Source organism: Pempheris klunzingeri, chromosome 15, assembly GCF_042242105.1.
Source record: "Pempheris klunzingeri isolate RE-2024b chromosome 15, fPemKlu1.hap1, whole genome shotgun sequence".
Taxonomy (NCBI): domain Eukaryota; kingdom Metazoa; phylum Chordata; class Actinopteri; order Acropomatiformes; family Pempheridae; genus Pempheris; species Pempheris klunzingeri.
The window spans coordinates 3,947,591-4,017,381 of record NC_092026.1 but is presented as its reverse complement, the minus strand read 5'-3'; the positions used below and the strand labels follow the sequence as shown (position 1 = coordinate 4,017,381).

The 69,791-nt window shown below is 41.6% G+C and overlaps 1 protein-coding gene across 1 annotated transcript; it reads left to right on the top strand.

The window, feature by feature from the left end:
- Positions 1-46,473: 46,473 nt before the first annotated feature.
- Positions 46,474-63,078, top strand: LOC139214376 (BMP/retinoic acid-inducible neural-specific protein 3-like). The gene is made up of 7 exons (XM_070845218.1): positions 46,474-46,742; positions 50,233-50,435; positions 54,783-54,991; positions 57,397-57,502; positions 57,916-58,152; positions 60,280-60,502; positions 61,799-63,078. Exons 1-7 carry the CDS (start codon positions 46,474-46,476, stop codon positions 62,931-62,933), a joined length of 2,382 nt encoding a protein of 793 aa, XP_070701319.1. The 3' UTR covers positions 62,934-63,078.
- Positions 63,079-69,791: the final 6,713 nt, after the last annotated feature.

Genomic DNA, 69,791 nt, shown 5'->3' with positions numbered 1-69,791 from the left:
TCAGTCCTTTACTATCATCTCAGCATACACTTCACATGCACTCACCCACTTGTCGAGAAGCTGGTGACGAATGACTCATCCGACCATATCACTTTTTTCTCACATCTCTATAGACCAGTGCCTATGGTTTTTGCACCACTGATCTCTCAAATGTGCATTCATCTCTGTAATGAGGGGTTCAGGGACCGCAACCCTGCTATAATAAACCTCTATGTAGCTGCTGACGGACTGTTCTCGCTGACGGGCTGATAACGTCCTGCACTGACACTCTCAGTCACCTGACAAAGAGCTGCCCTTCTGTTTTTCTGTCCATCACGGCCATCGCTGTCGACCCATCTAAATGCAGATGTCACTTCAGTCACTGTTGCTATTTAAAGAGTGGCCCGTTGAGCAGACTTAAGCCTCCTGAACCCTCTTTCAAAGTCATTTAGATTTTTTCCTCTCGCCACCTGGATAGAAAATCTGAATAAACTGTGCCTGCTCAGTATTTTTACACAGGCCACAGAGCATGATTGGATGTTAATTGCTTAATTTTAGCCACCATGCAGTGCACCTGTGTGGAAGCATCTGCATTTCTCCTTTAATTTGTCCCCCGTCTGCACTTCTTATGAGTAATCCAGTTTTCATGGGTATGAATTGCAACTGTGGAACGCGAGCAGATATTTTCTTCAGCTGGAAGATTGGATGGAAACTCTGAGCAGGATGATGCATTTCTATGTCTGTTAACAGTTACACATACAAGATGTACTGTCTCTACTTCTTCAGTGGGCCAGGAGCTTAGGCAGACTGGGCTTTTCTGCCTGCACTTGCAAAATGCTAACTCAGTCCTGATTACCATACCCGCTGCTGGAAAGATCGTTTTTCACATTTTATTTTCCTTTTTTGCCAGTGTAGTGTTTCAGTTCAAAATGGACCGCCCCGCCTACTCTTGTGAACAAATTGGCTCTGCAACTGAATCTTACTTCCATTTCAAATGAGAATCGAATGCAAGTCAGATCCCACCACTCTGCCTCCCCATGAATATTACATCTGTTTTGGCTAAAACAGTTTCACATTTCTCGAGACATTTATGTTTTAATGCGATTTTAAGTTTAGGTTCTTATTCCATTCAAGTTTATTTTTCTTCCTTAAAATATTCTGCAGCATTCCTTTCTGGAGGGTTTTAATGTGCTCCAGCAGTCCAGACACAAGAATCTCTGCTGGGATAAAACCGAATAAGGCAATTGTGCCAAGACAAGGCTCACAATGTGAGTTTGTTGGGCTTTTTTTCTCTGGTTGCAATGCACTGTTCCTTTGTGCAGACACTCTGAGTGATGTGGTTGTAAAGAGGCCTGGACAGAGTTCTTTATCATAGGTCTATGAGACTTTCAGAGTCTCTCCAGTAATCAGGTCCACATGCCAATAGTGATGGATTCCACTCTACAGCCACCCTGCCCCAGACAACACACACATACAAATCAGAATTTACATGCCCAAGTCTTTCTTAATCAATAAACATTTACCCCTGAGAAGAGACTGTATCTGCAAGCCTGTCTTCATAATCAGATCAAACCTTTCTATTGATATATGAAAAAAATGCACAAAATGATTCCAAATTTAGTTTTCTCACATCAGCATTTATTTAATTTAGTCCAGATTCAGTTACAGACTGCTATCACTGTCAGACACCAAGCATATGCAGGTAGCCACACAAAGCCGCTACAGCTGCCAGCGTTATCAGGATGCTAATGACACTGCTGAAAAAATACGGAGATCATTTTATTCAATTAGCTGAGAGCATTTGCGTCGCTGATTAAGCCAGAGAGGAATGCGACAAATGGCCGTGCTCCTCAGGTTGGATGAGAGGGACCTCGCCCTATTTTCTACGTGACAGATGTTGGAGCACGCCTGGACACTGCCGGACTGCTAAAACTTTGCAGACAGACCATTCATATTTCACATTCGACCTCAGTGCGACTTCACGGCTAGGAATGTAATGCACGTTTGACTGCCGCCCTATGAGAGAACAGACTCATGCTGTGGCACAGATTGGTGTTTGAATGTGAAGAGCTTTTCTGCAGGACCAGCAGTTTGTGCAATCCTCTGCTGTCCTATTTAATATCAGTGTAGTTTTTTTTTTCATATACAATTAACATTTTCATCTCCTGTCACGCTTCCTAGAATAATAATTTTAACACTAAGGTGAATGGATTACAGCCAAAAAGGGACTTTATTTTCCTGTCATTATTATTTTAGATGCAAATAGTAATGTGTGTCAATTTAGCCTCCCTGAATAGAAAAAACTTCTGCCTTTTTTTATGAATACTAATCCCTCACATACTCAAAATTCTTGCATCATTCTGAGAACTCCTGCTTCTCCCTGAATCTGTTTGGCCGGTGCTGCTATCTCACCCGTGCAGCCAGGGGAGAAGCAGATAGCGTATCGTGCTTAAATGCAGTTAGATTTTTTTTGATTCACTTACTCCCCTCTGCAGAGAGGTCAGGGGTCGGAGTCAGCCACAGGCCAGTCCTCCAGGCCAGGTGCTGGTGGGGATTCAGTGTCACTCTCAAGGACATTTTCTCAAGGAACGTTTCTTGCCGAGTCGTCTGGTATTAAGGTCAGTATCTCTGCTTAATGCACCACCCTGCTGCCCAAAAGTCACCTCTGTAGCACTTCTCCTAATTGAATTAAAAAAACACCCTAATGCTATTTTGCATTCATTATTGTTCTTTCATTGATTGGAGCAGAGTTTGCCAACTTGTATTTCAAAAAGATGGCGATGGCTCTACAGAGCGTCTGTGTGCTAATCCAAATAAAATAAGAAAGATTATGTTCGGCACATTGTTGTGTTGTGTCAGTTGTAAATCAATACATGTCCTCATTGAACAGTTGTTCACAAAGCGCTCCTGATCTGCCTTTTGTGTTGAAGAAAGTGAGTCACATTCACCCACTGCTTTTGTATCTCTAATTACAGAGGGTCCATGCTCATATTTTCCTTTTAAACTATTTATGGTAGATGGTGAATTGCTGCCACAGTGCCACCTGCTTTCTGTCTGTCTTCTCTCTGGATTATTGTGAAGTTTTGAATGTTTCATGACTCATCATTGTGGTTGCCCACCCCCCACTGTCTCTCATACCGTCTCCAACAGCCCCCACATTCTCTGAAAGTTCAGTTCTCCTGCTCTCACTTTGTATGAAGCAAGTCTAATTAGAGTGAATTATTTGGCTGATGGTCTGTGAAACACATTGCACCAATTATCAGTGTACTATAAACAGACTGTTATCTCTGAAATCCCCCTGCCTGGGAGCATACGAGGATGGAAGCGTGATTAATATGCAAAGAAACCAGGTCACAGATAAAACTATCCATCGGTCAGACTGGAGTCTCCTACAGGGGGACGACCGCGGTCTCTGCTTTTGATTATGAGCGGGGTGTTTTGTCCTCACATGAGGATCGTCTCAGTGGGCGGCGAGGCACATCGTTAACATCATAAAGTTTCAATATTACTGTATGCATCAAAGCAGAAAACATAAAGGAACAAACATTTTATACCGAGGCTCTAAACTGTAGCTGGGGATGCAGTCTGCAAATGTTTAGTCAAGGGTTATGTTTGATCTGAAAAATTAAAAGTTGTCCCATTTATCGAATTATTAAGCTCGTATTTGTTTTAGTAATGTGAACATCGGTCTTGAAAGAAGCTCATCAGTGACTATGTTACTCATTTGTTATTGAGGGATGATTAAGCTGAAACATTAGCATTTCTGGCTAACCACCTACAGCAATGACTTGCTGCTAATTTTTGATTCCATTTTACCTTTTAAAAGTCTGTCTGGCAAAGTCGGTCTCAGACTTATTAAATCTATCAATCTTAGTGCTCATGGTCCAGGTTTGTCCTGCCAATGAGAATACTCTGCATTTTCTGAAAACCACTGCACCCTAAGCCTCTCTTTGTTTGCTTCCCACAACCTTCTCCCCTTCTCTCTCTCCCTGTTTCCTCCTCCTCCTCCTCCTCTCTTTTCACTCAGGCTTCTCTGTGCTGGACCGTCGGTCATGCCGGGAGCCCCTCTCTCTCTCTCCCCTGGCTGTCAGTGCATTCCAGATGTTTTGGATCTGGATCTTGTTCCTCCAGGAGATCCAGCCTGTCCTCATGTGTGCATATTCTCTCTCTCTCTCGCTCTCCCCCTCTGAATGTGTTTCTTTCTTTTCCCCTATCTGTGTGAATGCTTTGTTTGAGCTTGTGTGTTTGTGTAGTCTGTCCATAGTCAAGAGGGGCTCATGTGGTTAAAGTCTGTTTGACGACACCAGAAGTCGCTCAACATCCTTCAAGTCCCGCCAGTAAGTGAAGGGGGGGTTGGACTTGGTTGGTGGAATTCCCCTTTAATGCGTGTTAACTAGATGTGAACACTTAAAAGCTCTTCGTAGTGTTTATATTGAGTCTGTAAATCTTAATGTTCAACCTGTGGTGACACCTGAGACAGGACCAGGAGCCTCAGTCCTCTCACACTGGCCAATAATAGCAAACATTATTATGTTAGAGTGCGTCACAATGTTTACACTGCAGTTTTCAGCATTGCCGGCCGACTATACAGCACTAAATCGTATTAGTTATGCCGAATACCTTGCGCTCTAGTTAACACAATTCATGTGGGTCTCATTAAAGTGTTTTTAATGAAGAAAGAAGTGACTTAATGTGCTCCAGTACTGACCTGTGATGGTTAAGAACATCATTAAAATCACCAGCCATCAAAGTGTAGGCTGATCCTGGCTGATTACCATGAATGTGGACAAAGCAGTTTTGAAAACCTAATAAACATCCAGATAAATGTGGCTTGTTTACAAGGTGCTTCTAACTGTAATTACATCCCACATAAAGCAAACACCTGCCCGTAATATTCTGTTTCCTTTACTGTAATTAAACAATGTTGAGTAAAAGAAAGAAAAGAGAGTGGATGTGGCTTCATATTTATAGATTCAACTCCTCATTATATCATACTGACCCTGTGAGTGTGTGTGTGAGTGTGTGTGTACTGAAAGTGTCATTTATCTTAATGACTTGTGATATTTCAATGAAAAACTGGTAAATTACCATGGCTACCATGTGCAAATATCAGCAGTCTTGTCAAATATTAATGCATTATACACCCAGTTTGCATTATAGGAATTAAACAGCCACTGACCTGACACTAATGCAGTTAGTTGTGATTCCATTTAATTTATTTAAATGAACAAGTTTCAGAAATATGATAAGACACAGAATATGCAGCCGTGTCATTTACTGTAAGCCTTGTTCAGTTTGAAAAAGAAATAAACCCTCTATTAAGCACTGACTGCTAAATTAAAGAAAGGTTAAGAAAGTTCAACAGATACTGTGTCATAGCAGGAAAAGCAACTTTCTGTGTGTGTGTGTGTGTGTGTGTGTGTGTGTGTGTGTGTTATCAATGGCCTCTACATTTCACAGTATTACACTGCTATTCCTTACGGCTTCCTATATTGTAAAGTGCATCTGCAGGATGATGATGATGATGATGATGACGTACCGCATTTGACACTAAAAACCTGCTAACATTTCCATGGCTGTTGCTGAGCTGTGCATGGTAGAAATCAGGTCTTTGAAAGGGCTGCCAGCATGAATATCTGCATCCACTGAGAATGTGAATATGGAAAGTTAATGAATGTACCTCGACACCTCACACTGAAAGCAAAGTGCCCCTAAAATGAGAGAGTTTTCATCCACCTGCCACAGCAGCCCATTCATTTGGTGATGTATTGGACACTTTCTACATCTGAAAGGCAGAGATACAAAACATGAGAATACAAAAAAATACTAAATAAAGTTGAATTAGGTGCAATTCACTGAATGGTTATTAAATTAAAAAAATTTCACAGGGCTATTAATTTCTACAATGGCTCAGTGACTCACACACACACACACACACACACACACACACACACAGTCATCTCATAGTAAAAAGCTTGAAATGGGTTTAAATCTCCCGACTGATTGAGCTTTCCTGTGTGAAATTAACATGTTCTCCCCATGTCTCAATCAATCAATCAATCAATCAATCTTTATTTATATAGCGCCAATTCACAACAGCGTTATCTCAAGATGCTTTCCATAAAGAGCAGGTCTGGACCAAACTCTCTAATTCAAGATTAAGGATTGAAGAATCCCCCACATGAGCAGCATCAGGTATTATATCAGGCAACACTGGCAGGAAAAACTCCCCTTTAACGGGAAGAAACCTCGAACAGAACCAGGTTCAGATGTGGGCGGCTTTCTGTCGGGGTCCGTGTCGGGTTCACATGTTTCACCGGTGTTCAGGTGTTTCCTCCCACACTCCAAAGACGTGCGTGTTAGGTGAAGATCCTAAATTCCCTGTAGGCGTGAATGTGAGTTTACGGGGTTTTCCAACTGCGTGTTAGTATCTGATAAACCAGTCGGGGGTGCAGCAAGATGTGGTTCAGTCAGTGCACGCTCAGTGCAAGCATCTAGAAAAGCTAGCCGACAACTTTAGACTGATACTGATGTGTAACTAGCATTACTGAGTCAGTTCTCTGATGGTGCTACTGTTACACTGTGTCTATTGAGTGTTTATTATGAAGACATACATCTTAATGTGTCTCTAATACAGTCGCTCTGCTCACATTGTTTCAGTTCAAATGTTTCTGTATTGTGCTTTGAAAGTGGAAAACAAGTGCAGTCTGTGCCTGGTGATTCACAGCCATACACACGAGAGGCTAAAGGACAAATGTCACTAGTTACACCCACAATATTACATTCATGTAAAATGAATACAATACCTGTAGACCTAAATGAATGTATAAATCCTGTATAAATGTGGGTTTCCTTTGTGTGGGTGCTGCAGTTTTCTCCCACATACCAAAGTTGTGCACGTCAGGGACAATAAATGAAAGAATCTAAATAGCATAAAAATGAGAATGAGTGATTATGCAGAGTTTGTTTACTGCTGACTACTGTATCTGCATCCATCTGCTTCAGTGTAGTTCATGCTGGGAGAGGCATCAACCCGTGTTTATCGAGAAGTAGCTAAAGAAAAAAAAAAAAAAAAACCTTAAAAACAAGCTTTTACTGAAGAGTAAAAAAAAAAATCAGTGATAAAACAGTAGTTCTGCTGGAGTCTGACATTTCTCTTCCTGACTCCTGCAGTGTGATCCTGAGACTTGTCACGTTGGTGTGCCCAGTTTTCAGCCACGCTAGCAGCTGTACAGACAGTCTGTCAGCTGGGCCACCACAGTGAATAAACTCAGCAAATATTGAATGGACTGACATGATTATTTAAAGACATTCATGGTCCCCAGAGGATGAAGCCACTTGATTTAAGTTACCCCCTGACTTCTCCTCCAGCACCACACAGTTTTGCTCCTTTTTGTGTGTGTGTGTGTGTGTGTGTGTGTGTGTGTGAGAGAGAGAGAGAGGACAGATTCCCATTAAATCTTCTACAGAAGTTCATGGTGCCCAGAGGATGATTCATATTGAATCTGGTAATCCTCTGATCAGTAATAGGCAAAGCACTTCTTTTCAGTGTCTTGAATCGCAAGAATCCGTTCATTAAAAAGATTTGCTCACTGAATTGTCCCTCTCACTGAGCTGAAACACGTCCGAGCGGTGTGTTGCTCATAATCCCCGGCCTGACGAACTAGACGTGCGGTCACTTTGACAAATACGCCAAAGTCTGTCTTAAAAGTTAACTTGGAGAATGTCGGAGATGAAGTCGGCAGTTATGAGCCACTCACCACCACACTGTTTTCTTGCACTGAAAGGATCTGAGGCAGTCGACGGCGATACATTTATTTCATATTGCAGGTGTCACCACACATTGTAAACTGCAAATACTTTCACAAGGTCGGCACATTGAGCTGCATCACACAAGAAAACCGCTCCTGCAGCTGTAAGAGTTCCATGTAGGCTTTTATTCATTATTCTTATTTCTATGTAGTGCCATGCCTTGTAATGTAGTGTAATTTTAGAACATTTATCTCTCTCGGCTTCAAATTGCTTGTCACCGGCACCTCCTGCTGCAGATGGAAATCATTCATTCATCATCGTCATTTGTGTCCTTGATTGTTCCACATGTGTGATTCTACACCACACATGATGCTTTTTTAATACATATCTGCATGAACAGAGTTGGAGCGGCTTGATATCTCAGAACTGCACTGTTGTTGGAGACGACTTGAACAAGTTAATATCTTGTGCAAAGGCACCGTAATAAACATGTGATGCAACTTTTAATTGTTTTCCTAAAACCAATTGTCTAGTCTAGTTTTAAAATATTTCACACTTTATACTCTTATTCTAAAGGCCAAAGGAGTGTACTGGAAGTAAAAATAATGTGTTTGTGGGTCTTGAGGGCTTTTTCCTCAGTTAGCATGTTGGTAGCATTTACGTGAACGAGTCATAAATCAGTGGCTGAACATTAAGGAGGGTCATTCCCTCGTGAGTGATGTTCTGAACTGAGTAATGAACAGATTGTTTCAGGAGGTGATTCAGGTCAGGCTTATGCTAAAAATGTGTCCCTTGGAACAAAACATTCACACACGACCCCAAAGTTCCTCTGGCCTTTGATTCTGCAACACCAGCAGGTCAAAATGAACACCATCTACTTCTCATACAGATATTCCTGGTTCCCAGGCGATCTGTGGAGAAGTGCTGACAGTGTCAACCACAGATGTGACATCAAATGTGTTTTCTTCCTCTGCTCCGTGTTCTCATTGCTCTCTCTCACTCTTTCATATCAATCGCTCCCTTCAAATCCAGCTCTTATCCTCCACTAGTGGTGAATTACAGCACTGCGGCGTAATAGAAACAAAATAATGGATTATGACGGCGATTGTCTGACCAGCGAGACTTTGGTTGGACAATAACAATAAAAATAACAATCAACATCAATCAACCAATCGGCCGACTAACCAGAAGATGTCAGTCATGAGTTTTGCAGGTGACTTGTTTGCAGCTGGAGGACCACCAAAGTGCTGCCGAGTGACGCCTCCTCCACTTTCTATTTTTCATATTACATCGTGAGCTTGAAAGGCATCTATGCAAATCATCCCCATAACCATGCATCTCAGATCGCGCCCTTGTTGAAATGTATCAACACAACATCTTCCCTGTGGTGGAAGGAGTGGTGTTTTGCCCTAATTAACCCACTTAGATTGTATCTGAGGCTAAGATTAAACGATACCTTTCATTCTGTGCCAGCAGTCAGCCTCATTTGTCTTCAGGACACAATCTTCTCTGTTTTAAGTCAAGGGTAAAAGAACAACACTCTGGGTGGTTTACCAATTGTATAGCTCAGAGTCTGGCCAGCTGAGCTGACACAGGACAGACTCATGAATTGATGACTTGTGCATCACTCAACCACTTTCTTTCTTTTGTTTTTGTGCCTTTGTCTGTGTGTGTGTGGAGACAGTGGAGGGGTGGGGAGGTGGCTTGCCACATGATGTGATTTACTTTCAATGGTGAAAACTGCTATCACAAAAAACAGGAAATTAGATACGTGAGGCATTCTTCTTCTCTTCAAAAAAGTCCATCTTTTGTATTCATGTGAGCCCACGAGGGACCTGTCGAGATACCTCCCTGCTAATATTCAGGGGGATTAACTCCGGGTGTGATAGAGGACACCCTTCCTTTCCCACATTCCTGTTATAAGAGCTAATTAACGGGCAGGAAAAACATTCAGCCCCAAATATTCATTCTATTCAATTCAAAAGACTTGCAGCGACCAGTCATCCTGAAAATGTCAGTGTGCCCAGTAGATTGTTTTGGCAAAGTGAATTAGTCAGTACTTCAAACTGTGTGTCAGTCAAGTGCTTGAGTGATGAATAAGTAATTCAGGTGTGTGCTATCTTAAGGAGGAATAGATAGATTGCAGAGATCTTCAAAATGCGGCCATATCACTCACTGACAGAAGAGTGGAAAACGATCGATAGATCAACTTTAAACCTAAATGTCTTTTTTACAGCCGGGAACTTTCTGACGAGCGATAAACAAGACATGTTTTGCATGCAGTCAATAATGTTTGCTGGGGAGTTTGACTCAGTCAGACTGATTTAACAATTAGCTTTTCACCCCACTCTGAAGGCTATGCTTAGAGCTTGTCAGCTTTTGACCGCACACTTACACAAATTAAAGCAATCCAAAAATCTGGTTAAGCTTTCAACAACCTGTAATAAATCTTTCCAGCTGCTTTCCAGAATTGCCCATCTTCTGTCACACATGGCTGTTTGAGATTCTGCTCACAGGAACGCGAGGTTAGACAACAAGGAGAGACTGATCCTCTGTAAGTTAACTCATTTAGAATCAGCCTCTGAGTCTAAACAACAACAGATTTAAAGTTTCCATATTAAAACTTACCACGCTTGGTTTTCACTACAGAGAGACATGTTTGTGCTCCGAGCACCTCTGAAGTCATTTTCATTTCATTCATGTGAAAGCCATATGCTGTTTTGATAGGAAGACATTACAAAAGAACTTTAAAATAGAAAATGCTAGAAACAGATGTGTGGGTGCTTTAGATAAACAGAGTCTGTAATGTTTGGCACGCAACTTTAAAACAATTAGTGCCGAGCCCACAAACCTTACTTCATAGAAAAGATAAACATTTTCATACTCTAAAGTTAAATTTGATGCTGTTTTGAAGTTCCTTAAAGGTCAAAGCTGTAATTGCAGCATTATTTATCTAGAGATTTATTGGACCCGAGACATATTCCATCAATCAGAAAATTATGAATTGAGCAACTCTAATACAAGGCCTGTCAAAATATGACAGAGAAAATGCATGATGTGTTGCACATGAGCTAAAAATAGTTTGATTAATTACAGTGTAGGACTATTATACTACATATCACTGGAAAATAGTATTTTGAATTACAATGGATTAAGTTTCTAAAAACTTCTTGGAGAAAAACCTCCTCAGTGACATTTTCCTGATTTAATTCTCAAATGAAGTTAAAATTGAATCACTTAGGAACTTTATAATCTTCTAACAAGCAGCCAAAGCTACTTCATAAATGAATTTAAATCTGCAGTAACCTGGAGAAACAAGTTGTGAACAAAACATTGACACATGATCACCTTTGCACAGGACATTTTTTCTATTTCCATTTCTAATTTTATGTTTTTTTTAATTGGCGCATGGCATCAATCCTCATTTAAAATGTGTAATACCAGACAACTGCATTTAAAGGCAACTTATTTCAGAAACAGTTTTTGTCACATTTGTTGAAATTCTCATAACTACAATTAAAAAAATCCAAATCTCTGACTTACAAAGAAAGAAATCCAGCGTCTGTGGCTGTCACAGGCGTGTAATAAGCCCCGTGTTACAGGCTTTGCCTTGAAGTTCTAACTCTGCGAGACCGCACAAGCCCCTGCCCCTCCCTCTTTGACCTCCCTTGTCACGGCCATCACAGTTAACACATGAAAATTGAGCCCCCTGTGGAGCAGCATCCACGTCTTCATGACCTGCCCTCATTGCTGACAGCCAGCAGGTGACTGCAGTGTTTGCCCTCCGCCTCGCCGTTTTTTGTCACTGTCAATTACAATTAAAACATCACCATACAGACAGCCTAATTTAGGAATAACCCACCATCAAACTCATCATCTGAAGCACAAGCTAGCTAGTCTGGCGTAAAAATTGCGTCATCAGTGAAAATGAGTGAACTTCAGTAGGCTAGTTAGTTCTTTACTCAGGCAGCTGAAAGAAAGAAATATGCATAAAAAAGGCACAGAGGAAGATGATCCTTAATTTGATAAAAAGTATGGAAGTAAAATCAAGAAAATGCACTCAAAGTATAAGTATGAATCTGGATCTATTAAATGTTTTGCATGACAGTGAGTGAGCTGTAAAGTGAAGCAGTAAGTAAGGTAGGAAGTGGAAAGTACAATATTTCTGCCTGAAATGTAGTATAGAGGTACAAAGTGGCATGAAAAGAAAAGACTCAGGTAGAAAATTCCTACAATACAAGTTCAATACTTAAGTAAATGTATTTAGTTACACTCCACCACTGTGTGTTTGTAGATAGAAGCATAGAGGAGAGGAGAGGAGAGGAGAGGAGAGGAGAGGAGAACACCCACATCCTAATTGTTGCACCTGAACATAGGCCTATTTAATTCGGAGGGTTGGTTTGTTATTTTAATTATTCAGAAAACAGAGTTTTCAGTTTGTTGCAGAAATTAGCTGATACTAAATGGCTGTTTATTTTGTTTTTTTTGTCTTTGCTGTGATAAATGTAGAAATAGTGAATGCTAAAGACCATCATCAAGTGTGTGGGTATGTATGTATTTAAATAAGTAAAAGATGTGGAACTGTATGCAAATATTATTAAATATTAGCTTTTATTTAAAAAGATATCAGAGTTCTGCCATTTTTTTTTTTGCTTGAGCACCTGTTCCCCTGAATAGAAGCCGATCTTCACTTTCTCTTAGCTCTGTTTTTGTTCCGTGCAACTCCTCGGGGAACATCTGAATCTTGCAGCTTAACACTCAAGTATGTTCACCAACTAGTCACTAACTGAAGTTTCGTGCTGAGCAGGTAGTTGATTTTTTTTACTGGAAACAGCTGCCTGGTGCAGCTGAAAATAACACAGTGAGAGCGGTGACAGTGAACCAGATTAATAAAGTTGTGGATCAGACGGCTAAACAACGAGCTGAAGCTCTGAGGGGAGCTGCAGATTCGGGTGATAATTCTCTGTAGAGCACATTGTCACATTGTTCTGAAATTGTTGTACTATTATATAAATGAATGGTCATAGCAGCTGTAAACAGGCATCAACCATTTATTTTTTTTGCCATCTGGGGGCACCACAATTAGTATTAAAACACAACATTGATATATAAAGTTGATATGGCAAACCAATAACACATCGAACAGACATGGCAAATATAAATCCAATATTTACTCTCCTTTTAGCTCAATTTTTGTTCTCTACCAACTCCTGAAGGGAAATATCTGGCTCTTTGCCTGCTAAATACGCCGCTGTGTTTGCCAGCTGGTTGCTAACTGTGCCTGTCTTCTGTTTAGTGCTGAGCAGCTTTTGTACAGCTGGTTTTCTCGTTAAAAATAGCTGCTGACTGTGGCCAAAGGGGATGCTCATAGAGCGGTGGGAGTGAACCAAAAGAGTTGAAAGACACTAAAATGCTCTGTAGAACTAAACATTTGTGTGACAATTTTCTCTGGGTTTGTTACTAAATGCATCCCCTTTCAAATTATATATAGTCTTTTCATGCATTGTTTATATGAAAATACTGCTTGGCACAGCTTTAATGTAACTGAGCAAAATTAGGCCATGAAGTGAATGTTGATGTAGTTAATAGTTTCATGTTAACAGTTAATCATGTCATTGAAGTTTCCTTATTGAAAGGTCGCAGTCTTTATTCGGTCATCCCCTCTACTGTCCCCTAAAGAGTAATAAACTGATGTGAAAAATGAATGATGAAATAATCTAGATGAATGTTCCTGTGGGTAGATGGGTTTTTAGTTTAATCCTGTCTGAAATTTAAACTGGGTGCTCAGGGATTTTAAAGAATAAAGTAAGGAGAGACGTCCAGTGTTTAGTCAGAGATCCTGCCGTCCTTCAGTTGAAGGTCAAAGACATATTAATATGCTTCTGAAAAGAGTGAAAGTGCATATAAAGCATGTTCATTGAAGTAAATCTTAAGTAAAGGGAGTTCAAATAACAACTAATATAAAAGCCACAGATATAAAAACCATGCTTGCTCTGTGAAAAATGTTTGAGGGGCTAAATTTGGAATTATGCCCCACTTTTTTTCATCGTTTGTTCATTGTGAGGGGAAGTTTCAAACAAAAGTGTTTTCAATGCGTGCTATAGGGCCAAATGGTTGCTGTAGTCTTTTTGATCTAGGGAGGCGTGTGCGTCCTAGAAATGATCTCCACTGGGAGCATGGGAGACTGCCTCATGCTTGAATTTGATACCATGAATAGAAAACATGCTGTGGATGACTGATGGCTGCCTGGAGGTGAGAGAAGCTGTGAGGAGGTTGTGAGTTCAAACCCTCAGAGTGGATGAACGCATGTGGGCAGGGTAAGTGAAGGAGTTGCCCTCTCTCCACCCTCCACTCTTAGTGCTGATCACTAAGAACACATCCCATCACTGCTAAAAAAAATCCCAATTCATATTACAATCTCGTGCCGCTGCTTCACTCCGTGGCAGCGCGCTCTTGCCCGTGAAGTGATGAAGCCTTTGAGCTGTTTTGAGGAAGTTAAGTGATGCAACCTTCTATCTCACATGCTGAAATGTGGCAAGTCACGTAGATGAAGTACACATATTCTCTCAGATGTTCAGGCAAAGGGACGAGGGTCTCTGCTGACATTATTGTTTCAACAACACAGGATAAAAGGCTGCGAAAGTGCCTTAAATATGCACTGAGCTTCACTGACCGACATCGACACCAGCGCTCCTCATTCCAGACTGACGTGCTTCAGACAGATGAGAGAGGGAAACATTTGCACATCTGTCACTCCTTCAGTCATAAAAAGGGTGAGCTTGCTGTTGTGCATCAAAGGAGGGCACAGCATCCGAAAGCTCTGAAAATAAGTTTATGTGGAAAAGCGAGAGATAGTTGCGATTCGAGGGCAAAGGGCCTGTGTGCTGAGACAGAAGTGTGTGAAGTCAACAAGTGCTCGGAACAACGCACATGCCCACACATATTCATAAATGGTATAAGAATTAACACTGATTCAAATAAGCTTTCAGTCCTAGTTCTCCTAGATCTTAGTGCAGCCATTTATTATTGTTGACTGTGAAAGAGACTGTTTGTCTCTCAGGAATGGTTTTATAAGGTGGTTTAGATCTTATCTGACTGGAGTTAGTTTGCTTCCTTGGGGGACATAACCCATGGAGTCCCTTGAGAGCCTATTTTAGGTATAATGCCTCTCTATATGCTACCACTTGGCGGTGTCATCAGAAAGCATGTGATTGAGGTTCACTGTTACGCGGATGACACCCAACCATACCTCTCTGTATCCCCAGGTGATTTTAGCCCCATTCATAGATTAGTTTACTATATTAATATAAGTTACTATATTAGTTTATAATACATGCTTTAATTTATGTCATTCAGTCAAGATTTATTTTTACATCACTAAATCCACCAAATTAAGAACACAGATTACACACAAATGAAAACATCACATCTACCACCCACATGGACCACTGTTGTCTCTCACCAGGAGAGAGCAGCACATGAACTGCACAGCAGGGAGACAGATAGAAATTAACCACTCAATGCGGACTAGCATCTAGCCTAGCCTCTCAGCCTAGCTCCTTAGCCTTAGCTAGCTTGGTAGTGTAGAGCTATATGGGTGTAACCAGGCTTCATTGGGCCCATTTCAGCATTTTGGGCTGCATGTTTGTATGAAAGGTGCTGTATAAATAAAGTTGAGTGAGTTGAGATATGATTTCTGTAGCATGCAACACACACAGTCCAAGTAAAGAACTGGATTTTAAATATGGAGGAGTTTTTGAACAAACTAATATTCCTTTCAATGTAAAATTACAAATGAATGAATGATGTTCAAGAAGTTGTAATAGAAATTAATATGCCTCACCGATCAAGTGGCACAATCATTAAAAACAAATTAGCAAACCACAAAACCAGGAATGCAATCAAAATAATCATAGCTTGCTGTCCTTCAGTAAAAGGATTGTACCTATTCTAGCTCGATCTTCCTTTGGAAGACCAGAAATCATAAATCTATCAGGCTTTTAATGGGAAATTCTGTGTCAGATAGATGGTTTTACCAATGAACTTTTAAAGTGGTTTACCTGTCATTTCTTTCAAACTAATTTTTACCTTCACTAAGGAGCTTCTGTGGGTAACCATGTGTCTGTTTAACAGAAAAAGTTAGTTCTAACTGAAGTGATTCGCCAGTGAAGTATAAGTAAATCTTTCTAAATGTGAAATTGCGCCATTAACAATTTGCAAAACAATCTTCTGGCCTTTGAGGGAATCATGCATCAGAGAGTCTGAAGTGGTTCATAATAACCATGTGGCACGATACAATTTTGAATAACCTTTCTTTACACTTACAGTGTCGATAATTGCTAATGTCAGAATAATAATAATGGATCATTTGAAAATCAAGTCAGTATCATGTATATGGCTCAAATCGAAAGATCCTTCTTGCAGGACAGACAGACATGCAGTATATGTATAAATCACAGTGTTATGATGACAATATTTCAACATTTGATATTTCAACATGTAGATTTGTGAAAAATATGGACCCAGGAGGACACAGCATATTGTGTTGCTGTGACCACTGCCAACCAGGAGTTATTACAGTATGACATTAGCTCCCTTTTTAATATGGTAATGTATGGTGAAGCGTTATTAAAAAACACATAATAAATGAACAATAATACGATCAATCTTGCAGTGCCCATGGTCGGTCCTCAAGGCACCATTGGGTGCAGCGGCATCCACTTGGGAACCACTGCTCTCGTCAGCTTTGATTTAAATATGCTCACCAGCGGTTGAAATAAGTTTGAGGAATATCAAAGAATTAGCTGGCCTCTCGAGTCTTTCTTTGTACAGTATACTCTACCACGGGACACCAGATGGCCACAAAAAACCTCTCTTTCATTGCCTGTGCCTTTTATCTCCTCTCATTAAAAAAGACCCTTTTGAGGGGGAAAGCCCACAATACAACCCCAGAACTCAAAACCCAAACTCCCTTACCTGACTCTGCAACTTTATATTAAGGTTTATTGAATGAAAAATTCCTCTCAGCTCTCAGACCATTTATGTGTCTGTGTTGTCCAGGTATGAATCGCTGACCCTGAAAAACATGAACAATAATGACCCACAGTCCTTAAAGTGATAAGTATTGAGCAGCCTGGAGAGTCATTGGCCTCTAATGCTGGGACTGAGAGAGAGAGAGGAGATGAAGGGGAAAGAGAAGAGGGACAGAAAGCTCTCTGGGCTGCAGCTGCCAGCCCAGCACCTCTCATGGAATAAAAATGCACCTCTTATCTCTGATTCTGTGGCCTCTGCTTGATCCACACTGATCTAAAATGACTTTGTAGTTCTAGAACATTATCCTTCCTCTCCGCAGCCATCAGTGGCATCGGCCAACACACAAGCATTAATTACAAATCCATTAAAAGGGCTAGTTCGTCCGCAATGCAGCCATTATCAGATGACATGTCATTATTTTCCCTACTCACTGCAGCACTGAGTGGTGGCGGCTCCTGGCGGGTTCACAGGAACAAACAGCTCATCTGTTTAACTGGGCTGGTTTGGGAGCATACAGTATAATGTGCGGTGAACGGGGTCTCGGGGGAAGTGCTGTCCAGGCTGACAGCATGACAGTGGTTGATGTATGAATTAGATACATTCGTTTGACAATCCTACTACAATTCAACAACTTTGCAACTGAATGATATGATGACACACACATTGTATTTAGAGGAAATGCTGCAAGAAAAAAAGCCACTCACTTATTAAAGCTGCTATAACATATAATATGAATATATATGTTATATATATGCATTTGCAGTAACAAACAGAGAATTATCACTGAACTCCCCTCTTTTTTTACCATCTTTAACCTACTGTTTTGGTTTAATGGCGAGTAATGTGGCTGTTTTTGTTCACTCTCGCCCAGCGGTGTAGTCTGCGTAGGTATATGCTGCACAACCCACTAATAAAGCTGCAGGATTTCCTGATACTCGCTTAAAAATGTGCAAGGATGCATAACATTTTTACTAACATGGGGTCACAAGATGTTACAGCAAACTGAACACACATGGCCAAACATGTATAGAGACTCTAACAATATGTCACCGCTCTCACCGCTCTCCTCTGCGTCGTATCCAGACGCAGCAGGCAGCTGTTTTCAGAGAGAAAGGTTGTGGTTGTAGAGCCACTGTACCAAGCAGCTACAGATTTACCTGTTAGCAACTAGCTGCTGAACACAGTGCAGCATTTACCAGCTTAAGGGCCATATTTCCCTCAGGTGCTGGTGGAGATCAAAAATGGAGCTAAAAGAAAAGTGAGTGTTGGCGTTAACCCCTTACTGCCTGAATTTATTTTCAATTATATAAAAAAATTTATTATTTGTGTTTTTGCATTCAAGCAGATGCTAAATTAAGTGGAGATTGTTAATTTGAATATAGCATAGCATAGAATAGCACAATATAATAATAGTATAATAAAATATATATGTATATACGCATAGAATATATATATATATTTAGTTATGGATGTATGCATCTATGTATATATAATGTATACATATTAGTGGGATACTGAGGCCACCTCAGCTGCATCAAGACCAGAAGAGGTTTGAGGCGAATTTGCGACAATAGGCAACAAGGGGTTAACATTTGTCAGGTGGTGAGAGACGGCCGATGCTGAATGATAATGTTGCATCATATCTGCATGCAAACAGGTAACTGATGACAAGTTTGTCATATCAACTTTTAAGGTGATAATCTGCCCCTTCTGTGTAACACCAGGTGAATAGAAAGCGTTTCCAATAACATGGGAGAAATAATATCATGCTGTTTATAGATGTCTCATAAGTCCATCTCAGTATATTACATCTCTTCTCAAATGGTAAACTACTGTTCGTCAGACTAGATTCTGGACTGGACTGGTGCCCCAGGAGTAAAGACTGAACTTGGGAAGACTGCCTTCCACTACTTTGCGCCGTACAAGTGGAGTGAACTTCAAAGAAGATTGACACTTAAAAGCCTTGTCCCATTGGATGAATGTAAACTTTTACCTTTCAACATTTTTTGAGATGTGTTTGATTATTTCTGATGCTGTTCGTATTTGCTTGTGTGTGACTGGCTGTGTTTTTCTGTTATTTGTGTATATTTGCCCCACTGTACTCAGATCTCTCTCTTGCAAAAGAAATCTTGATCTCAATGAGACTGCGTGATAAAGTAAAGTTTGAAAACATATCCAAAGCATGCAATAAAAGCTAAAATACACGCTGAATGCTCCATTTCCAACATTATTGCCACTTGCTTACTTTCGGGATCACTTCATTTTCATTAGTGAATACAGTTTGCTGAGTTGTCATTGAGATGAATCTGATAACAAGCGAGCTCACTTCCTGTTAAGACCTATTAATGTGATGCTGAAGTAAATGGGCTTTGTAATGGGATACTTTTGTCTAACTACTAAGGTCATGAATGAACTGCATTTGTAGCCAATGGGTCAACACATTCAAGCCACCTTATAACCCTATGACAACATAACACACTCCATGCACTGATGAAGACCATGTGACATGGTTCAAAGCTCTGGAAAAACTCTGGTAAGTGGACCGTGAGCAAGGATTGCTTTGTCATGGTCAGTTCCCAAGGTCAAGAATGGACTTTCACGCTGAATTACTGTTGTTTTGCATTTGAATTTGCAGTATTTCTTTGTCCACAGTGTCCACACTTTATTGTGCTCATCTGTGCCGCTTATGTGTTGTCAAAGTGGTGAAGATGATGCTTTTATTTGCCTGTGTTTTGTCGACTTGGAAGTGTTTTCTTGAGTTACAAAGCGCTGCGCTCGATTGTACATGATGCCATAGCAAGCTTAAGCAAGCTTAATTCAAACCCCAGCACAGAAATACAGTAAGACAAAATAAGCTCAGTATTTTTTTTATTATTTTCTCCCTCACAGGGAAGAATTTAGATCAGCGATGAAAGAGTTCCTGCCAGAGCACTACGGCTTACCATGTTAAAAGTTAGAGCTGCTCAAATAAGGGCTCAGATGTTCACTCAATCGACTGGGAAAGGGATCATATGTCTGTGCCAAATCATTCTGTACTTTGTTTGTGTAGCAGGTGGACTGTGCGCAAACAATAAAACCCAACACGATCCAGTTTGATTTTTGCTATGTTGTGCAGGATAGATAAGCTATAATGAAATGGCACGGCACAGCTCCACAACAGGGAAATCATGCCTTGGGAAATCACGTACGGAAGGCTTTCCTATAGCTAGACGGTGTTCTTAATGTTGTCCTCTGTAGGGTAAACATCTTTCTGGTGTGTACACTTGAAGGACCTACATGACATCCTCAAGCATGAGAGTGAATCATTTTGACCCAAGATGACTTAATTGGTGTCTTCCTTCAACGAGATAAAATGAAAGGACTAATTAGCTCTGAGCAGAAGGCCACCAAAAAATGAAGTCCTGCCCGATAATAAAAATGAACAACTATTGAGCGGAATTCAAATCCCCCCTATCTTCAGCACACAATTTCTCTCATTCTGCAAAAATCACAATATAAAACCACAAAGAAGCAGGAAAATCTGCATGTACAAAATTAGCCCCAGGCTTATCATCATTTGCCCTGATTCAGACGCACACATCTGAGCCTCGGGGGTGATTGCAGGTAACAGAGCGAGAGACCGAGCTGAGTGCACCTGAACCTTAACCTTTGTCTATTTATGGACTTTTGCTCTGTCAATAGCTCCCAGCAGCTCAGATGAGTAGATGCCACTTTCTACTTTGTTTTACATGTTTTCATTTCCTGCGTGGTGCTTCTGGAAGGACTAATGATACTTCCAGCATGCGTTGATTTCTACTCTGTTATCCACATTCCCTCTAGCTGTATGAGATATCCTCATTATCTCCAACTGAGCTCTGATAGGCAGAGCACCTGAGCTGTAATTCTTATCACTGTTAACTCCTGCAGACTGGAGCTGCTCATCATTATGCGCTGATCATGTTTACTTCAGAGGCATGCTGTTTTTAAATGATGCTAACACAGCTGGAACGATACAACGCCAACAGTCTACTTTGGACTTTATTTGTGTCTTTCTGTATCAAAATCTGTGAGGCGTAAACAACCATTTCTCCCTTTTCACCACAGTGGCTGAAGTTATTTCAGCTGCCGGGGCGCCACATGTTGAATATGTTCTACAGCAACGGTGCAACACCAGGAAAGGCGGATATCCAGTAGATCTTCCATTTTGTGCCTCGAGATATTTCTGAAATATGATGAAACCCCACAGCTAAAAAAAGAATAATAAGATACTGACTGGGTAACGATAGGAGGACAAATATGTGAGTACAGTGGCTGAAGACAAGATGTTGGTAATAAGGGGAAGCTTAGAAATAAATTACTGTTTTTTTCTGTGCTGAGTAATTACACTGGCACAGTAAAACTCTGAACGGTGAAAATGTAGTATAATTTATTTCAAAATTATGATAAGAATTTCCTCTGGGAAATTACACTGCGACTAGTTTTTCAAGATTAAGCATTTTATTATCAGTGTAATGCACATTATTACCCTTTACGTTTTATTATCGCTGTAACGGAGCTATGATGTTTTTCACTTATTTACTTTCTCGCAGTCAGATATGAAGGTTGACAGCACTCTCCTACATGAGAGTCTCGTCATCTGTCAGCAAAAAAGTAATTAAGCGCATTTCCTAAAATGTCAAACCACTCTTTTATAATCCGGGGCAACAGTAATGTTGTTTTGGGATCCAATTTAGAAGCCATCTGACGATCAAAACAGCTTTCAAAGAAGAACCTAGAACAGCTTTCAGTTCTTGTCATCAGGTCAGAAGCTGTATTGGGGCTTATTGGACAACATTCAGTAAAAAGTGTGGCAAGCTATCAGTTTAATTCTGCAACTGACATGTCCTATTTTTGCCATGTCTTGTGTTGAGGGATTTTTTTTTTTCTTTTTCGAAGCATGCATGAGTAAATCCAGATAGACTCGTCTGAGGCCCCATTTACACCTGTTATTTCAAGGGTCTCATATCTGGATACAATCCAGATACAACATGTAGGTTGCCGGATCGTGAATGTGATCGTGATCGTGATCTGTCTTTGTTTTTCCAGCTACGTGCAAATCAGGGTCAGTTCTCCTGAGGGTGGCAGCATCACCCCGGAAACTGTTAAAGCAACTGCCACAAAACGCCAAAAGAAGAATGACGTGTAAAAATTTAGCAGTTTTGTCGCGACCAATCCTCCAGGAAGTGCACCAGGCTTTGAAGCCAATTTGTTATAGCGGCCAAACCGGGTAAATACAACAACAACGCCTGTCACGTGATGCTATTGGGCCAAATAGACTTACATTGTGAAAGAGATGTCTGCAAATCACTGGATACAATTTTTGAGCGTCACATCCCCCATGAAATGACTTGTTTAACTATCAGATTTTGATCCGTTCTGTCCGATAACATTTGGAAAGTCTAGAGGAGCCACACGATAAATCATTTCTATCCCCATCCAAGTTAGTGGAGAGCTAACGGGAAGTCAGCCAAGACAGTTAAACGCCTGCTCTATGGGCCCAACAACGCATTAGATCTGGATACTTTTAAGCCCAGAAACAACTTTAATAAGAGTGATCGAAGTCCCGCCTCCAACGCTGTGTCCAGTTGTTTTTATACATCCATGGTTGCCACGATACCATCTGATCTAGCGTTAGCTGACCAGAAGTTCAACAGCCAACATCGCAGACGACACACGTCCAGTTAGTGTTTACGGATGTAGTTGCACATCGGAAGAGTAATGCCTATGCACATAATGCAGAGAGATGGATGCATTTACATCTTTTCAGCATCTAGCTTGAATGACAGAAACCACCTCTCAAGGGGGTTCTTTCATTGAGCTTCTTCGATGCTTTGAACTTTGTGCTCCTTTGTGCTCTGATTCACCCAAGATGCAGGGAGTGACTAAGAGTACAGGGAGTATGATTGTCCCAACTCTGTTTCCCGCTGTTGCACTTTTCATACAAAAAAAAACCCAAAGTGCATTCATTTTCCTGGTTTGTATTTTTCCTCACATCTTCTATAATTACACCTCTGTCTGGTCACTTCTGTGAGTAAGTGATAATGAGTTGCGCCACATGTCAGCACGCTTTGGCATTAAGGTTGAAAAAAGTAACACCCACAAAAACAAAGCAATTCAGCAAACAGAAGGCCACCTGGAACGTTTCATGTACTAGAAACTTGCTCTGCCTTATTTTGTACCCAGAGCTGACAACATGGCAGGAAAGGTGAAAGTGTTGAGCTTGTGGGGACAGTGGAACTGGCAGATTGGGCTGAGGTTGCTCCTCTACATGAACTCTGAACATCCGGACGAACATCATGGCCAACCCACGCGGTACAATAAAAAAAAATTACAATATGGCTGTTTGGCCGCATTTCTAACTCTAATCACCAAAGTCAGTCTGTATTTGACAGTGTCTCCAGATGGCAGTAGGCAAGGGGGACATAGCCACATGACTGCGTCGTTCTCCACAGTCCCTGCTGCGAGGAAGATGGCAGGACCATTGCTGTCTGCAGTGACAGACTGCTGTAGATGAAGCCTGTCTAAAAACAGTACATTTATCTGTAATGAACCCCATCCCTAGTTGGGATATAGAACATGCTCTGCTTCTGTTGTGCAAGTAAAACAATATAGATATTTAAGCTAATCACTGCAGTGAATGCCATTAGTGCTGCTGGACTCAGACTTTTTCTACGGCACATAATCATAACTTGTCAATCAGCTGCTCTCTGTAAATTACTCTGAAGGGAGGTCTGGGAGGAGATTGCTCCTTTGCATCCCCCCCTGTATAATTCATGCATCGAAGCTGGAATTCATGCATGCCGATCACTTCCCAGTTATTTCAAGACTTTCCCCACTGCTGTCATTATAACAGTGAACTCAGCCAAAGAGCCACATGACTCCACATGTGAAAAGAAAAGCTTTTGGAAGAAATTACAGCATAAAAGTGAGCTTGAAGGCACAGCAGCCACTCTGCCAAGCAAGTGTGTGTGTGTTTTTTTTCTTCAAAGAACAGTCGCTGTACCTTTAGGAAAGGGCTCCATCATTTCTTCATGAATTTCCTGCCATGGGAAATAACGTCTCTCAGTGGTAAAAGCACACTGCAATGCAAGTACATATTCTTATTGCAAAACGAGAGTCCAAAAGTATGGTTTTGGCCAAAAATACTAGAATAGTGGAAAATAAAATGCAACATGTAAAGAAAAACGCTTATTGAAAACTGCTCTGCTTCAAATCCAAGTAATTACAATAGGCTGGAAAAGCTGTGGAACAATGATGAGAGAGCTCCTCTTATAATGGAGAGGGGAGCCATCTGGTACATCACACGATCAAGCAATCGAGACCTTGTTCTTAGCTGCTTTGGCAGACCGGACGTAAAAGCTGTACATGGACACAGATCAGTCCGCCGGCCTGAAGGTGAGCATTACACAGGACGCAGAGTGACAAGACGGAAACGGACACAGAAAAAACAGATGCCGACACAATCTCCAAGACGCACAGCGGGAGGCATCAATAGTGTCTTCTTTGCTTACATCAAAGTTTGTCAGGAAAGAAAATGGTGGTTGTGCTTTCTAACAGCCTGCAGAGATTTATTTGTAAATGTCACACTTGTCAAATCGTCAGCAACCATGCCTCCCGTAGATGCCACACTGTCCCTGGAACAGAGGAAAGCAGCGGGCGCAAATGACAAAATAACCTGCTGGGTTTCATTTTATTTTACTTCTGGGTAATTTTTGGTCATCTGCAGGCAAAGAAATTTGAAAATTGGAAGCTCTGCTGCAGTTTTTACCGGATTGTAAATGGAGACTCGAGTCCTGCCGTCACCACCGTGCACACACATCCACGCAAAGATGAGCAGATGTTACAGGAACCTTTATGCTACACATCAGGAGGCAGGCAACCAGTCACATCTCAACCACGTCTTAGTTTGTCTCTCATTAAAAATATTTGCCTGGGTGACACCGTTCTGTCTCTAACCAACTGTGACAATGTCATCTCTTCCAGGAATCTGTAAGAAATCTGTGACAGTCCATTGTTTTCTCCTGTCCTAACTGGGAAATAAATAAATAACTCAAAAATAAATCTTTTCAAATTATCTACCAGAGGAAATGACATCTTCCTAAATTGCATCTGTTTTATCTGCCAGAATTACAAACTGAAGCTGCAACAGAGAATAAGATCGTAATCAGATTTCCTGTTTGCCCAAACTGTGCTGGTCTCAGTTTGGTTTGTTTTTTTCTATCAAACTAAAAAGCTTAAGAGCCAAACGTAGACTAAATGTCCACCAAAAGAGCAAAGTGAGTGCCCTGCTGTCAGTTGTGAAGTCATTATCTTATAGTATTATAAATCATACGTCTGCTTTGCAAAGAATTTGCAAAGGTTTTGGAATATTTTAAATGATTTCAGATGTAATTTCTGAATCAAGTGAATCAAATGTAGTATTTAGGTAATGAAATCACTACTAAAGTATTCTAACATATATGAGTAGACTATTAAATATTCAGATCTATCCAATGTCAAATTAGAGACGTGTGTAAACTTACAGCATGGTTTGAACATACAGTGCACAGTTTAAAGGAATAGTTGATGCCACTCTTGTGTGTTGTTAGTATGAAGCTACAGCCAGTTAGCTTAGCTTGGCACTAAGACTGCAGACAGGGGGAAACAGCTGGCCTACAATCCACTTCCCATCTCCTTTTAATCTCACTATCTAACATTTTCTGCCTTGTACACGATAAGCAAAGTGTAAAAAAAAACAAAAACAGATGTTGCTGTTTTATAGAGGGTTACATGCGTCACTGTTTCTGCACTGAACTTTACTTAGTCTTCCCTGGTTGCCTGGGAAACTCACGGTGACAAAAGACGGTATCGATCTTCTCAACTAGCTCTCCGCAAGACAGTGAACAAACACCTTTACAAAACAGTTGAACTGACCGTCCCACACAGACACACTTGTGCCGAAAGTCTGAGGCCGTCTGGAGATTTCTTGTTGTCACATCACCCGCTTTGGTGCAAAGTGTGAGCCAGAAATCTATGGAGTCACATCTGTGTCGATTCAATCAAGCAAAATGTTTTAAGTGTCAAACAAAACAGGAATTTGAGAGAGAATAAAGTCACCAAAACAAAAAAAAATCTCTCTCAAGTTTGATATTTAAGAAGTATTGTTTGATTATATTGACATCCAGACTGCGAAGGCCTCATCCCTACTTTGACAGACAACACTTTGAACAGATCCATAACTCGTCTGCAATAGTACAGACAGGACAGCTGCATAAATCATAAATCAAATAGTTTATTGTAGCTGAACAATAACTGTTTTAACTGGGATGACTCAGACAGAAAGAGGGAGGGAGGGAGAGATTTTCACCGCTGCAATCCATCTTGTTTGTATAATTACTTGTGCACAGGTTCAGCAGGAGTAAATCAAACCTTCTTCTTGATCCTGAACTTAAAGCCCGTCTCCCACAGGAGGGTCTCTGCCCGTCTGTCCATCACACAGCACATTGCTGAAGCTGCCGGTTTAATGTTCGAAAAAACGATGCTTCTCACAACTGCACCATGGCTGTGGGAAATGATCCAGCACATTATTATTACATTAGAGAGCATTTCTTCAAAACCACAACAATTGATCCCAGGGGAGCTTTACGTTTACAATAAAACATTATCTGGTTCCAGCTCTCTGATGAGGTGCTTGTCTGTGTTCATGTTTTTGTAAACTGAATACTTTGAGTTTGTGGAACGTCGGTCGAACTAAAATTTGATGGTGTTTTTGGGAATTGCTGAAAGAGACGTGTCATTATGTCTTAAAGCATGTAGACTGTACAGCTAATTGAAAACAGATACGTTCGTTGATGGTGAACATATTTCAGTGCCTCTTTCTTTATCAGACAACAATCCTACAACCAGATTTTCATGCTGCAACTTTATTCAAGTGCCGCTTTGGGCTGAAAAAGAGGAATATGTTTTTGGCTCATTATTCCATTTCTTACTTTAGTGTCTGAGGACGTCCTAATTGTCACAGCGATAAAGTAAAATCTATAGTTTCGGCGGAAGAAAAACACATGAAGTCATTAAGATTCATGAGACAAACTCACAATTGAAGGAGAATGATAAAACTGTGCCTTTTAAAATGAACCAAAAGACAATAATATTAATGATAATTGTCCTTAAAGTGAGCCTAAATGAGCAACGACAGAATGGCTGTGGGAAATGATGCAACACATTATTATTAAATTAAAGCTTTTTCTATTTCATGATCACAACTATTGATCCCAGGGGAGTTGCACACATGAACATTTCCCTTATTTAACCTTGTTTGACTAACTGAAACGGATTAAAATATAATATTGTGATCCGTGTCACAGATTTCTCTGCACGAGCAGCTGATGGATATCCACGTCAAACTGTTAAATTAACACAATGAGTAATGACAGTTTTGCCCTTCAACTTCACAGTGTCATCTGTCATCTGCGAGTGGCTTTACCTGCCACCACGTCAACATGACCACATGCTGAAACACTGCTGAGTGTCATTGAGAATACATGGCACGGGACCTTGTTGTTTTGTCCACATCCATCCATCACAGCTCCTTCAGAGCCGATCAAGTCAGCAGTGCACCTCCGGCGAGATGACTTGCAGACAGTGGCTGACCTTCACCTCACTCGAACCCGACCGCCAATAAGTGATAAATAGCACGAATTATGATCCCAATAACCAAACATCTCCACTCACTGTCTACAGGTCATTGGATTCCAATTTCCAATCTGTGTTTGGCATAAAATGGCAACATGAGGCGATTGATGAATGCAGGGTTTATGTGGGCAGTGGCCTACTTGAATGTTAGTGTGTGACTGATGGCTGCATCCATCACTTCAATGTCATTATTCAAAAGACATCAAGTAAGTATCGGGAAAAGTGGGTCAAAAGAGGGAGAACTTGGTGAGTGAACTGATTTGACATATGGGAGGGTTGCATCAGAGCATTTGAAGTTTAGTTTTGGCTCCCCAGCCTGTGACAAATCACAGCAGCACTGGAGTTAATGTCAGCGCAGTAACTAAATTAACATTATATGGGCGAACCCTCGAACAGAAACAGCAACGGTGGAATTCACCTCAGGGTCCGGAGTGTTAACACATAATCCTGCATCGGAGGAATACCTGATGAGGCCATGTTTATATGTATGAGAGTTCCTGCCACGTTTTATATCCCCATGAAATGATGTAGCAGATGCTCATAAAATTCACACGTCTACATGTTAATGTTTCGTGCTCGCCGCCCCGCGTGCGGATGTTCATGCACGTGTGAGAAAAACCAGCATTGTTATGAAGGAAAGGAAACGGTTTGTCTCATCCTACTATTTTCTGTCAAAAACAACACCACTGAGATGAAAATGCTTTTATTTTCCACATAATTCATTGTTATATCCTTTGTGGCTCATTTCAAAAACAACAATACAAACATTTCAGATATGCAAACTAACCATGGAGTTAATTATGTGCATGCACATATTAAATGATTTTATTACAAGAAATTGGCCAATAAATCAGAAAACGCACTTCAACATGCACAGCAGTTCCCTGGTTACCATAAAACATCCCAGCCAGGGCATTATTTTTAACCATATTTTGCACACGTGTATTGGTGATATAGACTTGGTGATGTAGTTAGAGCGTCCCCCAGTTTCTTCGTTCGGATTTCACAAAGGGCAAACTGTTCAGAGGTGGGAACTGACTTGTTTGGTACTGCTGATTTCATTTTTAATTATATTTTGGGTATAATCATTTTTTCCTTGTCATCCCCGTTGTCACAGCAGTATTTTCTCTGTCCGAAGTCATGCACATGTATTCTTGAGCAAAGTTTCTTTTTTTTTGAAAAACAGATGAATAATTTTGAAGAAAAGTTTGATATTTTGGAAAATGTGCTTTTCTTGCTGAAAGTTATATGAGAGGATCAATATCACTCTCATATGTGTGAGCTAATTATGCTGCCTGGAGGCTCTTAGCTTACTTTAGCATAAAGACTGGAACCAAGAGTATATTTTCCCAAAATGTCAGAATATTTCTTAATTATCAAGTCATCACAATTATTTTTACAAAATGCTTTCAATTAAGAGCATTAATTCAAATCTGCCTTATTAATCTCCATGAGTAAATATACTCTCTATATTTGATTTAACCTACATGGCCAGTGCCTTGATGTGTCTGAAAAGAGAAATGTAGAAAGAACATTATGGCCAGTGTGCAGTCTACTTTGACGTCGGTGTCGCTGAAGGTGGGCAAATTTTAATGTTACTTATTAACAAACATTTGACATAAATATATAAGAGGCAGTCGGAAGCGGTGCAGCAGTGAAAAGAAAAGCATTTGAGAAGGAATGCACTGCTCCTCACTGCTCTCTAAAGAGATTTTATTATTATTATTCATAGATGTTTCTTCATTCAGTTGTATTCAGAAGAATAATGACTTAGCGGGGTGGAGGGAAATGGAACAGAGTGAATGGAAGTGGTCCTATAAAGCCTTTAAAAATACATTGAATGTACAGTTATAACACAGTGTGTGTCTGTCAGAACAGAGAGGAATCATTCTTTTGAATTAACAGCCCGCTTCAGCAAAGGTCCCACAACAGACAATTGCATTTATTGGGCCAGTTTAAGCTTCTGTTGGGGAGGCTTTAATCTGACTTTGGTCTGGGGATAACAGAGAGGTAAGATGAAGAGCGAGTCAGTCACATCTCTGTGTTCGCTACAGGTTGGGGATGTACCCCCGCAGCCATGTCAGGGGAACTTAAGTCCTCCTTCATCATCACAACGTGGTATGTTACAGATGTTTTCATTTCAACTGATCTTACACTGGATGCCACTTAACACTGTTGGTTATATAAACATGGGAAAAAATGTTTCCATTCAATTGAGCTAGTTGAGATAGTTTGATTACATTTGTATTTGTTCCTCTACAGACACTGAACATGCCAACCATTTATCCAGCTTTAAGCTCTTTCCACTTCTGATCCATTACTGTTGGCTGCTAACCATTTATTCATTATTGTAGCAAACTATTTCAACCGTTTCTCGAAGTATTTGCATCATTACTTTGACTATCTAGTGAACTATTTCAGCTATGCAGGCCAAGCTATTACTTTTAGTGAACTGTTAGGCTTCTCGGCTCGTTTGCTAACCAGGTTTCAGATGTTTTGTGTTACATCTGACTTATTATCCACCTATTGAATCAGAGATAACACACTTCAATCAAACCTTCATTTCCATTTTGTCAAATTGGTTGTGCTATTTCACAATCTTTCTGTCACTGAAAGCTATCACTGAATACTGAAGATGAACATTGCATTTGAATGGACTTATAATTAAAAACGCCGTGCTGGCATCAAAAAACAAACTCCAGTCTCTGTGAAGACTAACAGGCAAAGTCTGCCGACTACTCAAGTATCCTACAAATTATGTTAAACAATTAAGTCCTATAATCGAAATACAATACAAAATACATATTCTTGTGCACAAATCAGTGGATGTGAGTGATGAGAGGCTAAAATGCGGCTCGTCTCGACACAATTCAAGTCTGAACATTTGCAGTTATCGTGGATTTGAATTTCACTTCATCAAATCGACAACAAAGTCTGCTTACTTTCATTTTGAAAAACGTAGCAAAGCAGAGGATTCCTGACGTGCCGTTCAAAAAATCTTTTATTTTCCAAGGTGGATTATTTTAAGAGACATTCCAGCTATTTAAAATGTGACTTTCAAGGTCCAAAAGTTGAAGAAGACTGAACACATTGTTCCAGTTCTTTGGGAACTAGTTTACACAAAGCAATGCTAGAAACATCTCTGGTTTTCAATAACCATTAAGTGCATAACTTACTGTATAGTGTGTTGACTCGATGCTTTAGAAGCACAGCAACAGTCTGTTTTCATTTAGGTTGCCGAGCCACCCAAGCTAGAAAAGCGCAATACACTAATTGATGATGAATCAATCACGTTGATGAAAACATGTTTCTCCCTTCTCACAGAACACACGAAGAGCTGACTTCTGCAGTCGTTATGATTGTACAGTAAGTGCATTTCTGATCTGTTTATACTTAACAAATGCAAATCACAAGACTCAAACATAATTTTATGCTTTGAAACTCTAGTCTAGAAAAAAAAATCCACTTTTTACTGTGTACTTGATGAGACTGCAGAGTGGATTAAATAAAATAGGTAAATTATTATTATTATTATTATTATCATTATCACTGTCGTTTTTATTATTATTATTATATCATTGCCTCTGCTTAAGGAGACCATTATGAAGCATTTCCATTTGAAGATTTTATCAAAAAGCCCTTCTGGTATTATTGGTGTCAAAACTTTCTGCAATCAATCATCCAACGATCCACTTTCTCTGAACGTATGCTGTTGTTGTTGCTATGCAACAACAATTTTATGGCTGCCTAAAGTAGCATAATCAATCCCCGTTCTTCTGTGGCTGCAGGTACTTTTGGACACACGCTGGGAGAGACTCTCCTCCCACAAGCCCAGCAGACGTATGTCACATATACAGGAAGTAAAAGCAAAGCATCGTGTGACACCCCCTTTGTTTTGGGTTAACCTGCCCGAAGTAGCTACGTATGGGTGTCAGCAGTGGACCAAACCTGTGAGATACATCTCAGAGACTGTTCCTGAGAAATCGTGATTTTTTTTTCATTTCGGCATGCTCTGAATACTACACTACCCACGAGCCCAGCCACAGTTTCTGTGGAGAAAGCTTCATCATTAAATATGTGAATCAAATACAGTGCCATGATTGCGGCATCAAAATTGGCCCAGAATCTAATAGCGAATTGATTTAAACTCCAGATTGTAAAATTAGTTTTCTCAACGTGGTAATTGTTACATTTAGCTCAACCTTGTGTCCAGTAACACCAAACCACCGGATCACTTTAGAAAGGAGATGATTTTATTTGCTAAAAAATTACCATAAGGTAACCAAAACTATGGGAGTGAAACAGTCGGGGCCGAGCACACGGCAGCCTGTCAGACCCACAAGTTCCCTCGCAAATAGTGTAAAAACTAAACCGGCAAATGACTCCCTCTGAGCTCCTTCTCCTCCAGCTCCATTAAATAAGGGCAGGACTGCCCACTAATCACCCCCCCAGGAGCGCAGAGAGAGGGAGAGACAACAGGGAAGGGGTTAGCTTGGTTTGCTTGCTCCCACCATTATGTTCCATGTGGTACACTGAACTTAATATCAAAGAACCACATATCCTCTGACATAATCTTCTGTTACCGGTGGTCTATACACCGTACAGCCAGAGCTTCATGCCCGTAAGTGGTCCAGCTATATCTCGCCCCACCTGCTACACTCTTTTAGGTAGTTTAGTGCAGAAGTTGGTGTCCGTGGTGTCGACACCTTTCAAAATAAATCTGTGGGGTTATTGAGGATGAAGACATGAAAAAAACATACATTATATATACACATTTATTTATTATTATTATTTAATATATACATATGATATAAATATTTATTTTTGCTTTTCTAATTGTTTTTTTTTTTTGCAATATATGGGATTATTTTTAATTCTGTGCCTAAAGCAATAATTTAAGGTTTGAGAGGAGCCACTGGTTTGATCTATGACCATGTTTTTTTATTCATTCAGCACTGCACCCCTGTAGCATTATCCAACTCATGATGGGCAGCTTAAGGTACAGAATCAGAACAGCAGAAGACTAGGTATTGTTCTTGCTTTTCCGTGCCAAAACCTGCCACATCGGTGATTCAGGTACGTTCTTATGCTAGTAGTGGCTAAAATAGCCTCGAGCTGTTAGCCTGAGGCAGAAATGAGGAGCAAGCCACAGAGGTCTGCTGAGCCAACTTCCTTCTGACTCCTTTTCAAACTTGCCGTCTTCAGCGACATCACACGAGACAATTTGCCAGATTTTACACAGCTTGTTGTGGGGCAACAAAAGGCTTCATACAACCTCCATCACATCTGCAGTAATGGACCCTCAGAGTCGTGAACAGACTTGGACGGATTAAATCGCCGCACTTCCCCTTCAATGTAAAACCATGGAGCTGCCAGAAAACATTTCCAGTGAAATATAGTGGAGTGGAAGTTTAAAGCAGCACAAGAAAAGGAATTCTTCAAGTGGAGCACAAATATCTCAGAGTTCCTCCTTGAGTATAGTAAATGAACAGCACTGATGAAGAGACTGTGTAGCATCAGCCCAGAGTCACAGTCTGCCGTCTGAGCTGTTGCTTCCAGGTGTCTTTGGGTCAGTGGACTAAACGATTAATGGGAAGAGAACTCACAAGATATGAGGCCCAAAAGATTACAGCTGCAATCAATACTGCAATGCCAGACACTGATTCCTTCCCAATCAAAGCTGAGGCCATCAATAGACATGAAAAAAAGAAAACATTCCTCCTCTGAACTGCATTCTTCTTTGTTTTCTCGTAGTTTTACGCTCCACCACTTTCAGTATTGATTGTCAGTCTTCCACCGCGTCTATAAGAAATATTTTGATGGGTTTCTTTTTAATCTGCAGACAAAATGCAAGTGTGCCTTTATGTTTGTGCGTCAATACTGTATTCGTATGCATCTGCGTCTAGGGAGGGCTGTAACTGTGTGTGTGTGTGTGTACATACACAAAACATTTCTTTAATTTAGCTTAGTGAAGCATGGGGACTCATGCCTTTGCACCAGTTCATTTCATACTCCCATTTGTATTGCACATTTGGAATGCAGATGAGCTTCACTGCTGGTGTTTTAGCACTCGCTGTTTGGCTTTGTCTTAATGAGGTATCAGTAAATGGGTTTCTATTATACCAGATATGGTGCTTAGAGGCAAGACACAGAAATATGTTGACACAGACCAGGAGGATAGCCTTAATGAGCTCAGACTGGAGATTTCTCACTTTAGATATGCAGATAAACATTGTGTCATTACAAGTGATAACTTGCAAAGTCCTGTGATAAGTGGACTCACGTCGCCTTCAGGGCAGTGTTGTTCTAACGTTAAACTGCTGCCTCAAAGTACTTACTTACACATAGAAGTCAGTGCTGAGCTGCTGAGTGTCACATTCCTGTGAACTAATATTTGTTCTAACACCCCAGCAGGAATTTCACTCTATTTTTAAAGGCACTGCAAGTGAGGCGGCACCCACCTACTACTCCTCCTGATGCTCACACACAAGACAGATATGCATATTGTAAGCGCACACACACACGCACACTCCTCTCAGATGCATTCTCGGACACCACAGCTCCTGGGGATCCAGTTGAGAGGGATCGATGATGATGTCTGCACCTCCTGACCCGCGCTCCGAGTCTCTGTCACCTCTCCTCCAGCCAAGAGGCAAAAACACACCACAAACTCGCCGTGAAATGAGATACTCGCTCTGAAAAATGTCTGCGGCTTTTTGCACTCCACGAAAGGTCCTTGAAATGCACTTATACTCACACGAGTGCCATCTTAAACAAAAGGTTGCAAGTGAAGCGGATGTTTGCCTTAAAATGTTGAACTTTGTCAGGTTTCAGCCGCGTGGGATGTTCTGTCACGTCAGTGCTGCTAAAGTGCTGCTCTGTCAAGGTTAACAAGTTTAGTTCATTTTGTCGCAAAGGGATAAAGTTAGAAGACAAACACAATTAAAATACAGTGGCAAAAAAAACACACACTGGGGAAATTGAATGAAACTTGTGCAGGTGAAATTAAAAACCCAGGGGGCTTATGAAAGCATCCCGCTTCAAAACAAAGAACCAAAAAAAACCCCACTTTGATCCCATCCTATTTATATCCTGACTAAAATTCTACTTTTTCATATGAAGTTTGTTAATCTTAATGATTAAAGCTGTAAAAATTAGAATCCTTTTGATCAGAGAGTTGCTGTAAACAGGCCATCACATGCTATTATAATGATTAAAAAGTCTTCTTTCATGTGAAAGTCTGTGCTTAATCTCTCCAAAACCTCAAGTGCTTGCTTCACTTCAGATCCCAGTATTCGACTCAAGAAGAGAAATACCACTAATGTGTCATCCAGTGTTTTCAAATTAGATTCTTAATCCCCGACAATAGGTGATGATGGTTTCTCATTTCATTTCCACGTCTCACGCCTGCAGCACTGTCGCCTCCAGAGCAGCACCCGGATCTGTATGCTGGTCACTGTTAAATGAACATTAGCACCAAGAACTGGCAACTAGCAGTCAAAGAGACCTCTGGTGAGGCCGACGTCACACCTGAGAGCACAAACAAATGTGTGATTACTCGCTTTTAGAAATGTAAAGTTGCATTAGCATATGCCATAGGGAAATCAGTGATCTCAGGTCAGTCAATAACAACACAGAAGCAGAGGATGTTTCTCTTGCTGATAAAAGGTGACTGATGATTTGAACTTCCTGTGGAAAAACTCAGCACCACTTGGAGCTCATGTGTCGCCGGATGCTTCAAACAAAAACTCATCTGCGTGCATCATAATTCAGACAAGAATGTAGATTTTTTTTTTTGGAGCGTCTTCAGTGTTTTGTGTTTGTGTGCTGTCCTACAGTGAACCTGTCTATTAGGATGCAGAGTGGATACAGTCCAGCTGATGTAGATCCAGACTCGGCTGCACCGACTATCATGACTCATTAACCAAAACAGAGTGTGAGGCTCAGATGCCTGTGGGCCAGATATGGGTCTCACTCATAACAACCTCCTACAAAACTCTGCTGATTTGATTTGACGTTTACCTTTTGGAATGAGTGGAACTGCTGAATTATGTTGATTTTCTTATGCTGCACATTGTTGTTGAATGTGTCCCACTGTATAACAACTTAAACTCTTGGCTGACTTTTACATCTGACCTTTCGTATTTGTTCAAATTTAATCCAAACTACAGTCTTGTCAAAAACAAATGCAAAGATTTTAGAAATACTGAGGTCAAGCGTCCAAAATTCCCCAAGGAGAATATTCATCTTTTGACTGTCCACCAACCAAACGCTGCAAGAATGCTAAAAAAAATAAATAAATAAATAACATTTTATTTATTATGTAACTGTTCCTGTTTTAATGTAAGTCTGGTGAAAGATAATGAATTCTTATAATTCTAAATTATTCAGTTCTGTCCAAAAACAGTAAAGGTTTTGTGATGCACAGATAAAGTATTTGTGAAGCCCAAACTTTAACATTAAAACTGTAACTGTAATGAAAGATTGGCTGTGCTGTCTGTGTCTTTGGGTACTTCTGTTATATTGGAGGGGGGACCACACACCAGATATTTGTGTTTCACAAACAATTTTAGCTCAATAAAAAAAAAAAAACAACAACCTGTGCACCCCTGTGCCAGAAGCCAGAAATGCTATTTGCACACAATGGGAAAAGCCAGTGTGTTCATCCTTCTGACACCCGAAAGAAAAAAGAATTTAGTATTACAAAATTATATCTTATTTAATTGAAGTAATTTGGATGCAAGAAATATACCACAACATTATTTTCTCTGTTTTTTTTTTAAACATGTCCCTGGCTGTGGTGCCTAAACCTAACCAAACTGTGCTGGAAAACTGCACCTTTAAAAAAAAAAAATGAAAATGATAAATCAGTTTATTCTAAAAATAAAAGCATTAACAGTGACACATGGTTTTTACTCTGGTCTCAAATTCCTTCTCTTTATACTATGTTACAGGCAGGTTGTAAATAAACTAGTCAGTTTTTAATGAGAAATATTCATCTTGATAAAATTACGCAATTTAACAAAACCAGAGTAAGTGGAGTGGATGATCCACTGATGTATGTAAACTGTCTCTGTGAGCAGGTGTTAAATGTGACCTCTGTGTTAATTCTTGCCCAGAACTCTTGCCATGCTCAGAACCTAATTTCAAAATTAATCCCTAATCCAAAATCCTAATCCTTAACTGCTAACTGAACCGAGTGAAGCAAGGAACGGCCAAAATGACCTCACTTCCCGAGAAAGTCCAGAGCTCAAAATGACACTTACAAGCAAAACAAAACTAGTTCACAAACACACACACACACACACACACACACACACACTTTCTCTCTCTCTCTCTCTCTTTCTTTCTTGATCTCTTTTCCAGGCGGGGGATTGGACACACTTCATCCACTGGACAGCCTAATCTCACACCCGTTGCCACCCACACAGAAGAACCCAGTACATGAACGCAACACTGTATGCATGTATGCTGTGTGTGTGTTGCAAGAGTTGTCATGACAATCATACAAGAGCAATTGAAGAGGGTTAATGAGGACTCCCAGCTCCTACAAGGGGAACAGCTGACTGAGAGGGACTGATTTCCATATAATGAGTGTTGTGCTGCAGACAGGAGGAGCAGGAGCGAGAGGAAACATTGCACCTGTGCACAGATCCGTACAGGTCTTTCATTAACCTCTGGGAGGCAAAGCAGGAGGGTTTACAACACATTTGCTTCCTCGTAAAGCAAGTTTCAGACAGGTTGGAGTGCGAGAGGCCGGGGCAGAGATTAACAGATACGTTGGCAGACAGATATACACAGAGACAGGCAATGGGAGAGGAAGAGCACATGAAAAGAGGACAGACTTAAAAATTCAAGTAAGAGGCTTAGTTTTAGTCAAAGGACTCTTTTTACTGTCCTTTGGTTCTTTATGAAAGCTGACAGGGCAGATTATCCTGACAGCAAGCGGGTCAGAGTGAATGTCATAACTGTCTTTGAGCACAAAACCCAATAGTTCCTCACATCAATAACAGCTCACTGTGGCATAACTCATTGCCAAATATAAAATGTTACAAGATGTCTTGGTGAAAATGTGGCCTACTTATTTTCTCTGTTTTTCCTCCGTGTTGTAGAGACAAAGCAGCTGCTCTAACGCCATCATGACACACATGTTCCACAGTCCAATATCAAAATGCAACCATATAAATGAATACAAATGCAGAGGTAAACAATGGCATTTCTTCATCGTACAAATCAATAAAAAAAAACACGTTCGCAAAATATATTTAAGTCGTTCTTTTGAGAGACCATTACAGGTAATACGAACATCAAGCACAAAGCCTCTCACTGCTGCAGCTGCCAGAAAATAACTAGAATCTAAAGCCCAGTTCACACAGGACTAATATCACCAGAAACGACCCCCCCCCCATATCTGTGTTTCATGTGGCACATTCGCTCGGGAGAAGCAAGTCTGTATTTTACTGGAATTTATTGAAGTTATCCCCCAAGATATGATGTCAAGGTTCTGCACGCTGTGTCGTGTGATGAGCCTCCAGAATTTGCACCCAAAACGCCGTCAGGAGTTTAATTTCTAATTACAGATGCAGTCTTCATTATTCCTGACCAGGAAAGAGGCAGAGAAAACCGAAATCAGGGACTGTTACTATCACATGACATCTCTGTTTGTCAAAATATGGGAGGTGGCCTTTCTGTGTGGGGGGGGAGTCATTTCTGGTGATACTAGTCCTGTTCTCCCCATGCTGCTCCAAGACTGGCGTCCAGTCCAGGGTGTACCCCCCCCCCCCCACAACCCTTAAGGATAAGAGGTATACACAATGGATGGATGCATTAAGATCACAGATGACTTCTGCTGTCATTACAAATTACTCGAGGTCCCCAGGTAATACTAGTGCCGTGCCAATAGGGCTTTTAATTCTAATAAAACAGAGATTAGACCTCTGACCACTGTTAGCAAAGGTACAACTATCTAATCATGAGGGAAATTGAAATGTCTAATAGTTGTGGGCCACGAATGTCTGTACATGTCATGGCAATCCAGTCACCTTGCCATCCCCAGCGTGCTTAAAGAATATATACAACTGCCCCTCCACTCTAGTTTGCTACTTTGAAAATATCAGCAAAGCATCATAAAGTTATTAACATCACACGGGGGAATTTATGTAACCGTGATAGAAGAAAAATGGTTTATCGGTCTCTTCTGGCCAGAGGATACATGATAAGTGTGACCTTGCTGCTAGAATACATCATTATATATTCTTTTGGTGTAATGAGCCCATAGGTGTCTCCTGCAGAGGAATTTTTGGCAACTAAACTTTCTATCTCAAGTAAATTAGTAACACAGGCTAATATAATGAGATCTGAAGGTCACGCTTTATTTCAGAAAACTGCCTCCTGTATAGTTTGAAAAAGTTTGCGGGGTGCTCAGGAGAGCCAGCAAGCCGGTTTATTTGGAAATGGTGCAACAGGTTTCAGAATGTGTGCACAGCTTTGCCTGGAGTGAGGATGGATATATTAGCAATTGTTTGGATTAGACGTGATGTGATGTATTCAAATGGCATCGCCCTGGCAAAATGCTCATGATGTTTTCTTTCCACGTGTTACTGCGCCACTGACCGAGGAATCATTACATATTCTCCACAGATCTGCAAAGCTTTTCTTGCGCTAACGCTCACAAAAATACATTACGAGCAATTATGATGCATTAGGAGCGTCGCGAGGCCGTCAGACAGAGCACTCGTAACATTCATCTTGTGCAATAATCAAATGATGACTTTGTTCTCCCATATGACCAAGGTGACTGGAATAGTCGTGGAATAGTCCATCAAATGATCCTCAGTGGCTCCCTTTGTGTCTCCGAGCAGCCGGCTGTGTGACTGAAACGCCCAGCGAGATCAGCCCCGATACAGAGGCCATCTGAGTCGATCAATGGAGCGGCCCAGCATGAGAAGTGCAAGTTCATTAGTGCTTCAAAGTCGCAGCTGTGAAGAGTAATGATTTGAAATGAAAGAAAAATAAAGAAATAAATCACCACAGCGTTTCTGACTGTGACTAGAAGCCAGTTTAACACTTATGTGTGTCAGCATAGGATTTAAAGGGCTATGTCACGTTTTAGCTTATCTACAAATCAGCTCTAGTAGATTTTATTCCTCTGAGATTTATAGTTGTGATTTTTAACTCCCTATACACAGACACTCACTGTGGTATAAAAAAAAAATAAAAATCAACTTGCAGAGACTTGGAAGTTTCTTGAGTTACCCACAATCCATCACCGAGAACATCATACAGTATGTGTCTGTGTTTTTGTCAAGGTGAAGTCACTGTTGTAGCAGCGCAGACTTTCTACATCAAGCCACACTTACTTAAGAATGCAGGAGCACTGTAAAGTGACAAGCTATGCAGCGTACGGACTTTATTCCACAAGCTGACATTTCTGCAACAGAGTGCCTTCTTCATAACTCACAGTGGAAAGACGTCCTATTTAGAGCTTGAAATAATCTGCATGAAAAAGAGACAAACCACTGAATAAAAACTATTTAGAAGAAATATTTGATAAGCGCTATTCTTAAATCATAAAATTCTGTATACCTGGAACATTTTCAAAGGTAAGCTCCCCCAGTACTAAACGTGGATGTGCTGTAAAGTATACAGGGAAACAGGAAAAGCATAGCACACTGTGGGATTCATTTCAGTGTCAACCTGCAGCTATAATTAGATTTTTTATGTCAATACTGAATCACATGACTACGAGTATTGAAAAGGTGTTTGTTGTAATGATGAACTCTGCAGTTTTAGACCGTTTTCATTTTTACAGCCTGTGTTTGCAGCATGTTTCTGTATATTTCAGTCATGGGAGTCTTCTTCACCTGAGGCTTAGAGAACAATAAAAGATTTCGTGGCAGACGCATGACGTAGAAAAACAGTCTTCAGACCCCACGCATTGAGAAGGTGTATTTTAAAGCAGGTAGAGATGTGTGAGACGATGGGAATGTTGAGACAGTGGTGGAAGAGCAATGCTGAAATCTGAATGGATGAGGAGCAGAGCTTTGGAGGAGCACCGAGGACCCATGGGGGCTGAACGTGATGAGGACCGGGGGTGAACGGGGTGGGGGAGTGTCGAGCCGACTTGCCTGGAATGACAACTGACAGCAACTGGGAGAGGAACAGCTTTAAGCTTTGACAGCTATGAGGTGATTGGATCATGAGGGGCGGACGCAAGAAACTGATTGGTTTAAATGAAAGAGTGAAAACGCCCGTGGGGAGAGTGAGGGAGCAAGAAGAGACTCTCTTCATTTGGTTGTTCTCTCACTATGCAGTGGGTTTTTTTTAAATGTAAAAGATGTCTTCTTAATTGGCCTATGTTTGGTCCATTTGCATGCACCAAAGAATTGGAGTAAAAATATGACTTAAGTTCTCCAGGTTCCCTCCAAAGGAAAATGAAATGGCCAAAATGGAGTAAATTGGGATACAGAGAGAGAGAGAGATCCTCTTTCAGTCTACAATCAGACACTAAGAACAAAAATGACATTAAAAAAATCAATTAAATAATCAGAAAACCTGAAAAGAAACTAGATCTCATTATCTCAATCATCCCGGATACTAATATCTAAATATCTGGGCTAGAAAAACAAATGAAGGGTCAGTTAGGAGTGTGAGGCGATGTACAATTTGATTTTCATGCTTTATGGAAGTGAATGGAAACAGGACAGCAGCTGGAAAGCAGGAAAAAAAAAAAAAAAATTCACAAATATAAAAAGGAATCATCTTAGATCAGTGAAGGACACGTCTTTTGATTGTACCAATTAATAAGATTGTTGTGTGCAATTATTATCATCACGTGTGTTTTTCTACTCTTTTATCTTGACTGAGGCTGGAGCCCGGTGAGCTGAGAGAGAAACAAATAGAATATGTGTTAACTGATTAACATCATCAATTGCTGCTTCCCTTCAGCCCTCCCCAGTCAAAAGAAATGATCTCTGCCTGAAAAGAAATAGATGAATGTTAATTTTTTTTTTTCTTTGTAACTAAAAGACTGAAATTCACAAGAGCTGCATTCATTTCAACCTTTCAACAATCAGCGTCAATATGAGTCCAAGTTCACGGTGAAACCTCGACTCCTTTTAAGAAAATCTTTCATTTATTCTTCCAATCTAGTGCTATTTCAAAGCACTGCAGGAATTTAATACAATGTGCCAATAGGTGTCTCACAAGGATCTGACTGTTTTGTGTGTGAACCCTCTGCAAAATGAGACATTTTCAAAACTTTCACATTAAAATATGCTCTTATCAGGTTGTGTGAGGTAACAGGCAGATATCTTAGAAAATTAAAAAAAGGAATTTACATTCATTCTGTCCAAAGTAAGTTTCAGCTACATGACAAAAGAGGAGAGGGAGAATTAAATGGCCTTTGAAGAACTTCATCTAACTTCATTATTCTTTAGATGCATTAATATCACCAACCAACTTCTTAATAATGATCACATTAAAACAGGTATAATGAACAGTGGGGAAAAAAAAGTGTGTGAACACAAAAGGTGGCCCAAAGTTCAGTGTCCTTCTGATCGTTTTTCCTGCCAAACCTCGTGTTCTTCTTCTTCTTCTTCTTTCATTCAGTGCACACTGCCTCGAACTGTAGCTTGGCCATGAGTGTATTTACACTTAAAAGTTAGTCAGTTACTTAAAGCCCTGGCATTGGCAAGAATTTCCTCGGCATAAAATGTTTATATTCTTCCAAACGAAAAAGTCAAATGAACATACATACATTAGCAATTAGATCATAAGATTTTTTTTCAAAGGAGTAGTTTGGCATTTAAGAGCATTTAGTCGATGCTAATCTGCTAGTCTTCTCATCTAACGCTCAGCAAAGAAAGCGATGTTGAGCCATCCGTTAAAAAGGTATGAAGTCGTCATTTATTCAACACTAAGAGGAATTCAGTGTAATATGTAAATAAGCATGTTCTCTCTGAAGTAAGTTGATTAACGTATGCAGATTACAGTAGGGTTTGTTTGGTTTTGACCACACGACTGGAGAAACGTGCTGAAAAACATTATTAGGGGTTTATGAAGAGTGCCATCAGTCCACTAAGTCCTCACAAGTAATAGTGGAAATCTAGCTCTCAGTAATTACCCAGTAAGGCTATGGAGGGCATTTTTGCATGTATGTGTGGCACCAGTCATCTTCAAGTGTATTCGTTAGCGTTGCCATCATCATGAGGCTGTTCAATGGAGAGAAAATCAGATCTATTTCCCGAGTGGTTTGTGTTTCGTTACCTTTTCTGTGCACAGATGTTGTGTCCTCGTGTGTGACAGGCTTTCAGTATTCTAGGTCAGCCTTCCAATGCTCCAGTGTGACTCAAGAATGAAAGGGCATGTACAGGGAAGAAGCAAAAATAGCAGCTGGGCCACAGAAGCCAAAGCTTTGACAAAGCCTCGGACATGTGTGTTCCCTGACCTGAATAACCAAGAGAGCTGCGGAGCACTCGACCAGGTAGACCCCGGACCCGCCGGAAAATAGCACTGTTTTTCTTTCACATCCACCGGCACTTTTCATCTGCTGCTTACTCCCCCAACTTAGAGCAAGAGCAAAGAAGAGCTGACACAAAGCTGTAGAGGAAAGCTAATCAAACCTAAATTCGCTGCTTTTAATAAATCTCAGCGCCGAGATCATGTCTAATGTGCTGAAACGACTGCTAATGTGCCTCGCACTCACACCAAAGCGTGGGGGCATTTGCTGTTTGGTTTCCAAACAATCTTTTCTGCGATGTCTGTCCAATGACTCACACACATGGAGACGCTTGGGTCCAATCGCTGTCTTCACTCGGGGGTTAAAAGGAATTAGCAAAGCCAAGCCCTCATCATCATCCCTTCCAATTTGTTCACACCTGCACATTCATCACCTGCCAAGTTGCGTCGCCTCTCCATTTTGCAGAGACTTTGAAAGAACAATGGGCACACAGTGGTACACAGTGTGGCCGTGAACTGTTTTACGCTGGGCTGTCAACTGCTATCCGTTCTTTCACAATAAAAGGTGCCGGAGAAGTAATTACTCGGTAAAAGACATTTGTAGTCAAGGGGAAACCGTGTGTTATCATTTGAAACAGAGCGACAATGCAGAATTTCAGAGCTCTTGAGCAAAATTAGTCATTTTGATGTAATTCTAACAGCGATGAAGCCGAGCCTCACATGCATACAATCACAGAGACAAGAGTCCTGCTTTATGCCAAAGCCTTTGTGTCCAATGAGGTGCAGCTGAACTTCTTTCCCCTCACTTCCTAATGTGAGAGGAAACCACAATGTCATTCCCGACAAGTGATTACTTTGGCACATTGCATGTTAACGGGCTGCAGGCATTTGTTTTCGGGCACATTAACACCACCGTCGTGTCAAGCCCTTTCACATCATCTTCCTGGACGATTCTGAGTTTCTCGTCTGCTGGAAGAGGTTGATTCAGCGGATGGTGGCGGCACAAATGATCAAAATCAGCTACATTCGTCCTAAAGCTCAGCAGGCAGCCGGGGAGGGAGGCGGGAGGGAGGGAATGACTCAAATGAGAAATGACAGAGGATTCAAATAGAGAGAGGAGGCAAAGACGCCGAAAGAGAGGAGAAGAGAAGAGACTGCTGGTGGAAGGGAAGTTAGGGGTGTCAGGCTGGGAAACTAGGATAGAGAGAGCAAGATGGAAGCAAAGGAGGGTGGAGAGGAAGAGAGAAACGGGAGGTTGGAACTTTTCAATTACAGCACACACAGACAACAAAGACCCAGATTTCAAGAGACTATAACAGTCTGCAGCCCGGAGGGAGAAGCTCATTTAGCCTCCTTCATTTCTCCTATCCTTTCTCCACACAAATTACAAGCCGGAATATTTAATGCCTTCCTTTTGTTGCACAAGCAAACACAGGCTTCCCTATCATTACAGATGTCCCAGATGCCAAGATCAGCTACCTGGGGAGGCAAACCCTCCTGCTGGAAGATTCAAAGAAAAACCTGCCTGCTGCTTTAAATTGTTTCGGTTGATTGAGACTGTCCAGGTGTCCGTCATCAGCACCACGGCTACTTAGCCTGTCAAGATGCAACCCCTCATTATTGAATTGACTGCCTTAATTTGAGCCCGAAAAAGAAAAAGAAAAAGAAAAATAATAGAAACGTCCTCTGGCATCCTGAGGGGCACTGGACACATAACATTAAAGCAAAGGGGAATCGATGGAAGCAGACTATTGATTCAACCCCATCATGGACAACAGACACCCTCCTTGCAGCCCATTTAACACAGGGAGGCCTTTGTCAATCAGGCTTTCAGTGTGAATGACAAGCATAATGACACGATGAGTTCAAAGGGCGAAACAAAGGACTCGACGTAAAGTATAATTGTACGAACATCCACCGACTTCTGGCTCCGGACTTTGGCCCATTTTGTTGTTGTAGTCCCCAAAGAGCACAGAACAGAGTCTAATTAGGAATTCATTGGCTGTACCTGTCAACCCCCCCAAACACACACACACACACACACACACACACACACACACACACACACACACACAACTACGTCCCTAATATCTCCTCCACCATAATTCGAAGGCTTGTGGCAGCCAACCTTCCTCCAACGTCACTCAGCTTTCACATGTCTGAAAGATTTGTCAAGTGTGTGTGAAGTAGAGGCGATGTTAATGCAAGGAAGGAAGGCGGGGGGGTGGGGGGGGGATCCATATCGGCATCTGTTCCTACACCTGTCTCGTTCATCAGTGTCTGAGAAACACCATTAGTGATGTAAACCCACACTAAAACGCCGGGAGCATTCAAAGTTTGTTGCTTACAAGTTACAGGTCAAAGCATTTCTTTTGCAGAATTCTGAATATTAAGCATCCTTTTACTTGAAGACATTTTAATGCAAATTATCATGCTTGGAATTGGCAGGAATACGTGCCCCCTCCTGAACTTGAATCAAATCACCCAGGAAAGCCTGTTCCCGGATAATGGCCTGGTGAATCCAGCAACCTGCATCATGGGAGAGGTCGACATGGGCCATTTACTCATGCAAGCTCCAGGCTCTGAAGCAGCGGCTCAGGACAATAAAAGGGGGAGGAAACAACTGGGGGACAATTAGTCTATTATCAAGCTCCTCTTAATACCCTTAATGTGCCACACAGAGAGGAACACGCTGTGATGGCAATTAATGGGGATGAATAATAGTAAGGTGATGGTGAATGATGGAAGCAGCCCTGCTGTCCTCAAAATGAACACTGTATGTATTACCCTCATCATCATGCACTTGCTCGTGCTCTTGCTATCTCACTTGTAAAAAAAAAAAAAAAAAAAACTGGGCAAGAAAAGCTCTCTGTGTGGAAGCAGGCGCTCATTCATCCAGCAGCTCTCTCCCTGCGCAGGGGGAGGAGGGGGGGTTTGGAGGAGCAGCAGCTCACACGCAACATTTCTCCAGAAGAATTTAGAAGAATAACAGCAACTTCAGGGGGGCCGTGCGGTGCCACGAAGGGGACCCCTCCCGGGATGGAGTACTCTGCCTTTTGCGCACAGCCTCTGGAGATATGTGTGTGACACCCTGGGGATGAACTCCTCTGCGCCCGTGCCCCCTGCGCTGCTGCGACTTCCCGCCGAGGAGCGGATGGACGCGCGGATGCGGGAGGATTGTCTCACGACATAAAAAGTTGAGCGAGAATCAAGTTGGAGTTGCGCTCAAACGAGGACTCGTCGCGTTTTAACGCATTTGTCCGGATCACTGAACTGGAGACGTTTGATCAGCAGCAGGATCGGAAGAGTTCACTTGTTCCTGAGAGCGCACCGTTTGGTCCCTACTGTAGAATCAGGTAAGTGTCATTTCAGCATGATAACACATTCAGTCCATCTCCTGAATTATCAAGTGCTGCGTCTGAATGGGCATTTGCACTCTCTCCCCTTCAAATCTGCGCGACGCACTACTTTTTCATCCCCTAAACGTGTGAAAGTGTAACACAGTCTCACTGCTCTGTCCACCTCCCAGTCCGGAGAGAATGAGGTGTCGCTGGGTGAAGCATGAGCGATCAGAGAATCAGTCATAAGCGGCTGTCTCTGCTATGGGAGGGGGCGGCTCTCGGCCTCTGGCTCTGCTGCTGCTGCTGCTGCTGCTGGACCTCCAGGGCCGCCGCCGGTGGAGCCGCAGCCGCCGCCGGACAAGGCGACGGCGCCCACGGCTCCCTGGCCTGGCTGCTGTCGGATAAAGGGCCCTTCCACCAGTCCCTCGAGTTCACGGAGGCTGCGGAGAGGTACCAGCAGGGCTTCAGCACCAGATACAAGATCTACAGGTGAGACAGATGCAGAGCCCTGTGTGTTTTTGTTATCCATTTCTTTCAGGAGTTTCAGGTTTGAGGCTGCGAATGCAATGCAGGTTTTCATTTCACCCAACATGCCAATGGATAATTTCACTGATTAGCACTTTGAGCAAGAGAGGAACTAATCAGCGAAAGCAGCTGCTGTAGTGTTTGGAATTAAAGACCTGCACACACTCAGGATTGCCCTCACAGGTATCACACCTGCACCGCATTAGTTTCAAGCTGAAGAGCAAATGTGAAGAACCACTGTGGTGATGCAGAGTGTGCCCTTTGCTCCAGTCTTCAAGTATTCTGGCTCAAAACTGATCAGTCATCTGAAAAGCATCAAAATATTCCTTTCTCCGGTTTTTGCTTTCATTTGATAGTTCTATCATTGACCTCTGAAGCAGGAGTTAACCCCCTGGGGTGTGTGGACAGTTGCATCCTCTCAGAGTCCCTGAGCTGCACTTTGTCTTATTATTCTCCACAAACAGTTTTAAAGCTTGCAAAATACGGCGTTCCTGCTCTGTTTCTGTGTGCCGCCGGATGCTCTCCAGTCCCACATCTTCCACTGTTTAGATATATTGGTGATCACGTGTGTTTGTGTTTATGATTTTGTCGCTGTAGCGGCAGTTGTTAAGCGTATTTATGGAGAGGTTTTTAGATCTTGCTGAGAAGCAGAAATTCTGATGAAGTCTGTGTATTGGAGCAGTTTTCCATTATGTTTAGCCTTTAGGTGACTTATCAATGTCTCGGGCTCGGGAGTGTTTCTTCTCTCTAGGAGACTTTGCCAAGCATTTACGGGTGAAAAACACCCTATGGCCTGCATCTGTAGGTGTATGAATCAATTGGTCCATTATCTCCTCTCAGGAATCTTTTTAGGCTGTGGTGTTTATCTCTTCGTGACACCTGCATTTTTTTTTTTCTTTTTCAATGGACCTGCTGCATAAATGTCCCAATAGCCCCCTGGCTTGAGGCCTCTCCTTCTCCAAATCTCCTCCATAATCAGTGAAAATCATTGAAAGCGACAAAGGAGCAGACAGCTCGGACTGTCGGAGGCAGCCACCATCTGTATTGGCTGGCTGACATCTCACCACTCGAGGGTCTTTTAACCTGAAGCAGTGGATCCTGAAACCTGTAAGCTGCTTGCTCACATTTCTCACCTAAAGGCGGTTTTAAGGATTAGGGATTAAGGATTTTTTGGATGACTCCAAAATGAGACCAAAGCAAGGTTAAGAAAGAAAAAAAAAAAAAACTGCTGTTACAAGATGATAACTTACAGGAGATTTAATTTGAACTAATTTTCACTTCCTCTGCCTGTTTTGACCCATTATTCCGTGTCTTGTAGAGATGACATCAGGAAAAGAATAAGTTGGGCATACACAGACGGCATTTATTCCTAGAAATACATCACAACTATATTTTCCACAGTCCCTGCTGAGTTGCCGATGCTCCATATTTTTCATTGTGCTCTTAACTAGCCTAGAGGCCTAAACTGCTATTTTACTCCTCTGACCTCGATAACAGCTCAAACACTACCACGAACGTCAAGTGGCCATCAGTCACGCAACCCAACGTGATTAAGCTGTTGATTTGCTCCCTGCGTCTGCTCCTCTTATAGTTTCCCCCCTCTGAGCTGATTGCTTACAGTACATACAGTCAACCTTCATGTTTAGAAATCCGAGGACGTCCCTACAGCAAACGCTCCTCTGTCTCCATATGTGCACGCTGATGGAATAGCTGTGGGCTAAACCCCGGGCTGGATCCACAACGCCCATCTGTCCACTAGGGACTCACTCGCGGCCTGTCCCCTCGTTATGATGATTGGCTGTAATGACACACAACACTCTCCCTGTTCCCCAATTATTTCACTGCCGATCGTTTTTTCTCATGGCAGTGATTTGATTGCCTTCGAGAAGGAGAGGGAGGTACGCAGAGCAGCAGGCAGCGCTGTGGGAGAGGTAGGCATTAACTGATGCTGGGAACCGGAGAGAGAGAGTGGCAGCCGAATCTCCCAGCTGGTTTGCGAGGAGCTAGAGTTCAGCGAGACTTGTGTCCAAAGGGCACGAGATAACAAATGATGGCAGCTGATGATGTGAGACTTTAGCTCGGTTTTATGTCTTTCGTGTTGCTGTGGGAGTTGCAGCATTGCATCACAATGAGCTTTGTTTTTTTTTTTGTTTTTTACCCGTGGAGGAGTTATTTAAAGCTGTGACAAGCTTGTTCAGACAACAGTAAGCCTCATGACAAAGACTACCAACCAGGGAGTACTTGTGCATTTGTCAGAGGGTAGGTGGAAATGTTGCTCAGCTAATGTGGAAAAGTAGAAATCATCATTTGGTGAAAAAAAAAATAAAGATAAATCCACATATTTATCATAAAGGTGGAAAACAAACAAATATGACAAACATGCTTGTTACCAAGAGCCTTGTGGCTGTGAGTCAGGGCACGTTTCCAAGCAACCTGAATAAGTTTTAGCACCTGAAAACTACTAGTCTTATTTAGATGGAGCAGTTTTGACACCTTGGGAGAAACACTTGTTTGGCTTTCTTGGTATCAAACTTCTCATGTAACTATATTTCCCTAGATATCAGCGTATTCCTTTAAGGCAATCCCTCTGAAAATCAACAACATTAACTTAATTTATAACTTGGATAACTACCCCAGAACTTTGTGTCCATTTTATTCCCAGGAAACTTCCAAGGAAATGGCACTGAAATTACTGCCCTCTAGAATAAAAGGGACCAGAAGCTCCTTCAATGCCAAGAAAAAACAAAATGGCTGCTTTAAAATCCTCACATTTCCAGAAATAATAATGGGGACAACACCTCAATGCCTCCAACAGTAGCTATGATTTAGAGTGCATCAAAACGAGCCGGCGAGTGAGCGGAGAATTTGAAATGGAAAGACAGGAGTGCCGAACAAAGGGCTCATATGTGTAACTTCTGCTCAAAGCCACTCAGCAGCAGTGCAAAGGCAAACTTGGTGGAACCCACTGATAAAGAAGAGAAAGAGATCCAGCCTGAACATCGACAACTGCAGGATGACGACGACTTCTGTGAATTAATTACCTCATGTTTATACTCTATCGTTAATGAGCCGAGTCAAGTGAACACATCACTGCCCAAATAAAGAAAAACCAACCATGAGCCAGTCTGACTGACTTAAAGTGCTGTTTCCACTTTAATGAGAAAAATATACAACCAGGTGGTTAACAGTGGATTTCATATTGTATAGTCAGATGTTATTGGAGCTCATTAGGAGATATAACATTAATATTTCATCACATGTAAGCAGTGAATGCATATGTATGTGTGTGAGGTCAGGACTCTGTACAACACTCGTCCCTCAGTGTGTGTAACAAACGTTCATCTCATCCTCTGCTTTCAACAAAGCTTGTTAAATGTCCACCTGAGGCTTCACACACACACACCATCACCAAATTAGCAAACCTGTGTGTGTCTATATGTTGTCGTGTTTCCAGGGAGTTTGGTCGATGGAAGGTCAACAGCCTGGCGGTGGAGAAGCGGGACAGTCTAGGTGGCAGCGGAGGCCTGGCTCTGCCCCTCGACCCCGACTTCATGCACACCATCCGCCAGCTGGGGAGACGGCCAACCCTCCAGACGATTACCGAGAATCTAATCAAGAAATATGGCACCCACCTCCTCCTCTCTGCCACTCTGGGAGGTACAGTAGAGTACGCAGAGCTTCAAAGCAAACCCAATTCACATAGCTTCTAATGTGATTTTTTTTTTTTCCAGCACATGGGGCACCGATTTTACCGTCTGTTGCTTTCTGAACAACAAAGCATATAATAATTTTTCTGGATCAGTGTTTTTTTGGCTCACAAACATCAAATTGCTCAGGTTTAGTGTACAAAAAAAAAAGAAAACAAATAGGAGAAGGCAGTGAAAAGACAGATTTATTATTTTTGTTTGGTCGTTACAATAGCACCCCTATCATTTGTATGCAGTTGACTTGCTTTGTCTTTTTTTCAAATAAATCATTATCACAAAGTATATACATTATTAGTGGAAGTGTGGGTTTGAAATGGGCCTGCTTTAAGGAAATAACACCATTTTGAAGGAGCTACCCGAATGCAAATTTAGTTGAAAACAGCTTTTGGCAACATACCTCGCAATCCAGCATTATTCGGTTGTTCGGTGTGTTTTTATCTTATTCTCATAACTACAGTAACGGGACAAAAATCGACAGTAAACATAGAGTTTGGCTTGTCAATATCTCCGAACTGAAGACAAAGCAGTTGTTTATAGCTTTACCGTTTGTTTCCAGTGTTGAAAAATCTGTCAGGCAGAAATCCATCACGTAAAGATACAATCTCGCCGTCTCCTCCGACAGTGGAGTCAGCGGACCACGATGCAGCACAGACGCTTTTTAATAAGAGGGTGAAACCATGTGAGTCACCTGGAACAACTCTTGATCTTTTGCTGCTACAAAATGTTCAGACTGACTGACGTAGCTGATGTTTGTAGGTGGTAAAACTTCCACTGGTTGTGTCCAGATGGCCGATATGAGCTGTGGGCCCCCGGCTGCAATAAGAGTGAAGATGTCAGAGGCTGAAGTTGCTTGACTTTGTTATAAAGGCCATTAAACCTCAGTTGGATTCGTCAACAAGGCGTCTAACTTGTCTAGCCATCAGCCAAAGTGTTTGTGTGCATAATTTGTACGAGTTTTTTCGCAGGCGTTGACAGACTGATCGAGGCGTTAAATCAGATTGATTGTCCACGATTTTAGTCCAACCTTGACCAAGCAGATTTGATGCCTAAAGCTAGTCCCATTCTCCCATCCCAGGAACGCCTGGTAGGAATTTCTTCAAATTTGGCATAAATGTCCGTTTCTACTCAAGGATGAACCGATTAGATTTTGGTGGTCAAAAGTCTCTGTGAGCTCGCAAAACAAGTTTTTGGCCATAAATCAAAAACTCATAAAATACTTGACAAAATTTCACACAAAAGCCTAATAGGATAAAATAATGAACTGATGATATTTTAAATCCAAAAAAAGTAAAGGTCAGTTTCACTGTGACATCATAATGTTCAGCAAAAACACTTTAGTGGCTGCTATTCAACACCATAACTCAGGAACAGTTCACCTTGAAACTGTGATGATTTCACTGTTGTGCCAGATTGAGGATGTGTGTGATGCCCCCACAGCTTTGAACTTGTAGTTTCTTTGCAACAGCCATATTTGAAGCATTGGCTACGATAATTTCTACGGGAAATAAATCAGAAAGAACAGGCTGCTCTGTCGTAAATGTGCTTCGGTGTGTGTGATTGTGTGAATGTGAATGTACTGTAAGTGTTTTGAGTGGTGCAGTCCACTCATTGCTCTGTGAAAATAGCCTCTAAGTGACGACAGCATGTTTCTCACTGGAAATTATTCACTGGAATCACACACGGCAATATAACGATAACAATTAATCTCAGTTCCATAATTGCCTTTTATTAAAATTCCTTCAAAGTCTTCACTACGTATAATATCCGAGTCTGGACAGACATTGATGTCAACTGCAACTTGACTGGTCGGCGGAGGCAAACAGCCGCGAGGCGGTAATTCTCGTTGTAACTGTCAGATCTAACAGTTTTAAAAAGGAGCTGACAGCCGATGTCATTGTGCCAATAGAGGCGATAGATCAGAGAGCACTCGTGTCATTTTGGAAGGCAATTTGACAATTTATTTTGAAGAAGTCATGTCGTATTGACACACCATCTGGCTAATGTTAGTTAGCAAATAGAAATAAGCAAAAATAGAATTGTTTGAAGGCTTTTATATTTACTCTTGTGTTCAAATTGAGAAGCTGAGTAAGATCCATATAGCAGAGATTTTGATGGTTAACCCTCCTACCAACATACTTTTGGATGTCTGCTGCATATGTGTCTGTCTCCAACATGACAGGAGCCGCCCCCCTGAACAACATGAACAGTACACATTAACATGAACTCCATAAAATGCTCTTTCTATTGAAACTGCATAGGTGGAATTGGGTGAGTGTGCTGATTAAAACAGAAGCAGAAAATACTACAATATCATATTGAAAAATGTAAATAATCGATTAAAGCACCTGTGAGTGACAAAAGTTATACCTCTGAGGCCTGCAGGTACCCCAGTCAGTAAGAGGAGGGTTTAACTAAATCACAGCCTAATACCAAGAAAGATTTCAGATATTGGACCTTTTATGATGCTTGTCAAGTGTTCTCCCAATTTCAATGACCAGCTATCTTCATTGATTAATTGTGGGTTTAACATGTGCATCAAGTGGTAGCAAAGTAACATGGTGACAAACCTCTGGACAGAAACACAAAGGGAAAATGTTCACGTTACTGTAACCTATTGCAAATAGTAACAGACATTTCCTTCTATGTAAACTGCTTCACCTGCTATTTCACTCAATTTATATTTTGTAAATTTACATATGAAATAAAATTGAAGCAAATAAATTAAATTACATTTTAGCCAAATCATGTACCACATGGATCTTTACTGCATTTAAAAAAAAAAATAAGAGCCAATTTTAATCAAACTTTAACATATTTACTTAACTTTTTAACTTGTGTTTTTAAATTATCTATATCAAAAGTACATGAGGTGATTTTTAAATGCAATCTATTCCAAACCCCAATTAAAGTGCAAAACTCAAAAGCACTGGCAATAAACTTCTATCAAAAGTGTTACAGACAATAACCAACCAGTCACACGTGGACATGGAGAAGTTCAAACTCATGAATGGTTCCGATCTCTGTGGCTAAAGCTAATGCTAATGCTAATGCTAATGCTAATGCTAACACAATCACAGCAGCAGACTTCAGCAGGTTAAACAGTTTCTGCATCTTACCGGCTGCCACCCGGATCTTGTAGAAGAATCAGTCCCGCACACTTGGCCGCAGATCTCTGCAGCGTTTTTGAACTTTGTTTGCGCGCTCAGCAGCTCCCTCAGGTGCGGTGTGCGTCCCTCTTTATGCCCCAGGTAGCAACCTTGCGGCCGCACATTAGTTCCGCTCAGTAAATAGTCGCACCTGTCTGTGGCTGTTCACTCCTCTTACCTTCACAGAAACTCCAGTTTGACTCAACTAAAAGCTCCCTAAATGCTTGTGATGTTCCGTAAATGCATGTGGCAAGGGAACAATTTGGGAAAAGGACCAGTGAAATGTGTATTTACAAAATGGCCTTGACATGCAATTAAAGTTAAGATTTAATGTTGTAGAGGTTTGAGGAGCTACCGTGAACACTCTCCGCACTTCAAAATGCATCTGACTGATGACATTTCCCTTGGTAGCTCAGCCTTTCATGAAAAATCATTCATTAGTATAATATGCTGTTTGTTACGTGGGTCACAGTAGGAACACGATGCTATTGCTTTTACCTGCAAATGTAATAATCCACAGCTGAATGTAGCAATTTTCACCTAACTTCTCTGGGGCGCCCGCTGAAAGTTGCACTGAGACATGTTGGGAAATGAACTAGTGTAACAGAAGCTCTGTAGGAGAGAAGTTCTGAAAAAGAAAAGTCATCCAGAAATAGTAAATTACATCACTTCATCACAAAAAATGTCCTGAAGTTTCCAATTTCTGGATTTTCCTCACATGTAGTGTTAAAAATGTGAAGAGGCGTAATGCGTCTACGGTGATACTTTGAGTTTCCTTGCTGTTTTTTATATTACTCATCTAATAATTGTAATTAAGTGCAGTACGCTATTTGTCTCCCAGAGAAGCCGTGCTGACCTGAGATCTGTTTTGCTATTAATGTAATTTTTGGCCAATATAATTAGGATGATTAGAATAATTAAGGGGACTTGATCAATGCTCTTGAATAAAATCTCTCCCCATGAGGAGTTTAATAGATTCAGAGACCATGTCTGCGCCTTTTCCTGCAATCATCCAAACCATCAGTTCCTCCACAGCACTTAATCACTGCTGTACTTTTCTATCCAATCTGAAAAGATACTAATGGAAGGTGATTAGCGCTGCTCTGTCACTGCTAATGAAGCTCACGTTTCCTCTGCCTGACTGTCACCAGGGGAGGAGGCTCTGACGCTATTTGTGGACAAAAGGAAGCTCAGCCAGGAATCCTCGCCCTCGGGGGCTGAGGGCAGCAACAGGAACTCAAACACTACGGGGAAAGTGACCCTGGAGGCCCTCCACCAGCTGGCTGCTTCCTATTTCACGGACAGAGAGAGCACGCTCCGCAGGCTGCATCACCTCCAGATCGCCTCCACCGCCATACGGGTAGGTGGAGCTCAAGATGACTGTAACTGCAGCAGCAAGTCTGCTTTGAGATGAAGCAGCATGTAGTCACAGTGCAAAGGTGCTGGACCCCTGGCTTAGTGTGTGATAACCTCCAGCGTTGGCAGATGGCAACGGGAGCAACAAGTTGGTCTGGGCGGGTTTCGGGTTCAGCTGAAGTTAACAAACATGTATGAACGACTTCGGTCTTGATCTATAAATACAGACGCATCATTAGGTACTAGGGTTACTGGATCAAAACAACTCCTGACTTGGTGACTCTCTGCCATGCGCACTGAGTAAAGTATTTGATTGGGGTGTATATACTGAGCATGCTTACATAACTTTAGAGATATTCAACATTATATATTTATTGTTTTTCCTGTGAGACTAATGAGTAGTGGACGAAGCATTCATATAAATAAAAGTAATCCACATCGCACTATTCAAATACTCAGTCCTGCATTTAAAATATTACCTACAATAAGAAAATTTACACAATTTACTTAAAAAAAATCACCGCTTGAGTCTTGATTTTGCTGACCTTTGCTGGTTTGACTTCTCACTTTGCCGCAGTGATGTAGTAGTGCACCCCAGGGTGTGTCGGTACACTGTGACATCACTGCTAGCTTCAACCAGAGAGCACAGTAAAACACAGCCTGTCAGTGTGGTGTTTAGCTGCTATTTAAATATTCATGATGTAGTCATCATGCAGACTGACCCCTGTGTTACATCACTATATTTTTGGCTCTGTATTATTGATGCGCTGACGTGAACGCAGTGCCTTTCATGCTGTAATTGGCTGGAGTGGAGCTCATTTGAGCAGCTTTTATACTGCCGGCTAGTTTCATCTGTAGCAATGACTCATAATTTACAAACAGATCGCATGAATGTGTGTTAATGAAAAGTAACTAGTAACTATCACTTCAAATAAACGCAGTGGAGCAAACACACAGTATTACTCTTGCAAAAACTTTAAGTACTTAATCAGTACTTAACAAGTATGTCAAAGTTGTGCTTAAGCACAGTACTGAGTGAGTGTACTCGGCATCTTTCCACCACTGACAGATGTTTAGTCACAACATGAATGTGGAGCAAAGCTTAAATTCATGATACTTTGGTAGCTCAACTTGAAGATAATAAATCCTTTAATTCCAGCTCAGGGAATATATTTCCATAGTTTATTTAATCAGGTAGGATTAAGAACAAATGCTTATTTACAGAATTGGCCTGATGCTCGGAAGTACACCTGTTGTAGCTGCAGGGGTTCAGGAAGACTGTCAAATCTGTCTCTACTGTCTGTCTGTCACAGAAAACTCACATGTGCAGAAGGAACTGGGGTGACTTGACTTACATCAGAATATGATAAATGTTTGTTTTTTTCTCGATTCTTCTATAATAAGATGGTCGAACATGTCTCATTACAAACTGACTGTTTTAAAGCACAACACAACATACCAGGTTTTTAAGACATGGTCTGCACGGTAGCAAGCTTTAAAGAGGAGAGCGAAGAAGCACGACGGAGCAGCAGTCGAGCGTCCTGCACTCTAAAACACCAATCATCCATTTTATCATCTGAAGTGGCTATTAGAGTGTATGCATTAATCAGCCCGAGGGGCAAACGTAGATGCTAAAGTGAGTAGCCACTGATGAAGACAAGTGCCCCCCCAAACTGAGAACGTGTTCCTATGGTTATGCATCAGCTTGATGGATTAGATATATCATTCCATTAATTTCCAGCCAGGCTAACTTCCATTCATTTACCACTTTGTAGTGTGTGTGTGGAGTTCAGGCAGATTGAAGATCAGAGAGGGAGAAAAATAGCGAGAGAGGGCGATGCATATTACATTTTATGAGGAATGTAAAGCAGCACCTGCGATGCCTTGCCATTCATTAAAAAGCACATGCGATACTGAGGATTCAGTGAGACATTCTGAGCATTAACTCGTGCTACTGCGCAGTAAGGTATGTGTTTTTGTGTTTTCAAGTTTCAAATTTTTAACATCAAGATTAACGAAAATGATGTAAGCAGAGAGAAGTGAATCGTTTTAAAGTTTCAGTTTCAGTGAGGGGAAGTTGATTTCTTCTCTCAGATCAGAACAAATTATTCTGTCTGAGGAGAGAAAGCTTTCTAATTGAAGACCCTTTCAATATTTCTCCACAGTGATTCGTTGCATTCCAGATTCATTTGAAGCATAAAACGCCTTTGATGATGCTTTTTGTGTTTTTCTTTTTTTTGGGGGGGAAAAAAAAATACACAAGTTAAATGAGTCAGTACTTACAGGTCTGACTAAACTAAGATGAGAGGCATCAAAACTTCAGCATAACTGTCTCTCCATTAAACTCAGTGACTGAAGTGGGAAAAAGCACAGATACAAACGCTTCACGTTCTCTCGACGTCCTTGCAGGTGACAGAAACCAGAACTGGGCCTCTTGGATGCAGCAACTATGACAATCTGGACACAGTCAGCTCCGTACTGGTCCACAGTCCAGAAAACAAGGTCCAACTACAAGGTGAACTCTGCTCCCTTAATCATGACGGTGACATTAGTGGTTTTAGTGGTTTGTCTCCTTTTGCTGCTTCTTGATTAACACTCAGTGCTCATCAGTGGGTCGACAGAGATTTGTGGAAAGTTACAGATTTTTTTGGGTTGGTCTTCAGAGGAATAGTTTCACAATTTGACATAAAAAAGATGCTTATTCAGTAAAAGTTAGAAGAAAAGACCGATACCACTCTCATGTCTGTCCAGAAATAACAGCCAGCAGCTGCAACTTAGCTTAATATAAACACTGAAAACATTTTAGTCTTTGTATGGATGAAACACATGAGATATAACATGTCAGCTTTAGACAAATATACTAGCTTCACATAATTCTCTTTTTACGTGACCTCAGCCCGTCTTCATCCAGTCTTTCACCCTCCACAGGGCTACAGGTCATCCTACCAGGCTACTTGCAGAGCCGCTTCATTCAGGCGGCCCTAAACTACATCGGCTGTAAATCTGAGGGACAGTTTGTTTGCCAGTTCGGCGACTGCTGGTGCGAGTGTAGCGTGGACTTCCCCCAGTGTAACTGTCCTCACACTGACCTGGACACTCTGGAAAACAACCTGCTGCGCATCAGAGACACCTGGAGGCAGACCCACAAGGAGTTTGAGGAGTCCGGTGAGTCAGGGATGTTAATTCACCATGACCCCCCCAAAGTGGGACTTGAAAATGTCAGCCCGAATGGTGCTTTCAGAAACCCACGAGTGGAACATCAGCTTTTAAAACCTCTCTCAGAATTCTGGACTTCAGGATACAGGTTTCTTTTTTCTACAAAAAATACAAAACTTTAACTTGGATTTGAGAGCTAACGTGAACAGAAACACATGTCTTGTATTTGTTCTAAATGCATTCTTAGCTGTCAGACACTAGCAGTTGCCAGACACTGAATCAAGAGACCTGTCAGTCATTGTGTCGGATCAAATGACGGCTCTGATGCTCTCTGTGTGCTCCGGGCTGCAGTGTGTGAAAATACACAGACCTAAAAAGCCCATCTGTTGTCGCCAGAGTGCTTTGAACAATCACATCCCAAAAAAAAGAGTGTGATTAAAGGCATAGGTTAACATTGTAAGAAATATTTGCCACTTAGATGAGAAGATTGATACCACTGTTATGCCTGTACGGTAAATATCAAACACGTGGCATCATGTTTGTTTAATCCTAACAAAAACCAGAAGGTAAAAATAATCCAGCACCCCACATAGACATGTTTTAACACAAGAAATTAGATCAAACTTGTAGGTGCTGGTAGGTGGATCTTGTTTCCTTTGCACAAAGCCAAGCCAGCTGTTTCCAGCCTTTATGCTAAGCTAAGCTAGCTACTAGCTGTAGATTCATATTTACCGTGCAGACATGATATCATAGTACCAACCTTCTCTTCCCACTCTCCGACAAAGAAAGCAAATTATTTCACAAAATGTCAAACCATTCATTAAAGTCAGTAATTTAAAGCTGTTATAAAGGAAAAGGACACCTAAGCATACATTTTATTCAAACTTGAAGGTAACCCAGCTTAACAAAAAAAGTTACTAAAGGTAATAACTTGAAGCACAGCGAATTGTAATGTCAAAATGTTGAGGTATTGCTTTCATGTGTTGAATAAGCCACTACAGTCAGAGCACCACTGAGCTCATCATCACGGCTGCTGAATGTAGCTGTGGAGCTCTTTCATTGATCGTGCGACATTGGCTGAAAGGCCTGGCACTCAGTATTTTACTCATTCATGACTCCTGGAGTAATTTCCTTCAGCTCTATCTTGAAAATGGCATCTACACGGATAAATGATCCGGCAATTAAAACAATATCTGGCCTGCGTCCAACCGCCTACTTATGCATTAGTGCATTAATATTGAGACAGTGCTATAATTACCACTAACGCACCGTTGCAGAAAAGATTAGTTGCCTCGACTCACATTTACACAGTAATTTACACAGATATTTGCAGCAAATCTGATAAATTGTTCTGATGCACAATTGAGGAGGAGGAACCTGGAGGAGGAACCTGGTGTTCCCGCTGAGACAAAGTCAGCTGTATACTACAGTAATGTCGTTGTACCGTAGTAGGATGTGCTAATGGTTGAAAAGCAAGCATACAGCGGTGCACCTTTGACACAGATGTCATGGTGTTGCGACTGTGTAGTTCATGTTTGGATTTTAAATTTCTGAACTGGAAACAATGTTTAGATATATAGAAAAAATACATGTAAGACAGCGACAGAGAGTTCACTGCTGTCACATGCGCAAAAATAATTTGTACATCTGAGATGTGTCACGGTTGAAAAAGTTTCAGCCTCCATCAAAAACGTCAAGAAACCTCTCAGAAGCACATCATTTTTTCTTGTTATGTTTCACACAAGTCATTACAGTTACAGAGGCAACCCGCCTCACTTTTACATTGTTGAAGGCAGGAACAGCAAATTTGCTTCCAGTGTAATTCCTGTCTAATTAGGGACTAGTTGCTTTGAAGGAGCAGCGTGCTGTGTGCTGTCCACAGGTGGTAACATATATATTTTCACAGGAACAAAACACGCTTCTGCTCCTGAGACCAGCACTCCTGCTTCTAAATAAAATCCAAATAACAAAACATGCTTTCTTGGCATGTTGCAGCTGTTATGTCTCCTCTTGAGCTGTTTGCTTTTCTGGGACAAACAATAAGGAGTAGACAGTTTTTTTTTGGGAGGAGGGTATTGTTACCCCACGGCTCATAGCCACAGGCAGTTTACTTATTCATGTTCTTTTTCCTACCAGAGGAGTTCCAAAGCTTTGTTGGGAAACTGCCAATGCATTACGCTGTAAACACATCTGTCGTGGAACACTTGTGGAGGACGGATGCCAGCCTTCCCCAGCGCTACAGGCAGCTGGAGACCAGCAGCAACCAGCTTTTCACCAAAGCTCGCCGCACCGCTAGCAAGCTTTTCAGCCTCAGCAAGAGATGCCGAAAACGGCCCAAAGTAGCCCTGCAGAGGCCGAGGTAAGAGACGAGAAAGGAACAAGAGGGAGGAATATTTGTACTGCAGCCTGTTAACCCAAGGTGCTCCCCAAAACTTATAATTATGAAAATGATTTATGTGCCAGGCGCTGGGAGAAAGCAGTGGGGCGAGACGGTACTTATTAGAAGGCACTTGAGGAAAAGTAGTTGTGGAGTGAGGTTAAAAAGTGCTGACAGGAGCAAAGCTGCTTCTCTGCTCCGGCAGGGGAAAGACAAACGGGATCATGTTTGGCCAAACAGACACGTTTCACAGACTACATTACAATCAATCCTGGATCTTAAAACTCCTCATATGATAACCCATTTATTATAACAGATTCACATTCAGGAATTTAAGCTGCTGAGGCCAGTAATACATGACGACCTGTATTTTTTTTACTGTTACAGCTGCTGTTTCAGCAGCACTCCCACCTGGACACTCCATCTCAGCAGCCTATCAGAGAACACTGTGGTCATAACTTCACACAGATTAATGCCTCTCTCATGAACACTCTATGTTGATAGCTATTTCTGGCAGGGAAATTAACTAAATGACACGATCCATCAGCTCACTAGTCAAATGCAGGCACTGCCTCCGCAGTCCGCAATCCAATTAAAGATCTTTATCACATTCCTTCTGCTTGTAAAAAAGAATTCAATACTGGTTTAGGGTCAGTTTTTTGTTTTTTTTTTGTTTTTGTTTTTAATTGAGATTTAACTTTTTTTTTTTTTTTGCTGTATCTACTGCAAAGATTAGTACAAATGTTATTAGATTAAAGAAGAAAACGAATTTAATAGAAAAGTAAAGCAGAAGAGCAGGTTTGCAGGCGACTGTGTTCTCGGTCAATGTAGCACGCACCGAGGCATTCATTACTTCAATTGACTCCATTTGCTATTTATTTATCTTTACTTATTGGTCATCCACATAAAAAGTGGCAAACTTTCCCTTTAAGACTGTGTTTGAATGGGCTTGTGCAGCTGTCTGTCTGTCTGTGTGTGTCATCATCACCCATCTGCACCACAGAAGGGGAATTCAATGCATTAAAATATTCATTTTGCTCTGATTTTGCTTCCGTAACTCCAGCTGAGTCTAAGTTTGGCTAAAAATGTTTTCCCTGCACATCAAAACAACACATTTCATTGTGAAAGGCGGGATTAATCTTCTCCGGCAAAACATTCATTGCATATTCACAAAAACATGAAACAAAGTGAGAAGAATAAATTAGATATTCCGTAGAAGCCAATGCAGCAGTGTCTCCAAACCAGAGGTGTTTAACGCAGCTGTCATCTCTTCCTCAGGCCTCTGAACTTCTGGTTGAACTACGCGCTCTCCATTTTATACTGCAGCGAGAACAACCAGGTTGGTGTTTACAGTGACGAGAGCCGCAGCTGCTCCTGCCCCTACAACCATCCGCCTTGCCAGGGCCTGATTCCCTGCTCAGTGGGCGACGGTCCCCGCTGTGCCTCCTGCTCCACAGAGAACCGGACACGATGCTCCAGCTGTAACCTCGGCTTCACCCTGACCCAGGGAGCCTGCCGGCCCGCCGTGCCCGACCCAACGGACCCCTACCTGGGCTTGGAGAGCGACCGAGACCTTCAGGATCTGGAGCTGCGCTACTTGCTCCAGCGGCGCGACCCACGCATCGCCCTGCATGCTGTCTTTGTGAGCAACGACGTACGCATTAACACTTGGTTTGACCCGTCGTGGAGGAAAAGAATGCTGCTCACCCTCAAGAGCAACCGGGTGAAGTCCAACCGCGTTCATATGCTCCTTGGACTCGCCCTCCAGTTTTGCCTCACCAGAAACAGCACTCTGGAGCCGGCATTGTCCCTGTTTGTGAATCCCTTTGGGGGCAGCCACTCCGAGAGCTGGACCATGCCTATAGGTCAGCACGGATACCCTGACTGGGAGCGGACCAAGCTGAATATCCCCTTGGACTGCTATAACTGGACGTTGACTCTAGGAAACAGATGGAAGAGCTTTTTTGAGACGGTTCATTTCTACCTGAGGAGTCGAATCAGAGACTCTGTGGGAGCGACAGGAGGAAGCAAGAACATGACGGTGTACTATGAGCCCCTGGAGGCAACAGAGCCATCTAACAACGTGGCCTACATGAAAGTAAACAGCATGCAGCTGTTCGGATACAGCGTGCACTTTGACCCCGAGGCGATCCAGGACCTGATTCTGCAGATAGACTACCCGTACACTCAGGGATCACAGGACTCTGCCCTGCTGCAGCTGGTGGAGCTGCGCTACAGGGTTAACCGCCTCTCGCCTCCAGGGGCCCCACACGTGGATCTGTTCGCCTGTCTGCTCCGCCACAGACTCAAACTGTCCAGTGCAGACGTGACCAGGATACTCACTGCCCTGCAAGCTTTCAGTGCCAGACAACCAAACTACGTGGAGTACGAGGCAAATAAACTGTGTAGTTAATGGCCACCGTTTGATGTTTTGTACCATTTCCTTGCCACAGACAGGCCTGTATCCCTTGTCAGCTGGATTTGTGTCAAGTGTGTGGTATGTTGTTCAAGGCTTTGTTGTACATACACTATGTGCAATTAAATTTGATGTTTTTATCATGTCAGTGTAGTTTTATGGATTAAAGCCCCTAAAAAATTTAAAATTTTCATTTTTTTCACCATATTATGACACATTTGTGACTAAATAAGCAACGATCAAAGAATGAAAGTTAACTTATTAATAGTTCAACATTCAGGAGTCTGTGGATGTGATTCGATCAGATTTGATTGGCAGCGGTCTGACAACATAAGCAAACAACATGACAACTGTCAAATGTAGCTAAAGTCTGATTGGTACATGGAAATATGTGACCTCTACTTCAAACCCGAGACAAAAGCAATGACAAGAATACAAATACAGAAATCTCTGCTCCATCCCTCGAAGAAAATATTGTGTTTACGTACGAACCCGTGGCTCATAGTAAGGAGCTGAATGAGAAAGGAACTTGTCAGGCCTTTAATATTAATAGAGCTTCTTACATTTCTTTTTTTTCTTCATACAAATCGCTTGCATGCATCAAAACATCCTCACAGCCTTCCTAGTTATCCCACTGGAGAGTCGTAGTGGTGTGTGCTGTGTTGTTTTTGCCCATCTGGAGCCTGAGAACACAAGGTCTCCATTCTCCATTGAGGGAATAGCCTTGGCACAGATTACTAAGTATATAGTGAGAGAAGGGAGGGTCGGTGCAGCCTTCCTCTGTTCCTCCGCCGTCCCCGTCCGCCATTCACAGTTACTGTGATAGATGAGCTGAGGGCGCCGCGGAGACATGCCCAGCATCAAACAACAGTGAGCTAGGTATCAGTGACAAGGATAGTACTCTCGCCCAGCTCAGGGGCGAGCTTGGACCCTCACAAGAGTGACTCTGACCAAAAGGGAAATCAGCTTTAATCCACCAAGGGGTGTCGACGGTAGAGCCGCAGGCTAGCAGCATGGTGAGGCTTTTATTACACAAGCATCCAAAGGGCTTGTAGCAAAGACGTGGCTTCATCAAGATTCATCAGACATGTTTCTCCCAAGATTAAAGGCAGACACAATCTGTTCTGATACTATCATTCAGAGTGGATGTGAAGAGAGTAAAAAACAGTTTAATCAGTTTATGTGGTACAAAATAGACTGGTAAAGCTGAAATTTGTGCTCAAGGCATGGATTTCATTACAGGTTTTAGCATCTTCCATAGGCTGCTTTTTGTACTTTAAACATTGATTTTACAATTTTATTGACAAATCTTGAGATACAGCCGCATTGTCTCCAGGCTGTAACACTGATCTTTCAGACAGTATCAGTGTTGGCTAGTTTAGTCATCTTAAAATCTGCCTTTAAAACTTTAAACTGCCTTTTCCCATGTCTTTTTTTCTTATGCTATCATTTCTGAAAAGTTGTTTTATTTTCTGGCACTTTATGCACTCGAAATTGTTGCAGCAGCAAGATTTTACCTGTAAAGATCGACCAATCTGCACAGTGTGTTTAATTGACTGCAGGGAAAAGGCTGCGTGTGCGAGGAAGAGGAATCTGGACTACGTCCCAGTGAAGGGTTAATGCCCTTGGTTAAACAGGGAGCATCTGGTGTGTTTTTCAAATCTTTTTAACAAGCAAATATTCAGCATCTGGATGTGAAAATGTGGTGCAGTGATATTGGAAGCAGTCCAGTGCACCTCTCAGGGTACACTGAGACGGGAAAAGACAGAAAGAAGGAGCTTGTTGTTAGTAGCAGTTCTGGCTTAGAAGGCAGGTAATGGTTTTAGGGTATTCACCTCCTCCTCTGGATCCGTTTGAAAAAGTTTTGGGTTCATTGGAAAGAGCCAAGCTTTATGCTAAGCTAAGCTAAGCAGCTGCTGGCGGTAACATCTAACGCTATACTATTATTTCAAAGTTGAGATTGACGATTTATCTTATAAACTACTCGTGTGAAATGGGTGTAGACTGTAGTGTCACATCACCTGCCCAAATGTACACTACACAGCATGCAATTTTAAAAGTCATCTTGGGTAAGTTAGGAAAATATCCATATGAAAGTATGCCCAGAAGACTATTCCTAAAAAGAGCAGCGGCCAGCCAACAAGCAACTAACAAGAATTGATTTCTAAATAACAGCCAGAATGTGAACTTGCTGTTGCAACTGGATGTACGATAATGAGAAAATCTTAGGTTAAATTACCAAAGATTTTATTGGATGATAGTAATAAGAGGCTTGCTCTGTTTATTGCCTTACTAATAGCCCTGTAATGGCCTGCCTCTGGTGTTCACCAGGGCCATGTTGTTTGTGCCCATGCAGAGGCCGACTTGATGTTTTCACAGTCCTAGAAATCAGGATGCTTCGATGCTACATGCCCGGATCCTGTAACACATTCTGTCTGTTAGCCCTGATTTAGTTCACCTGCTTATCGTACTCTGGGGTAAACGTGTCTGTAGTATCTTAGAATAGTTTTGATGTGCTTGATCTCAACTCTTTTTAGGAGCTTGTGTATACAGATACACCAACGCTACTGACTTCAAACTCCTTCTCTATCAGGATATTTTCCTTTTTTCCTTTTTGTGAGTATAAAATGTGCATGCGTGCACCTCAGCTAATGGATCCTGCATCAGATCCACAGCACAGTCCAAACACACTCAGTGATTAAGAGGCAGGATGCTGGGATGGAGAGAGGATGCACGCTTGAGGAGGGCAGAGCAGGAAGTGTAAATGTTTGAAGCAGCTATGCACACACACTATATATGTAGCTACACCAACACGGGGCAGAGGTTGAGTGATAAGCAGGAGCTTTGGGTTGGCAGGCTTGTGGGCCTCGGAGGAAACATGAGTTAGACTAATGTGTGTGTCTGTTTAACAAGCATGCTGGTGATGGGAGGCAGGGGCTCAGTGAAGGGGGAGAGTTTATGGAGAGGAAGACCCCATGGGAGGCATCAGGAATAATAGCTGACGATACATCAGATCAGCCCAGACAGCTTGCGTTAAAAGCCCTGAGGGAGACCTTCCTTGGAAACTAACTGTAGGGCATTGCTTCTTTTTAGACCTTGTTACAATAAACTGAACATAAAAAAGCAGCAGGAAACAAGTTATTGATCACTTTATTTCAATTTAAGGTCACGTGTTTCAAATCTGTATCTTAAATCACTAAAATATATTACTTTTTTTTTGGATCTACATTTGCAAACGCTCTACTGCTTAGTGACTGTTTGCTTTGTGCTCTATTTGGACATCCACCAGGTCCCATCAGTGCCTCACAAGAAAACCTTTTGTCTACAGGAGATGTGGGTGGGCTTTGGGGGCACTCCTATAGCTTTTCCCTCTTTCAATCTTAATGCTGTCTACTGTGAGCTATTAAAACCCCATTCAATTAGCATAAGGACATGTTAATTTAGAAAATTAAGAGTGGGGCTATGTTCTGCCAGCAGTAATATGGGGTCTAATGTAGACTGGAATAATGATAAGACATTATATAATGTCAATCCAACAAAGTAATAAGACACTTGCAAACCAAATTAGATCTGACACTCTCCGCTGTGTGAATATAGTGTCACAGCTTGTGAGGATATTCAACACAGCCATTTCCAACTGAACCTTATGATCGCCCCAAAATCAGTTTTGTTTCAGAGTTTGACTGATGGCTCTTCTGTGCGACACTGACATATAGTGACAGCCATTTCTACACTTGAGTTACATTGTTGGTAATGCATCTATAAATGTGGGAATGTGGGGAAAAAAGTATTAAATGTTTCTCCAAGGATTTTATTTCTGACAGGGTGGAAAATCCTTTCAATCAGCATGAAGTGTAGAATGTAGACCATCTTTTGACACTAAAAATAGCACATAAGAACAGAGACTGATGGTGTGATGAAATTCTGTCACTAAGGCAGAGTGACAGCCCCGACATTCTTAATGTTGGGGGAAACTGAGATAGAAGAAGTACCTGAATAAGAGAACAAAAGTCATCAATGGGATTAAATAAAATCGTTTCAGGTTTTCGGGAATCCTGACTGTGGCCGGAGAGGATACTCTAAGGTAAGCACAACCACAATGACTGCTATAAAGTATCTGACAATGGGAAGCAGCTGCAAACCAATATATTGGTTTGTTTTGCTACTCCAGAAGATTGTCCATTGTGCGATAAAACAAAATGAAGTTACTGATTAGATGCTTCAGAATAATTCAGACCTGACTATTTGCTCCCCACTATCAGCCATAATCAACATCAACATCTTATTTCATTTTGAGAGCCGTGTGCTGCACAATAAAATGTTGAGGATCGCTTCCTCGCCAAGATTAACAACAACAGAGGCTTTTGGATTTACATAAAGTCTTTCTGTAATGAGTAGTGCTGGTGCCCCCTCCCCCGTCCTCACGCACAAACACACACGCACGCACACTTTAGAAAAGCAATGTAACCAGAAGGTTGCAATTCTTCACCCTACTCTCTCATTATTGCCGCAGCACTAATGACGCAGTGAGGATCAAGGTGCTGTATGGAGATGAAAGAGGAGATGCAAAGGATTTACAATGCTTCCCAGATCACTGATAAAGCACAGCGTAAACAAAACTTTGCCTGGGGTTTGCACCACCAGGGAGATGGGATTTAGTCTCCAGATTCAGCGTCATCCTCTTTAAACTCGCAGCATTAGAAAGGCAAAGAACAGAAATCCTGATGAAGCCCACCAGAGCTCCAAACTGCAACATGTGAACAATTGAACAAAACCACTCAGTTTGGGTTTCCAGGACTCGTACACAAGCACCGTACAGTCTCTGGACTCATTATCCCGCTGCCTGTGGAAACCCTGATACTCCCTCTAAGTGGCTCTAGAGCAGAACATACTGTATAATAGTCCATTAATCAGTGGCTCGGGAATACTTGTCGGCTTGCAACTTGAAGATCCTTGAAGTGCAATCATACTTAATGATAATTGTCAAGGCCACTTTGACTTGCTTCCCAGGTCCCTATGGCTGTTCAACTGTAACTGTGATTGCGATTCTCTTTGTTTTTCTCTGTGAATGACATACAGAGAAGTGAAACAGGCGTGCAATGTGCAGTAAGATGTTGGAAAATATTTCATCATCTCATTAACAGAAGCTACTATCTTCACTGCCATCTCTGGCAGTTTCCCTTTCAAATGTTTACCCCCCAAAACTTCCCAAAAACATTATGTAAGCTACTTTAATTAGAAATGGACACAGTTTCTCTTTCTTAAGGGAATAATATAATTACATCAAAGTCCAACTACTGTAGCCTCCACATTTATGAAATGAATGGTGTCCTAACGCCGGGGCACTGATGACGTTACTGTTTCAGTTATATGAGGCTACACCAGTCACAGCACATATTTGTCCCAAATGGTGATTTCAACTGACAGACTCATATATTCAATGTTATTAATATTTCAAATCATAAACAAACAATTAGTTCTGTTCATTTATTCAGCAGTGTTGGGTGACACCTCTGAGCCTGGCAGCACTTTCAGCACTCCCCGATCACATTAATCAAACCGGGGCTGACTCGCACAAAAAAAAAAAAAAAAGGCATCTAGAGACCATTTTGCGATTAAGAGAGAGTAAGTTCTCTTATAAAAGCACTTGGAATCAGCACTTTCGGCCTGTTGGGACTGTTGGAAAGCAGTAGCTGCCATAACTGGACAAACAGCAATCTCACAGCCGGGAATCCTGCGGCCAATTATTGAGAGGAAACTGGCATATCCAAGGACAGCTACAAAAACCTCCGCTGGATGTGGTAATTATGTCTCAAAATCACAAGCCATTCATCTCCCCGAACGCTATTCATCAGCAGAATAAATAAGCAGATCAAGATGTAGACTGTCGATAGCTTAGATTAGGTTTATTTGTCTGCCACTGTAGTAGTGACTGCTGTAGTAATCCCAGTCAGTGCTGTTGGAGCAGGGGGGGAACAGGGTGAAGTCACTTTACTGATGACTAAGCAAGTGACTAAGCTCACCTCAAGTGAAACCGAACTACCTACCTAAATGCCCTTTGAAAGTTGTTGTGTCTTCCCTCGCTAAGCTGTCTCTTCAATTAGGAAGGAATTTAGTAAAGCAAAGCCAGTTTGGCTGTGGAGCAGCAGCGGCGGCCGAGGATTCAGCTTAACTGGGTCACAGTAAATCCAGTCCGATGGTCCAGGCACATTACGTCTCCTGCTTGTGGACCGAGTAAGGCCACTGAGCTTTAGTTCAGCAGCACACACTGTCTCACGCACAAACACACACACACACACAGAGTGACAAACCAGTTTCAGATCACCTGAGGAGATACAGAGAGATGAGAGCACAGGCTTTTATTCTCTTTTAACATCCTGCCTTTGCACTCAATTAAAAGATACAAAAGCAAGACTGAGAGTCTGCAGCCATGGTAGTGGCTCTGTGGGGCTCCGTTGTACTTCCTTTCAGTTATGTTCACTATCTTGAGGTGTGTTCAGACAGACGTTGAGGCAAATTTTAGATCTGGCACGATAACATATTAAATCAATGGAAAAAAAAAAAAAAAGGCTCATTTACGCAAGCTGAAAATGTTTCGTCTCGAGGGGCAATTTTTCTCTCATCCTAGGCCTGAGACAAGCTACTTCACACAAAGACCCACAATGTGAGGAAAATAACAAAAGGAACTGGAGTTTCTTCTGCAGTTTCATGGTCAGTGTGTGCACTCTTAGCAAGCATAATCGAGCTGTTTGTGCTCGCTAGCATAAATATCTCAAATGAAAATTTGATCAAATACACTTTTAGGTCAGTGTGTTCGCATGCTACCGTTTGCTAATTAGCCTTAATCTAAAAAAA

Bases quoted from the DNA above. Each gene is read 5' to 3' on its own strand.
- LOC139214376 (XM_070845218.1), top strand. From the start codon at position 46,474: ATGAGCGATCAGAGAATCAGTCATAAGCGGCTGTCTCTGCTATGGGAG. The intron at 46,743-50,232 runs GTGAGACAGATG...TCGTGTTTCCAG, and splicing joins ACCAGATACAAGATCTACAG to GGAGTTTGGTCGATGGAAGG. The intron at 58,153-60,279 runs GTGAGTCAGGGA...TTTTCCTACCAG, and splicing joins CAAGGAGTTTGAGGAGTCCG to AGGAGTTCCAAAGCTTTGTT.